General features: G+C 40.6%; 1 protein-coding gene across 1 annotated transcript; it reads right to left on the bottom strand.

Annotated features, from left to right (window-relative positions):
- Window positions 1-20,358: 20,358 nt before the first annotated feature.
- LOC137278239 (voltage-gated potassium channel KCNC1-like) lies at window positions 20,359-71,755 on the bottom strand. The gene is made up of 5 exons (XM_067810457.1): window positions 70,647-71,755; window positions 34,747-34,968; window positions 32,932-34,056; window positions 31,663-31,867; window positions 20,359-25,268 (listed from the first exon to the last, which is right to left on the bottom strand). Exons 1-5 carry the CDS (start codon window positions 70,923-70,925, stop codon window positions 25,252-25,254), a joined length of 1,848 nt encoding a protein of 615 aa, XP_067666558.1. The 5' UTR covers window positions 70,926-71,755; the 3' UTR covers window positions 20,359-25,251.
- Between the last annotated feature and the right edge of the window lie 334 nt (window positions 71,756-72,089).

Raw genomic sequence — 72,089 nt, 5'->3', positions numbered from 1 at the left:
GGAAATCTATTCTAACCTGGATCTTCACGGGTACATGTTCACAGCTGATTGTAACTCTGGTGGTCATGTAGGTGTTTGTGAAACTTATTTTCATATCCAATGTCACTTTATATTCAGTTAATATCTTATCCATATTTCCTTTAATGTCAAATTATATTTACTGTATTAAAAAGGTGTATGTTCGGAAAATGTTGAAAGATGTTCAAATTCCTTACATATTTATTTTTATGTCAACCACCACATCCGTCTGATCAAGATGCACTGAGAAGGTATGGAAATATTTTAGGTGCGCATCAAACGTAGCTCAAACGTGAACAACTTTGGCGTCAAGGATGGAACAGTAACTCATTGTAAATCCAATATGACAAAACATAGCCATTGTAGCAGCCTTGCACTAAACGGAATATACTAAAAGTGGATGAAAACGTCTAGAGCAAAGATTTTTATTACTATCTGGGAGCAGGGGCGACCTGAATAGACCTCCACCAGTTTGTGCTGCGGAATAGCCTCGTACCTCCGAAGATCCCTCTCCGAGGAAGTTGTATCCAGCACATTTCACAGCTATGCCGGTTGAAAGACTGGTCCCTCCCCTTGGACACCATCAGTCTGCCTTTGGATAGCCCAGCTTGTTTGATCCATTGGAGGGTTTTAGCCGCATTACTCAACATCACTTCAGAGATGGTCAGGATTCACTTTAAGAATTTTAAAAACATCCTGTCACAAGCCAGTTGTCCCTCTCCGATTGTACCAGTCATCCAATCCACAGTGCCGTCCGAGAAGCGGAGGATACCTCCACCACCTCCAGCAGTACAACAGCGAGCCAAACCATCATCCCTGAGGGGAGTGCCCAGAGGTTTTGACACTCACTTCCATCCCGACAGGATGCGCAGCTGGCTCCACTTGGATGCTGCCACACCTTTGGAGGAAGCCCTTGACCAAGCGGCCCAGCTACAAGATAGATCCAGCTTTGAGTTGCTGAGAGAAGTCTTTTGTGATCCTCCAACTTGGCCTCAAGATCCCCCCTCCCATCCATGTTGAAAGACTGCCATTGGATTACATCCGAAGAATGTGAGCACCACACAGCCCAGTCAACTGGAGAAACTTCAGAGTCTGCTGTCCTCCCCAAATGTGGTTGCCCTGGGAGAAGTAGGCCTTGACTTTACCGCTGGGGATTGGGAGCAACAGGGTAAAGTGTTAGAAGACCTCTTTAGATTGGCTAATCCCAACAAGCCCATAATCTTACATTTTCGAAGAACAGCAGAGGACAAATATCATTATGATCGAATGGATTCAAACAGCAGTGGAACCAAGGGAATCAAGTCTCTTTCTGTCCAGTCCTGCATCAAAACACTATTGGTTGAACCGAACTTTATTTCGGATCGATAGTCAAGGGTTGTTACGTGTTGATCCTCTCATTAATGAAAAGACAACACGAGGCATGGCATTCCTGGTGGTCCCGAAATCATTACAGCAAGAAGTGCTAAGGCTAAACCATGATGTGGCGGCTGCAAGTCATCAGGGAATGGAAAAAAAACTATCTACCGAGTCAAAACACAGTTTTACTGGCATGGTACGTGACATCAAATTGTATGTAAGCACATGTTCAACTTGTAGCCGAAACAAAGGAGCAGTGCGACATGCCCGGTCACCAATGATCAACTTCCATGCAGGAGCACCCATGGAAAGAGTTCATCTGGATTTCATCGGCCCATTGCCCAAAACCAGTTCAGGTAACCAATACATCTTTATGATGGTTGATCAGTTCACTAAATGGGTGGAGTACATAGCTTTGCCTACCCAAACAGATGAAGTGACAGCCAAAGCTGCTGTCGACAGTTCCCTCGGTTTGGATGCCATTTCAAATATTCACAGACCAAGGAAGGAACTTTGAGAGCAAATTGTTCGCTGAACTTTGTACTCTACTTCAAATACACAAAACTCTGACAACCCCATATCGACCCTCTGCAAATGGACAGGCAGAGAGATTTAATCGCACCCTCTTGCAAGCTATTCGTTGTCACACTGACAGAAACCAGACGAGGTGGAATAAATTTCTACCACAACTGGCAGGAGCACTGAGGTCTGCTGTCAATAGTAAACGGGATACACCGCCAATATGCTGATGCTAGGTAGAGAAATTAATCAACCTGCAGAGCTAGTCTTCAGTGATACTCGGGAGGAAACTCCATATTTGGACCCTGACACATATGTAAAAATCAGCTTGCCTCAGCTCTTGGTGATGTGCATCATTTAGCACGTGCAAAATTGCAAACTACTTAGCTCCATATGAAGAGGGATTATGATTTGAGGATTTTGTCCCGAAAGTTTAAAGAGTAGCAAATGGTGTATATATTGCAATTGGACACTGCCTCCACTGTGGAGAAGTGTAAGAAGTTAGCTCCATACTGGAAAGGACCTAGATTGATAACTAAACAGATTTCCAACACTCTCTATGAGGTCCGGACAAGGAAGACAATATCCGTACATCACCACGATCGCCTTAAGCCTTGTCAAGCCCGTGTAATTCCAAGCTGGATCCGAAGGTTATCTAAGACTAAGAGTTCCTTAGAGGCTCCAGAGGATCTCAACTTGGATTGGCTCTTAAGCAATCAACTTAATTATTGCATCTGTAACAAGCCAGATGATGGGAAGTTGATGATAGGCTGTGACCAGTGTGACCAGTGGTTTCACGGAGCATCTGTAGGGATTACCAAGAAAATAGCCCAAACTATGGATAAGTATCGCTGTCAGGCGGAAAGAGACAATTTATCGTAAAGTGGAATCTTGCTATTGTTTCAGAAAATGGTATTCCAAAGACATGGTCGTACCTCTGAAAGACGAGGTGCACGAAGCTGTGATGTATCCACATCATACTGGGCCGGGGATGTGAGCTCAGAGTCCCTGTCAAGCGGAGGAACGACTCATTCTTCACGTGGCTACAGCTGACGTGATTCCAGGTCCTCGAGTCACCGGTCCCAGGCATGTACAGACTCTCCACCAGGGATTAAGGCTATCCAAAAGATTTTGAAGCGGAGTCATCAACCCTCAGCTTTATCACCCCAAAAGCGGAGACGCCCGAGTCTTGACAAGAGACCAGTTTCCTCCGTCATATATATCCCAGCCAGCCACAGGGATGAATCTCATCCAGCCGGTCCATCATCCAGGAGGCCAAGCCAGTGATATCTGCTCCGACAGACGGCCGTTTATTATAACTCATCGTTTAAAAACCAACGTATTTCGCCGGTAAGGAAGCTCTCACGACGGGAAAGGCATTCCTCTCCGAGGCGATCGGTCCTCAGACGGCAGGAACAGCGCCATTCACCAGACAAAGAGTTTCGGAGATGAGAAAGATGTGCTTCTCCAAGAAGGCCGGTTCGACGTCCCTCACCCAGTCGGGAATAACCCAAAGCTAGGGCATCCTCTACAGCCAGAATAGTAAGAACAGAGAACGACAGGCTCAATATGATGATCGCCAACAAGGGAGCTCCACGTTATCAGAGTAGTCACCCCCATGGTTTGGGATCCCTTTGTCCGATAAAGTTTTGTGGGATACGCTCACGGACATTGCGCAGTCATGTCTACACGGCTCATCTACCATATTGCCTACGGGATTCGCTACCAGCATCACCCGAGACAGCATCAAACATGATGGTTACCATTGAAGACCTGGCTAGACAAAGCGAGTGGTCCTGTGCGTAGTGCTCAGGTCACCATCAGTTGAAGTTAGAACTCAGACAGTCCTTGGATGGATGGCCGTGTTTGGCAGTTGAACTCCTGAGAGTTTCTAGGACTTCGATCCTGCCCCACAACGAAGCACATGGGAAACATGTGGTCTAGAGATGATATCTCACCTTAGGCAAGTGAGTTTGTTCAAATTTGCCCCTGTTCACCCAGCAGAATATGGGTACCCGGTGAGATAGAGTCCTGTGACTATAACTTTCTAGCGCCTAAGAGGCAGCTTGGGTTATCCGGGGTAATGATAATCAGATTCTGATTAGAGCGTCCAGTGAGCAACTAGTCAGATGGATACTAGGCGCTATATAAGAGAATTATTATCATTATCACTATAGTTTCTACAATAGCTCCCTCAAAACTTTCGAGACTTTGCAGAATCTCTGCTAAATATGGGAATATTTCCCTGTATTATGATGGATACTAAGCATATAAAGAAATTGTGCATTCAAAAATTTGAAGCTAAATTTATCAAACCTGTGTGGACACATAAGCATTTAAACATGCACGTGCCACGTTCCGTGACGTCAGTGGTTTCGTCCGTGAGACGTGCAATACGTTGTTGCACGTGCAGTCCGGGAAAGAGAAACGGAGCAAATGATACGTATTTCGGGTTGAAATTTGAAAAGATAAATAAAAATACCCATAATATATATTTATGTAGATCGTGGTTTAATTACAATGAAAACCTTTTGTGTGTCGCAGATTATAAAGTCAATTTGCTTTTATAAGCTTCGAAAGTGTTTACCGTTATCTATGTTGACGATTTCGAAGGACCGCCCGCCACCCGACACGTTCCATCTCCTTGCTAGGCTGATCTCAATCTGCATATTGAAATGAGCTCGGTTGGTTGGTTTTTCAGTTTTAGGGTGACTTGGGCCATTAAAAAGCCTTTTTGCGCCCAACACATTGACTTCATTTAAATAACAATGAGCTCGGTTAGCATAATCAGAGTTACCCACCCTTGTCTAACAGGGAGTAGTCCTTAAATGGACGATAAACATAAACGAAGATCATCACGAGCGTTTTGCTGAACATTGTTACTGAAATGTGTATAAATAGTTACCACATTAACGTTATTATAATACATTATTTGTAACACGTTTGAGAGTGATTTTCGTGCTTGATGTCAGGAAAATTTACAAAATTTTGAAACTTGAAGCGCTCTTAAAATGCTAAAAATAATTTTTAATATATCCTTCAAATGTTTACTTAATATTTCAATTCATCTTACTGTGATTCTGCTATAGATGGATAATCTGTAAGTCACCGGCTGCGTAATCGTCTAGACGTTCAAAGGTATCGACTGTAGAGTCGTTGTCATATTTTATGTTAAACCATGATGGATAGCCAGTAACTTGCCCTAGTGCCATTCCCACGCAGTACATTTGTTCCCCATTTTCTACATTAAATAAAATGATTTACTTTTTACCCCACCAGAAATTGAGCCTCATTTGGCAACCGTTTTCCAAGTGCAAAGTTAAGTTTTTTTCAAGTTAGTAGATAATTGGCTGATAGTTAGAGGTTTAGAGGATTTAGAAATAATGAACAGTTCTGAAGGTGCATCTTACTGTTCATCTTCTGTGTTTTGGGGCTGGGGAGGGGGAGTAGGGGGTGGTTTAATATACGAGGGTTGGCTGAAAAGTTCTCAGCCTGAGTGTTTTTTCCCCACCAGGTAGAGACAGGTGTTTGCCACCAATGAGGGCAATCATTTAGTGAATCATAGACACAAGAACTACAAACGTACTAATAGTTTTATCTCAACTACAATTCTTTTGGTAAACCTACCCTCTGAAATCATCAGAAATGGAGAAAACTGAATACAGGGCAGTCATCAAGTACTTGCAAAAGAAAGGGATGTCCCCAACACAGATACATGCTGACATGGTCTCCACTCTAGGGGATGATGCTCCTTCATTTTCCACAGAAAAGAAGTGGGCTGCAGAATTTAAGCGTGGCAGACAAAGCCTCGATGATGACCCACGCTCAGGAAGGTCTTCAACAGCAACCACTCCAGAAAACATCACGCGAGTGCTCGATATGTTGATGGATGATCGACGATTGACTACTCGACATATTGCTAGTGTAGTGGGCATCTCTCATGAGAGGGTTGAGCATATTATCACCAACGAATTAGGAATGACGAAAGTTTCTGCAAGATGGGTGCCAAAGCTCTTGACAGCAGAACAGAAACGTGTCAGGTTCCAGACGTCCCTTGACAATTTGCGTCGTTTTGAAGCAGATCCCGATGATTTTGTAACACGATTTGTAACCATGGATGAGACCTGGATACATCACTTTCAACCAGAAACAAAACTACAGTCAAAACAGTGGAAGCGTCCTGATTCACCAGCTCCGAAGAAAGCCAAGTCTGTTCCTTCAGCTGGAAAGGTGATGGCATCTGTCTTTTGGGATTCCAGGGGTATTCTGCTCATTGATTATCTTAAAAAAGGTCAAACTATCAACGGCAGATACTATGCTGATCTACTGTACCAGTTGCGAGAAGCAATCAAAGCCAAACGACGAGGGATGATCGCTAAAGGTGTCCTCTTCCACCAAGACAATGCGCCTGTTCACAAATCGGTGGTGGCCATGTCAACAATCTGCGATTGTGGCTTTGAACTCATTGACCATCCTCCTTATTCACCTGAGTTGGCTCCTTCTGACTTCCACCTGTTCCCCAAAATGAAAAAGGAACTCGCCGGTCGCCTTTGCAAGTAATGATGACGTCATTTCCGCTGTGACTGATTTTTTTAGGGTAGCTGAAGAAGATTTCTTCCTGACCGGGATTCGGGCCTTGCAGCATCGCTGGCAAAAGTGTGTGAACTTGGAAGGGGACTATGTAGAAAAATAAATTACAAACGTGGACTTTGTAACTTTTTTCCCCAGTGAGGCTTAGAACTTTTCAGCCAACCTTCGTATATCGTTTAGTCGGTTTCAACCTCAGCCACGCTTTGCCATGGATATTTCTTGTATACGTTGTGCATGTTCTCTTAATTTGTTTTGGTTTTTTTTTCTTTCCCATTCGTTCTTGAGTTTGTCTGAGTGTTTTCGTGTTTAGCTTGCTGAATTTCTTTTCTGCGTGTAATAACAGATGCATATGTAGTTCTGTACGGGTTTGATGCGTGCCCGAGTACGGTAGTCCCTTCCTGGTCGGACACAGCACTGATCCAGCTGCTTACTTTATGAAAATTAAACATGATATGGGACTCTTGTGAATAAATAGAGAAAGATGTTTTGGTATATTGTAAATAATCTAATTGGGCAAAACAGTTTCTGGTAGTTTATTATGTTTCAATACAGGTTTACATTCGGGAATGGGTGAGATTTGTTTTCGCAGAGTGCTCGCCGCCAGGGAGTTGCTCTGTCAGAAATCGTTGCAGTAGGGTCGTAAAATCTATAATTAAGAATTCCAGAATATGTTCAATGTCGGCGCCACAGTCCCCACTTTGTGTCCGTTCAGTCAGTACCACGTCTTCTGTCTGTTTGGGAACCGAAGTGTCGTCAGGACCACCGTCCAGCGTTTGTCTTTTGTTTTCTGAATTAGTCTCGGTCTTTGTTTGTCATGAATGAATTGCATTCCCCTGAAATGAACTGCGTGTAGTTAAGAGTTTGCATGTTCTGTATGAGAATTGTGTGTATGGTACTCATGTCCAGCACGCTATGATCACGCCCCTCCAAAATATTCCACAGAGGGGTAGTGATAAATTTTGAAATCAGGCCTAAAGCTCGACACCCTGCTAAATTTACAGTACTGTGTGGCGATTGTTTGATGGAGGCCATAAGATTATTAGAGCCAGCATTTACAGTATCAAAGAAGGATACAAAAGTAAATAAAATACTACTGCGGCATTGTGGAAAAGGATATTAAAACGGTTGCCACGGAAATTTGTTAATTCATTTTTTACCCCCCTTGATTCTAAGAATAGTGACATAAGTTCGTGGCAACCGCCTTTTTCATACCCTCCACGCCTTGCAGCACACCCTTAGAAAACCTACAGCGTCACTTTCCAACCGGGATGTTTTAGCAATCTTAGCCTTGTTCTGGCTAAGAGTGGACGTACTTTGGTCTGCAAGGTTGACGAAAAGGTGAAGACCACAATAAAAATTGTGCACGTTGCCCAGAGACTCCTGATCACGTTTGGACAGGACATTCCACCGTGGTATGATTTCCGAAAGAAGAGCCGTTCGGTAATCCTTCACCAGAGAGTTAAAGGACTTTTCTGATGCTGCACGATTTGACATTGTATTTTTGATACTGATTGCTATCTTTTTCCCAGTGTCTGTCACGTCAGTTACACTGTCCAAATCAGAGACTATTTGTTTGAGCGTCGAAGGAATGGAATTGGCCGACTTATCAGCCATTTCTCTCATACCTATTAAATTGGTAATGTCGTCAGCGTCACGATATAATTTTGAACCCTCTGCCCAAATTTTGAAGTCTCGTCACTGTAAAGTGTTGTGTCCGTCGTATCCGAAAGTTGTCGTGCAACAAACATGCTGTTTAATGGCGCTCTCTTTTTCGCCATTTTAGCTACTGATGGAATGACCTTGGGTTGAAGTCCCACTAAATTATGAACGGGTTTTATAACAGGCCCTACGTGTGAATACCCTACATTTTCAGCCAAAACATGCAAAACACATTTAACAGTCTCGTCACTATAAGCATTCCCCTTCAATAAGTCGCTGTCACTTAATATAGAATTACATTTGGTACCGGACGGTTCCAAAGGGGGTGTCCGTTCAACTTCTGAAATGAGCTTTTCGATGTCCATTTGTAACTTGTCACACGTCTGCAGTCAGTCTGTGTCTTTGTCTGAACATGAGCATTGACAAAGGGTTAGGAGTGAGCGTTGGAAGTGCGTTTATCTTTTTGTTTTTGTAGTTGATGAAGCAATTGTTTCTATTCTTTCCCTTTCTTTGCGTATTTCCTGTTCTTTATATATTTAACTTTATATATTCCTTGGATGAGTGTGCACCTTGGGAGGCTGAAGATTTGTGAGAATTGATTCGGAATTGGTACTGGGTTTGTGAGTAGAGACGGATGTAGCGTTAGATGAGACGAGGCCGGGTAGGGGAGTATTGGAAATAGGTGGAGTGGGACCAGATGAAGTAGACGCTGTCACTGGGGGTATATTATTGTTATTGGTATCGGGATGGGAAGGCATGGGTGTTGAGGTAGGACGTACTTCATTTGTGAATCGGGAAGTGGAAGTAAAAGACTGAGGTAGAAATGGGTTGGCGGGCCAGGGGTTACGGATAGGGGGTAACATAAAAAAGCCAGGGGGTGGTAGCTGGGTTGAATAATATGGGAAATTGAGGCATCCGAGATCCGGGTGGAGGTCCTGATGGAGGTGAAGAGGTGTTTGTGTCTGGGCAGGGATGGACTAGGGCAGTTTTGTGGGTCTTCCCAACTATTTGTTTGACATATCAAATGGCTCTTGAAGAAACTGCGCCAATTTAATTTTCTGAGATGGGGTCTGGCTCTTGAGATATGTACTCTTGTTGTCAAGTTGTTTAAGTTTGGTCTTGAGTTTCCTGTTTGTCCACATGGGTTCTTTGTAGTTGAACAGTTTTTTAACCAGCTGTCCAAGGTGTTCCAGGAGGGTTTGAAGTGAAACAGCAGGAGGACAGTAAATAGACTGGGGTCATGTGTCCTTTCTATGTGAGAAAGTCTTTCTCCATAATTGCTATAAGACAAACGATAATAAACCTTAATGTATATGTGTACATGTATTGTAATATACATTACGAACATTTTATAGCGTATATACATATATATGTACATGTATATGGTGTGTGTGTGGTATGTGTGTGTATAATACACAACAAATATGGATGAATAGCGACGCTATATACAAAAATACACACACTAAAACATTCACCACTAATGATATATTAATACGGTAGAAAGATACATCATTGCACATTTTCTAGCAATTCATGATGGAAATTGTGAATGATTGAAGGTGCAATCATGACATCAGGTGTTCGCCAAAATAATGAACGTGTCCTGTCCTAACTGTAGCACCCGTCAGTCACATCTCAGAGTAACATCGGTAAATTAACTGTTGTTTATTCTTAAAAGTACAACGACGTAACGAAACGATCAATCTGTGTACAACTGAGAATATTTGCACCCGACTCGAACTTATTCACTGTAGAATACATTACGACCCATCGATGTACCTCACCAGCCTGCTTAGCCGGTCGCTAAGCTTCAGTCGCATGTAATCGTAAACACAGTCATGGATGTTTGGCCTATCAAACGCCATTCGTGACACCTACCAATTCTTTACTGATATTTCTGAAAGTCATTAGAAACCCGATTTTGACTCTCAAATAAACGATCTTCACTCAGTGGATGACGATATGTCAGTACATTCAAATGTGTTCAAGTTATACGTTGAGCAAAGGTCCACAATATATAAATTGACGCAACTCAAACATTGCTAAATCGAAACCAGATTTTGCAATGTGCATTTCCTTCAGGCCAGTACTTTAACTTTGGTTGAACACAATTTAAATTGTTTGTTATTCTTGAACGAAGCTGAATGTAGTGATCCACATTTGCATTGCGCCATTACTTTAGGTAGTGAAGGTGATGACGGACATCGGACGGACGCGACCCGTGAAGGTCCGGGGTAGAATAGGCCTTCAGCAACCCATGCTTGCCATTAAAGCCGACTTACGGGATCGGGTGGTCAGACTCGCTGGCTCGCCTGACACACGTTATCGGTTCGTACTGCTCATACTGTTAATCACTAGTTTGTCTGGCCCAGAATCGATTATTCATTTACAAACCGTCGCCATAAATCTGGAATATTGCTGAATGCGGCGAAACACTAAACTCTCTCACTCTGACGGTCTCGTGGAATTCCCTGGAATAGCTATATGCTCCTGATGTTTCCCATAACTGACTGGTGCTGATTCTGCAGGGTTCTATCGGTCTATGAGGTAACCAACTCAATTAACCACTAATACAACAGTGACGCACGTGAACGTGAAACTGGTAAACGCAAATACTGAGCAGGAGACACTGAAGCAATATGTTTGTCTTCGAACCTGACCTAGGCTAGTTCAGTCCAATCGATTCCAGTTTATTTTCCGAAAACCTTGGCAGTTCTGCAAAAGAACTATTATACATGTACCAGTCTAAGTAAACTTCGTCTCAGTGTATTTCGTTACACTCCACCACTGAGTCTAACAAAACCTGGTAAAAGGTCGCGTCAGGTAACCTTTGAGCGTCCAATGACCGTCCAATCAAATGCGAGACGGTTCAATAGATTTACGTCAGACAACGGCTACTATTTAGGGATCGGAGGGACTTTCAAAATATTCAGGTCACTGACACATATCTCGCCACACACAAAAATTCGCATATAGCATTTATTTGACCTACAGTATATATGCTTTAGGGTTTCTGTTGACATGGTTACCATTAGCTAATATTTCCGCAAGATAACATCCTTGAATATTGCCAAAAAAATTCATCTTAATTTTAATTATTTTTCTCACGCTTTATATGTTAGGTAAATCTGGATCGTTGTTCAAGAAAATTTGATTTCAGATTCTGTATTTGATACAAAAAAAACATGTCATATAGCAGTTACTAAAGTAATGATGGAACGAGAATTTTTGTGCGTATTTCATGACAATGCACGCGCATCCCGAGGTGCCATCCCTATGAGGAGAGCCACCGAACATACACAGTATTCACTGTTCAACCGTAGCGACATGACAAGGGAACAGAGGGACCAAGCCTCAAGAAGACTGAATACAAGAATGTTGCAAATCACTTTTCTGTTCATGTTGGAACAATATAAAAAACCAGCAACAACGAGTCCAAGCCATTGGAAGCACAGCCGACCATCCTCGCAATGATGTCCGCCATCACCTGCAAAATCGTTTCGCTAAGGCTACAAAAACTGCACGGACAACCACTGGCAGTCACCAATGGCCATCCAGGTCCGACACAGTGCTGAGGTGTTTAAGGCAGAGAAATGTCAAATGTTGTTCATACCGGGGTCAGATCCTCAATGTTAGACATCGTGGTGCTCGTCTCCAGTGGGCCACACGTCATCGGAATTGGCGTGGAGTGGCGAACTGTGGTCGACAGCCGGTGTTGCCTCTCAACGGCCGATGGCAGAGTGAGATTGTGGCGACAACGTGGGAAGCATTTTGCCAATACGTGTCTTGGAAAGAGACTCGTGGTGAGGTCCGAGCATAAAAGTGCGGGGTGCTATTGCTGTCAGTCACAAACTAGGCCCTATGGTGTTCCGGAATACAGGTCTTGGTAGAGCAAATGGTGTATTATCTGTCCGTTACATTGATCAAGCGCTGAGACCCTTACGTCGTGTCACATTTTGATCGTCAGGGAAACCAAGTCTTCCAGCAGGACAACGCGCGTGCCGATACTGACCGAGTAACTAGAGATTGTGTCCGTCAACACGGCATACGGAATCTTCAATTGCGTGCCCTCAGTCCAGACTTAAACCCGACAGAACACCTGTGGGACGAGATTCAGAGGAGGCTCAATGATGTGCGACCTAGGACTCTCAGGCTTATCACCGTGTCTAGACGCAAGTTCCCATGGCCTTCATCAACTGTCTATCCCCTCCCTCCATGTACAGACGATGCAACGCTGTTGTCAACGCACAAGGAGGCCATACACGCTATTGACCTATCTGTACTTCCAGACATATCTTATAATGCCTTTTTCAAGATATCTGACGCAAGAATAAACCCAGTACTACTTTTTGGGTCAGAAGTGTGGGGATTTAAATGTTATCATACAACTGAAAAAGTACACCTATTTGCGTGTTGAAAAAAACCCTTGGAATTAAAACAAATATTCCTAGTGTATGGGGCCACGGGACGTTATACCGTTAAATATTGGTTGTGATTTATCCATGTGTCCCCCAACAGATACCCACGAAAGTGCTATGAAATGATGTTAGTGTATGATAAAAATGGTAAACGAAATTGGACGAGAAAGGGATACTTTTCAATACAGTTTTTGACTACATGTGGTATGACAGACATGTAAATTGTATTTCAAATTTCATAATGCCTTTTACACAAAGGTTAAAAGATATTTATCTGCAAGATTAGCATCACGCCCTCAGTTTGTCAAGTAAATGTTTCTATTTATAAGCAGCTAACATCCACGACTGAAACTGAAACTTAATTGAAGGTTATAAATGTGAAGACATTTAGGATAGCAAGTGCAAGGCTTAACATGTTCATCCCATGATCTCTGAGTTCAAATAATTCTCTAATTATACGAAATGTATCAGCATTCATATTGAATGCCTTAAACTATGGAAATACTGCCATGTCTTAATAATGTCATGTAATATCCACGATAATAATTGCTTGTATTCTACCATGTGTATATTGTAATTGTACTACAGGCCTGGGGCCTCTTCAGTGCTGAATAAACGGCATCAAAATATTTGAATATATTGTACATGTACCATGTAAATTAAGTGTGCACTAAGTACCCACACACTTACACTTATTCCTATACTGTCCTGTACATAAACTATGTAAATAGTTGAAATAAACATGGTAAATGGTATAGAGGATTTTGAGATGGGTGTGACTGTTAGCCCTGTGCTATTTTGGGGTAAAAGATCTCGATAGCAAATGTGTAGGATTCACTTACAGTTATGAAAATGTTAATTTCTTGCCGAAAGGTGCATTGAACATTTCGACACAGATGCGACCTCCATTTGGCTTGAGCTAATAATCATACAGGTTACGCTTGTGTCCACGTCCTCTTGTTTACTTTATTTGTTTGTGACTCTACTAAAAGCTTTTGTGCTAACACCACTCCGCCACTTAGGTTACTAGACAAACACATTAAATTCGTACCGACCAGATGTATATTGAAACTTTTGACGTTCGTGCATTTCGACGTGTGTACAGTTGAAATGCTGTCAAAGCCGACAGGTCACACCGGTAAGTTGTTAGTTGATTTGTTGTTTAACAAGGGCGAAAATGGTGTGGATCTTGATGACTTGCAAGTCGGAGGTAATGCCACATCATTGACTGTGGCACGGATTTTGTGGATACACTTCCAACAAGAATTGATGAAACAATAGCTGCAAGTGAATTTGTAATTCATACCCATTGCCAAACTGTGGATAAAGAACGCCACATGAAAAAATTCTGTTCAGGTAATCTGAAATTGAGTGACATGAGTGTGATGGCAGAAGTTTTGTTCAATGAACAAACCTTCTCTCTGTGCAAACCAGAGGAATACCATGGTTACGAGTAATTGTCTGTGGATCTGATGGAGCTTCAATCATGCTGTGCAGCAAGACAAATCAAGGTAATCTTTCTGCATATCTGTACATTGCATTGTCCACAGGTCATACCTCTGCACTTCCAAATCTGCAGATGTTGTCAAGTACATGAAGGGAGCTTTACAACCCCTACAGACTTGTAATATTTCTTCAGCAAATTACAGTTATGACTGAAGAGATGAGAATCAAACAGACAATTCTGGACTCTCCTTTGGTGACAATCGAGTAGGTGCACGAAATTCGACGGATATGATTTCATAAATTCATCAGTGCAGTGCACAAATCACTTGGGTCGCTCATCGCCTATTTAAAAAAACACAGGAGGGACAGTTCTAGGACAAAGTCTCACTGCTTGAGGCTGGAAGGCTTCATCTTCATAGCGACACTCTTCTTGATGATGGACATCATTCCACAATTGGAAGCCCTCAGTATGGCGTTCTAAAAGGATATTGCAGCAGTGCATTCTGCCGTTGATGGTGTTAATGCAAGTATTGAAACAGCAAAGTCGGGACGACTTACGAGCAACAGCTTCTTAAAATGTCTCACACAAAGGTGAAGGATAGGAAAGTGACAGTGAACGGAATCAGTATGTCAAACGGAACTGAGGAGAAACGTGTTAATGGTGGCAAAGAGGAATCTATGCATCTGTGTCGCATCATACCATATTCTTGGCCTCAGACCCATTACCTTTCTCTCTCAAGACGCATAACATGACCACGAAGGAATTTCAACAGACGTCTACTTGACAGACAGCAGATGCTAAAAGGGGCTTTAGGTGTCAGAAAAAAATGACCCAGTAGTGGTAAACAAACGAATGACTATTCGGCTGGAGGAGGGGGGTCATGTTTTGACTTCAAAAAGAGGATTACTGTTTTGAAATCAAAGAGCTATCAACGACTATATGGGAAGTAATCACGTGAGAAGTACAAGTAAGGAAATTGTTAAAGTATTACAGTTTGGCTTCTGTACCATTTTCCAGTTGGCGTATGGGAGCTCCCGTACGGGATAAGATAGACACAAATTTGTTTTGTTTTGATTTGAACGAGTATGAGAGAGTTTGGATGTTTAGTCACATCGGTAGTACGTAAGCCATAAACGTGACTGAAATAGAGTCGTGTCTCAGAATATATAAACCTGAAGACAAATTTCAGAAACAGCAACGAGAATATCACAAATATAAATATAAATCGAGCATGTAAATTAAAAACTATAAAACTATGAAAACAATAGATTACAATATTAAACAGGTTATAGGTCGCTAATAATTGAATGTGGACCATGGGAACATATGGTACTTTTGCTTCCCACAAGGACCGTAGTTGGATTTACCCCACCCCTACAACTGTTAGCGTCAGGCCCGCATAACTAACTGAAGGAATTGCATCTCAAATGTAAACAAACGCGCAGCCCACCCGCGAAACAATTGCAGCCATATCGGTAGTTTAGCGGTAATAACATAAACACAACGCCCCTATCGGAAACAATGTGGGTAATAACTGAAACACGTTCGGCCATCTTCGGAGATTTCTCGGCTCAGTTCCGTGATTTGCCGATCACGTCCTGAAACTCACACATCAAAACATGGAAGGAGCACCCGTGTCTGTGAGTGTTGTTTTTAGTTTCTACAGTTTTCATTCTCATAATTATCCATCTTTGACCACCCGTGTTGAATGCGTTAAGGTATGAGGTGTTGTCGGAGCTATAAATTATTTTTAGTAAAAGGCACTGCAAAAGAGCGTCATAAGTCATACCACCGGAGGTTGTTTATGTCTGAACATCGGAAGCATCCGGGGGCATGACTTATGAAGCTCTTTTGCTAAAAAAATAATTTATAGCTCCGATAACTTCTTCTTCCCTTCCACCAACGCTGTTTGTCGTAAGATTATGGTCTCACAACTTCTATCTTTACGTCTAGGACCTCCCATCGACAGCTGGAAATCCTTTAACTAAATGTCGTACACAATGAGTTTTCTTCACTTATGATCACTTATGCTTGTTCCGCTTTACAAATTCAATGATAGACACGACCAATATATTAGTGGGAAAATGTGTTTGGTAAAAGCATTTCCACTGAAACGATTTCTTCACACCACACCAGGTGTTTTAATGTCCTCCTAGAGTAGCTTTCTTGTTACTTCTGACGATCCATATCGAGTACAGCACCCTACTCATCATCTTGAACCTACCTTAACCTCTCAGTTGCAGCCATCTGGCAAATGTCACTGTATGTCATTTCTTTTGTCCTTGGTCATTATCATCACATATTTCATACTGTCATGACTTTCAACAACCCATTAACGGTTTGCCATTTGCCAGCGTTATAAATGACTACACAGTGGCTTAGATCTGTAAGAGATAGAATCAATACACCATGTTCCAAATTTGTGGTAATATGTTAACGAAAATAGTAACTGTGCATAACACAAAATTGCACAAAACAGTTAACTGAAAAGTGCTAACATTATATCTGTGTAGACTTACAAATATTATAAGCGACTTTAGCGATCTATAGCCTGTTTAATATTGTAATGTTTTCATAGTTATAAGTTTTTTATTTACATGCTCGATTTAAATTTATATTTGTGATATTCTCGTTGCTGTTTCTGAAATTTGTCATGGAGTATGCTGTGAATGGATCCATATGAGAGCCCGGTTGCATCTTCTAACTCCTGCAGGGTGATACGACGATTTCCCATCACTAGTTGATGCACAGTGTTGCTTGGTTGGTACTGGTTGAGGGCCGTCCTGGACGGGGGGCATCATCTACGTTCTGTCTTCCTCGCTCGCTGAAACTCCTTCACCCAACGTTTGATGGTTGCAGCAGAAGGGGAAGACTCCTTGTAAACAGCAGAGAGTCGCTCTTCAACCTGCTTGGCTGTGTTGTCCTCCAGGACAAGAAACTTTATTACTGCTCTATATTCAACCTTGTCCATTTATCACATTCACTATCGGGTATAGCTCTTCTACGAGGCACTACCATTCACGAAATGCATCCAGCTATGAGATCCTATCAGGAATATGTAGCTAGGATATTAATATAATTTAGGTGCCCTGCCCATTACTATTTGGCAAGTATAAATATGCAAGGCTCAAAACTTTTTGATATCCCCTCGTACATCTCGTACGTACATACATACATACATGCTGTTTCTTGACATGGTTAAATATCGAAAAAAACACAAAAATAGGATCAAATTGGAAATAGGATCAAAACCCATCAGCCACAACATCTTACATCTGAAGGAGCAAACATACGCTCCGAAACGTCGTGTTATTCACAATAAAGAAGTTGACATCCATACATCTTGCTTTTCTTAGGTTAAAGAAATTCTTCCAAAGTAGGAAGCCGCCCAGTCCCTGTCGGTAGAGGAGGAGCAGCACACCTGGTTTATTTATTTACTTATTGATGTGTGCATTCCTACATGTTAGTGATAATGACCAATATTTTGATGATGTTTAGAAAAACAATATGATGAATAAAAAGAAATATTACTTACTGACTGATTTTTATGTCTAGGTGGTTTTGAGATAACTAGTGGAAATGTATTTGAATGTATTTTGTCATACGTTTCATTCAACCATCATTTAGTGTGGACATATGGTAATCACTGAATACTAATAATTGAAACCAACTGGGACCATACAGATTCTGATTTAATGAAACTTACGGAATATGGGTTGTTTGAGTGGTTTTATGGTTAATGTGATTAATAGACACGGAAATCAAAGGGAAACTTAATCGAATTATGTAAATAACTGAAGCCAACTGAAAGTAGAAGATAGAATCTGGGTAAACTAAACTCACTGGAAAACTACGGGAATATGGGTAACGGAAACCCACTGAAGCATTACAGGAATTGGAATAAGGGAAACGCCCTGGGGCCTTAAGGGAATCTGGGCAGCGGAACCGAGCTGGGGCCTTATTGGATTGTGGGAAATTTGTAAGTTTCCGTTTTCCGGAAACTTGAAGAAAATGTAGAGACACAGTCCGAAAACGTAACTGAAACTTACGTTTCCATTTTGTTTCAGTTAGGTTTCCTGTGTTACGTTTCGCAGTGTATTCAGTTAACCTATGTAATTTCCAATCAAAAAGATGTTTTTGTTTAATCTGTAATTTATTTTCTAAATATATGTGTTATGCTGCAACAATATTTGAAGTAAGTATTCCAAATTTAAAACCCTTTTTACATATTAATATGTACATTTGCTGAAAACTATTTCATAAATATGACCAATGAAGTGTCACTGCTGGTAAGTATGGACGCTTGGTGTTAACGTTAACGGTCAATTTGTAGATTGTGGCATGCACTATTAAAGAAATCACATCAATATGCGTACCTGAGCACGGTGTCATTTGGTGTAACATCCAGCCAAAGCAATAGCGCCACAGGCATTTCTCCTCTCTGTATGTATCTGACGCTCAATTTGACGTTGACCTCTCGCGTTCCATTTTTGGTGGAGAGCCTGATCCATCACACCACGATACTGCAGGATCTATCTGGAGCACTCTGCAACCATCATGGCTATGACAAAACCCACGTCTGAAACCAGTGTTTATATTGCACTAGTGTCTTTAGTAATTTATGTTTTATGATACTGTACTAGGTTTTAATTAAAAGCTGTAAGATTCTTGTATTTCTACCGTCCCTGGATGACAGGTTCTTACCTTCTAAATTTAATGGAGGAGGTGCATTTTAAAACACGGAATTTAGACATATTAGAAGATAATGATAAAACGATCGTGTCCCGCCGTCACGATTCTGTTGTTGTGGTGGTTGTTATTCCCTTAAACTGATCACTTGCTGGGTACTGTTCTGTTGTTGTGGGTTTTGTTATTCCCATAAAATGATCAGTTGCTGGGTACTGTTCTGTTGCTGTGGTTGTTGTTATTCCCACAAATTGATCACTGGCTGGGTTCTGTTCTGTTGTTGTTATTATTATTATTTTTATTGGCGGTTGTTGTTCAGATGTTTAATTCATTGTCCTAGCAAATAACGTAATATAGATATTGTACGTACGCATCAGTGGCATGACTTGATGATTTTACTGAACGGTAAATTATACGTGGACTTGATTTGTGTAATACAACTAACAGGAATAATAATGCAGTTGCGTTAAAGACCTTTAAGCCATGTCTCATACCAGGCAGAAAGGTAGGGTAGCCCAGTGGTTAAAGCGTTGCTCGTCACGCCTAAGACCCGGGTTCGATTCCCTACATGGGTGCAATGTGTGAAGCCCATTTCTAGTGTCCACCGCCGTGATGTCGTTGGAATATTGATAAAAGTGGTGTAAAATCTGGACTCACTCATACCACTGCAATGAGAAGCTAGTCAGCAGCATATTTAGGTACAGGCTGGTCTCGTTTTTGATGTACCCTGATTCGAATGCCGAATTCACTGGGTACTTCGTAGTAGGACTTCTTTATCTCTAATAATGTATCTCGAATTATCGCGCATTACTTACGGAAAATACTACTGTTTTGCGAATGCAAATTGATGGAAGGGAGAAAACTTGTTTTTCTTGTCTAGCGATGGCTACAGAAAGATTTGCATCACGTATTGAATCACGTATGATGTACGGTTAACGATATTTTGCCAGTGTCAATCCATGGAAGGAAGATCATCTGTTTTCCTTGTCTGCAAAATGTAACGATGTCTACAAAAATTGTACCCGTGCTTCAAACAATTCAAAATTAGCATTGAGGTGTTTGGTAAGATCTGTACGTTGTTCACTTGGCCTTCCGGGTCCATGGATTGTTCCCTTCACCCAATGAGGGCCCGAGGGACCATTGAACAACTTATAATATAAGCCGGGATAAGTCGTTGGATCTCCTGATGGACTCGGTGGTCTCTCTGTGGCCATTAGTAATGTTTACCGTTGACGCCTACCAGTGAGTTGAGACCTCACCAATGCGATAAGCTGAAAGTTATCTCAACTGATATATTGTTTGGTGAATCTAAATTATAACCATATCTGTAGAATGATAGAATATATTTTACAAAGCACAAGTCGCTCTCAGTATCACCATAAATTCTATAAACTGAGATTTGAAAACGAAGTTATGTAAACATATAAAACGTAAACGTCAACCCGTATCCTGTAAAACGCAGCGTACTCATAGAGTGTACTTTAGATATGCCCATGCGATCGTTTAAACAATATTCTGTTCTGCTTGGGCCGGTATCGCGGAAAGGAAGGAAGATCCTTAAAGGGGAACGGCAAGGTGTGACAGTAGATTTCAACATACTTTTATTGTTGTTCCCCTCAAACAAGGATCTACACAAATCAGGATGAAACAACAAAGATCTGCAACAAGATGATAAAATGTCTTTATTCAACAGCAGTACATGTCTTGGACGGAATGGTTTCAGTGATAACAAAATCTAAAATCACCAAATTCTGAATCTGAGAACCTTTGAACATTTGGATTGAAACACACAAATAACATGTTTCTTTTTTCCCTCATTATTGGCCTGCGCTGATTGCAGGAGTGAGCACCTGTCCCCATGACATTAACACGTCATTTCGGGTAACCTGTTACAGAAGCACGTCATCTGCAGCTCGTTACAGAAATGTCCTTTTATGAAACTGTTTACATAAACACGTCATTTCCTGTAACTCGTTGCAGAAACATAACGCTATCTGCAGCCCGTTTCAGAAATGTCATTTCCTGAAAGCAATTACAAAAAAATTGCAATTTCCTGTAATCCGTTCCAGAAATATGACATTTTATGCAGCCCGTTAAAGAAAAATCCGTTTCCTAAAACCGATTACATAAACACGTCGTTCGTTGCGATCAGTTACCCGAACATGTGATTTCCTGTTTCCAGTTACGTACACGTTCTTGCCTGTTCTTTCTATAAATCTGTCGTTTCTTCCAGTTACATAAACTATAGTTTTCACATACCATTATCATATACATGTCCTTGTCCCTAACCCATTACATGGACATGTCGTTTCAGCACTTTTCATACAGTCTCCTTCATCATGTAAGATGTTTAAAAAATATGTTCTAAACTCTGAACTCGTGTCGATGTCATTCGAGACATATTATAACACATACCTTGAGTGCGAGTGACAGTACTTTTTCGATATACGAACGATAAGCTGGGATTAAGAATAATTGGAGCTAAGCTGTACTGTTCGCACAACTGCTTCATTTCTCCCCGATCGTCAGCGGCCAATATCTATCTGAGAACAGAGCCAAGCTGTCGAGCCTCTCGAACAGTGAACATTCGTGTTCACTTTTAACTTTCAACCCAAGTCAACGGGCCACGTCCCAGTGTATGTGTACATACAAGCGACACTGCTGCATAAATGTCGCAGGAGTGTTATGAAGGTATAGTTAAATAACACAATGACGAACTCCACTTGACCAAAGCATTGTGCTGTGCTCTTTGGACCATGCAATGAGTTTCCTAGAGTCTTAGATAACGCATATATAACGCCAATGGTTTGAGTTTAATTCCCTACCAGCTACAAGACAATGCCGGGTCATCTTTGAAGTGCATGAAAGCGGTTAAAACAGCACCCTCTATATGTAAAAAAACTTATTTTCATTATGTATTTGATGATATTTCCCATTATAATCGCCCAGATTAACGCACAAGGGTGTTGTTTTCAAACTGTTCTCAGTCTCATCAGATTCGGACGGGGGAAGCGTCACAGCAACGTGAAACCCTGCCACCAATCCTGACATGTCGACAACCCGGATTTGGGAAACTTTCGGACAGTGACATGTAATGACACATTAATCTTGACGATTTGAGATGACGTGATATGGACTAGCGTGGTTTCACTATATGCGCAACACGTGCATTCAAAAAAGTGATTCAATTTGAAGTTATGCATGATAAATATATGCAGCAATATGCTTTAATTAACAAACCACAATATGTGCATACGTTGATTATGAAATCGCATAGGTTTGAAAGGGCACATCAACAACCATACGGGCTAATATACACACAGAAACAAATAAGGGGGCACATGAAAGTACAGGTGTTCCGTTATTCTTTTCCAGGTTTCTTCACAAGGTATGTATTGCACTGTGGGTGAAACTGTAAATAAATAAAGGAACACTTGTACTTTCATGTTTTCTCTTGTTTTGTTTCCATGAGTATATTTGGAAACTTATGGTACATTTCTGGTTCGTACGACATATATTGCCTGCCTGACTAGATGATTTGTCTCCTACAAAAACAGATTACAAGATTCCTCAAAATACTGTTTTCATTAAGGTCAATCGCTTCACAATTATAGTGGGATACATTTTGGTTTTCATAATACTGTATTGAAACTCAACATTAATTTAATCTGCATAAATCTATCAAATGCGTTAGCACACGATCTTTGTTCAAGGAGGTATTCTATCGATCCTAAATGAAATTTAAAATATAGGCTAATATTAATCAACAATACTTTTGACATTCCCTTGAACAACATGAGCTCATGTGATATTCCTGCACAACATGAAGAAAGGAGGCAGTGAATGGCGTAATGTCTGTAAACTTTGGTGAAGTCGTTTGGCCAGGTTATATATCCTCTCTTGAGGCACTACAGATCAGCGTCACACTGCCTCGGTAACTAGCAGTTAGAAACCTGGGAAAAGATAACACTCCACGTGTTCCTTATCTCTAAGATGAACGTCTTGTGTCAACGTGTATTCATCAAGTCTTGACCGATAATGTACGAAATATGTCGATAATTTACGTATCATGACGAAGAACATTGAATGTTTCTCCAGAGGGTGTCCAGTAAAATATTATGCCAAATTACACTAGAAACAGAATTAGCATCTTGAGATACAGACAAATACCTGTTGCCGTGAAGCACTTGCAAAATACAGCATTACATCATCTCATATTGTTTTCCATTTCAGCATGTATCTCTTTGCAAACAAAAGGGATGTCAAAAAATACTATATCAAAAACAAAATGTCAGTTTTTAACTAAACTGTGGGTATCATTTTTCCAGGTGCATGAAAGCCTCGGGCAATAAATTGTACTGAATCAATATCGACAACAAATCGTGTAGGTGCTCCTGCTGGGACACCATGGCAGCCGACGGTTGTGAAAATCGACAAAGATGTAAACATTGAAAATTGAATATGTAAAACGTTATCATATTTTTATGCAATGTGATAAAGCGGTGATTGGTATAAAAACTTCAAAGTTGCATTCAAGAAACATGCTTGTAAAAACTGTAAATACATCCCAAGTTTACCACTGACTACATTTAACGGCCAAGGCCCCGTTCCTCAACGTAATCGTAGCGCTACGACAGCCGTAAGTCTAAACTAACGTATGGGAGTTAACTTTGTTACGCTGCGATCGCTTTGAGGAACGGAGCCCTCGTAACTATGAGCATTGCTCCTGTGTAACTGTTATTCGAAATTAAAAGAAGCAGATCCTTTCAGGTAAGGGAGAGAATCAGCATCATTCCTGCAGGGGTCTTTTAATGTGATACTATGATATCGATTATAATTCACTTTATGAAAATATATGCATATTTACTCCATCAGTTGTCAGACTTGAATTGTCATAGAGTTAAAATAAACATATCTGGATGGTGCAAGGCCAACCGTGGGCTGATAATGACAGAAGAACGATAATAACTCAATAATCAGTTTTAACAATGGATCACGGTACTACGACCCAACATAACGGTCCTTCGGTGTATGTACATATCAGACAGTGGGTTGATGTCAATCATACCGCACAATACGCGTGATTAATTACTATTTACATATTGAGAGCCCGGTAGTACTGTAACAGTACTATACCAATACAGGGAGTGTGTTCTGACATCAAACATAGCGTTTTCCTCAAATAGACGAGAAGCGATCAGGGCTCAATAATACCGCCGTTCATCAAAAGTGTGCAACAGGCGCCAGAACTCCGATACGTTCTCAGGAGACCCTTCAGTAGGCATCGGGGTATAACTAGATTGCAAGAAAATAGTCACAATCTCCAGCAAACACTTGTATTTTAAATGTCACAAGACTGTTATGTCAAGCTTGTGAACTGATCCTGTTAGCTTGACATGTGAAGCTCTTAAATAATTGCCTTGGTCCCGATCAACAAAGCATTCGTAATATGACCTGTCGTAACTCTACAGTTTACCATAGACTTAGGAATGACTTAGCGTTACAAACACTTTGTGCATCAGAACCATGGGTATAGATTTCAAAGCTCTCTTAGCGGTAAGATAGTCATAAGCGCATTACATCAATATTAACTTACGACTGTCTCAGCGCTAAAAAAGCTTCGCAAATCTAGGCCCTGGGTACTAGAACGTCCGAAAAATACACATTGTCTGGAAATACGGTAATTACTGAGCCATCGGTATACTCACTGCAAAATAACGTAAATCAATTGCCGCTTGAATAGGGTGCCATAAAATGTGTGCCCACCATATTTACACATGTGAAGTTATGTACAAAACAGTCATTCGCTGGAACAGCGGTGTGAAGTGGAATACTTAAATATGACATTGAGATTATGCACGCCGTTGCTCATTATATAAGGGTTTTACTGCAAACTGCAAACATGAATGTAGACACTACGTACACTGACAATGCATACAAGATGTAAAACACAAGGGTCATTTTTGGTTGTCGAATATTTGGAACTCTTATCTTAAAGATACCGGTTTGGCAATCGATTAGTTCTTTTGACAAGAATTAAACTCTAATTATTCACTCCACCGTTCATATATATCATATGACATTGACATTTACATGAAGAATATTATATGACTTTTAATGTTTCCTATCACATCTAATCATAGAAAACAATCACACAAAGGCGTCAGTAGACCATCAATATTATCAGCATTTAAATTGCACAACGTGTTTGTTTTGTGGAACCTATTGCCATCATTCTCTGTCAGGGGGTTGATAATAGTTCAATACATCTGAGTCGGAAATAACCCATGAAATAATTCAATCCTATTGTCTGCAAGAGATGACATAAAACAATCAATTGCTAAACGCAGTGCGTAATTGATAACCCATCGGATGACCGGTAAAACTTGGCAATGAAAAGAATACGCCAATTACAGAGCCAGTAGAAGCATTAGCATCCCTTGTAAGCATCAAAGATGTCGATCCTCATTTGGTGAAATAGGTTACTGTGTATGTTCTGGTGCCATCGACGTATTCCTGACAGCAGCCCTGATTGATCGCGGTGACTTCCATTGTTTCTCATTTTGTCTCCCCATCTGCAAATAGAAATAATATTAGCCTTCTGTACCAATGAATACAATGGCACTTTGTACCTGCGTCAGTTGTTGTTAGGTTGCAAACCAGACGATGGATCTGAATAGGCCTGTTACAGGCAAACAAATATTGTCAGACTCGCATATATGTTTCGTATGCAAACATATATCGATAGCATCTGACATCATCGGGCGTTCAAATATTGCAGTGGCCATATTGGGTAAAATGTTAACTTGTACTGCACATATCGCGCGGGCGGGTAAATCGAAGAGAGGTGAAAGTCGAGACAAAACAAATGAGGAAGTTACGGGTCGGCTTTATTTTGACGAGAACAAGTCGTGAAATGAAACAAGATGTTCCATAATTTAAAGTTATAATTATGAACACCATAGCAATATTTATAGATTATATGTGTGATAGCAACCACGTGTAAACCCAGTCCAAGTTCCGAACGGTTACATGGGTGTGATGTATGGCAACCTTTCGGATGCATGCTGAGGTTATAACAACCTGAATATATATTCAAATTTTTCACTCTTTAATATTTGTACTGTTTATCTCTAGATAAGCTCGCCAGACATTCTGGTGTGTAGGTGACGGATTCCAGCTCTATTCTCAATTTTTTGTAGGAAGGTCCGCTGCGACTTTTTATTTCACAAGATGACGAAGGCCATTCAAATTCTGACTCTTGCTGGTGTGCTAGCCTTTACTATGTCAGATAATCCTTTGAAAGTAAACACCTTTTATAATACCTTTTTTGTACTACAAGTCAACAGAACGAAAGGTGTACATCTGAAAAAGGAGGCCAAACCTAGATACGAAATATGAAGTTACAGTAAGTCAACTTTGTATCATTCTGCGCGTATATACATAGAAACGACACAACCCTTTCCACATTTCATGAGAAATTCCTGCTAAAAGCAGAATCGATTGTACAACTGTGACTACATCATCAACGTATATTTGTTTGAACAGTAAAACAGCGGCATGGTGTTACAGTATTTTTTAGTCGGGAGCATACAGTCTCGAAAAGGCTGTATGACAAAAGGAATGATTTCAACTTTCCAATAGTCAACTTTCCTGTCAGATCCAACCTTTGCTGTTTACATTGCACAACTTTTGAGGTACAAGCAATCGTGGACTTTGTATAAGAATTCCAAACGCCTCGTGCTGCGCATGCTCAGGTGTTGATCAAGGCGACAAAATTCAAGGCATCGGTGAAGCTATCAAGAAAATTCATGGAAGACGTGGAGAAAATTTGATGCATCAGTGACAAACCTGATGTCCAGTGCAATCTACTATTTTGACTTGTATCATACGATCCCGAATTACTTCGTTGAACAAATGAATGTACATAACATATGTTTATGGCGGGTGCCACCGGTGGGGCAGGATACGGTCATCTTTTCGCGAACACCTGATATCATCAAAATCTCAAAGGGGATTCATAAACGCATCCTCTGTCGTCGTATCGGATAGCGATTTTCTGGTCCAGACTCGATTTGTTTACGAACAACACCATACTGTTGTAATGGTGCAGAAAACAATATGTCCATGAAATAGTCAATCACTGTACCATCAACGCTTCAGTCAATCAATCAATTAGCACATGAGTTTTGTTATGAATGTGGAAATACTTATGCCGCTTCTGTTGCCAATGAGGCACCATGACAATGGGGCACCACAAGTTTGAACATTTATGCCAGAGGTTATGGCGGACGGTGCTTCCCTGTGAAACAAGAATGTCACGACACTTCCGGTCGGAGCCGACGTTTGTAGCACACGAGTGGCATTTCATAATTAATTTATACTTACTTGCCATCAATATACGTTCTAATGTAAAGCATACTACTTTTGCGTTAATATCTATGCCTCATGGAGGCGCAGAAGGATCTTTTTCCTGGTTTATTTATGCGTCTGTCGATAGACGTGCGGCAGATAGTTAAGGCAGCTGATGCTACGCTTATGGTATAGGTAAACAAATAGCACTGTTACAATTATATATTGTGACGGGTGGCTGTATCCTGAAAGGGTGTTAAAGTATTGTAAAATTAATTCCCAAAACATTGAAAGTAACGTTAAACCAACTACTATTTGTAGTCGTAGTATATATGTTGTTTCAATTTATGGATTATCTAAAATTGCCAAAAGCCGAGGGATGGTGTAAATCCAGCTAGGGCCCATGCAGGTAGAAAGGCTGTAAGCGCCCATGGTCCTCCGTGATACTCAACTTCTTTTACAGTCCTGCGATGACTGGTTACTGAGCACCTTTTTCGTGTGCGTAAAACCTTCCTCTTCTCTATATGGCTGAAATATTGCCGAGGTGACGTTACAGTTTAACTCACTCACATTGTAATGGTGAGACATTTGGTGTACGTTTGTAGCGCATAATGAAACTACCATGGGCAATGTTTAGGGCTGATCGGCACTACATTATTGACAAGTATCTGTCCTTGTCAACTGAAGCAGTATACCTTTGGGGTTCAACAACTTTTTATTTTACCGATTGGCACGCGCCCGCTCGCACTTAGCTATTGTCAGATTGTCAGATGTTGGTTTTCAGTGATTTTAAATTTTCAGAGGGCTCACGGTGTCCTTTTCGTGATGTTCAAAGACATAAATTTTGTGTAATATTTAACGAATCGATATCACCATGACGACGAGCAAGTGAAATTACAAAGCACATGTACCGTGTAAAAATCGTAGTCTTTAATCGGTTGACAAAAACATCACTGCAGTGTGGTGAAGAAATAATTCATATTAGGTTTACCTAACACATGTGCTCTATTTGTAATCGTTGGAAAGAGCTGGGTTTTTTTTATTATTTTGTTCTGTTTGGGGTTTTTTTCTAAACTAAAATTGAAATCTACATTGGATTTTGAATAGATAACAACATACATTTTCACCTTTGTTTTCTTTCAAAAAATTAACCATCAATGACCATGACTGACTGAGGATCGTAATTAGCTGGTTAGGTTATTTCCTTAACAGAGTTGTGTACCTTTGCTGTGGCAGGATCCGCTGTTCCGTGTAAACATATTAGTTCCAGTTCTGACCCCATACACCCACGACTGCCGATATGGATTGGATTATTTTTGTGTTCCTTGCTGTTTAACGCCACACACGGCGGTGTGTAAAAAATCGAATGTGGACCAGACAATCTAGTGATCAACATCATGAGCATCGATCTACGCAACTGGAATACGATGACTTGTATCAACCAAGTCGTTAAGGTTTCTGAAGATCAATTCTAACCAGGGACTTAACGGGTCCCGTGGCATGGTATCAACGCTGGCTGGCATTATCAAACATGCATTAGTCTCGACGAATGCATCAGCGATATACTGTCTGGAGACGTGATGCAGCGGTGACATTTTGATACCATGAAATGAAAAATGTTCGGCCAAAGATTCAATTGTCCGTACATTTGTCAATGCATTGACCCTTTGGCACGTGATATTTCGCTTTACCATTTCAATTCATCATGTGCCGCATTCACAATCTATAAAGCGCTGTTGATGGAAGTGATTTAATAAGTAATTACCCTTTTGTGGGCTTTACTACCGCTGACATAAATAGAACATCTTTATACAAACAGGAAATTTCACGACGCATAACGACCAGCTACCAATATTATGTTACATAAATACCTACTGAACTATAAGGTTACCATAGAAACGAAATAATATCTGTATGTTCTGAGTGACGATTTATAATTACAGCCTTAAAACATTTAATTATTTATTCATCGTATGCCAGTAAAATCCCGGTGGTCAAAGACGATTACGCTGTCTTTGTTTGATGGTCGAGGGTTATTTGTAACAACGTCTAATCATATTGATTTTGGAACTATTAAATCGATACCGACTTTATTGATGTTTCACCCATGGCTTCTAGCGGTTTTGGAGTAAACAGCAGACTGGTCCGGACTGTAAAATGGGACTTTTATGTAAACGTAAAAATCTGTAATGCACGTCCGATCGAAGAGGAATGCCATTAACAAGAAAGCGTTTATGTTTTAGCCACGTTTTGTAAAGGAGTAAATTCAATAGACGTGATTTTTTCTCGAGTTCCCTTTCAGTTGTTTCGTGTTTAGGTCAGCTCTAGGCAACAGTATGTATTTCGTCATAGTTTAAAAGCTTGTTTGCTTTTCGTGAACGCATACATACAAATATCCTCTGTGCCATTACTCAGGTCAATAAATTTGAATAGCACTTCAGAACTATTATTATTATGAATATGTACAAGTGTAAAGAAAGCGGGTATTTGGGTAGCACTCAGTCTGTTGTCTGTATGAATGATTTGTCCATGTTAAGCAACATTTTACCTTTAATGCAAGCTAATACCTTTGGTTACATCGTGACCACACAAAACGAAGAAACACAGTAGCGCCTGCAAATAATTGTAGATACAGCCTGGTGCCCAACATTACCGGTTGTAGGATGTACATGCTTACCATATACTTTTAGGATTCTACCAGAATGTTCCGTTTTCACATAAATATTCCCAAAAGCATATTGCCCAGCCTCTGTCAAGGTTTGATAAAATCGACCTTGCCACCTATCGGCATATACTGACTGATTTAGTGTGGACACGGTTTTGATACTAACACCAGGTATTTAATGCATAACTATCCCTAGAAACTCAGACGGAACATTTTGATATCAACACTGCCTGCTTTTACACACATTTCAGTTTCTGTTTCAGGGGAATATCCAGGAATATCGTGATAACAAGACCTGTTATCTTACCTCACACAATAATGTCGCTTTCTGACTGGTTGAGCGATCTGCTGTTATTTTCAAGCGAGTAACATTTTCTGTGTACCCGAATGCCGAACTCATTTGGTACTTCGTGGTAGGAATCCCTTATCTCGAATAGCGTTGAATCACGTATCATGTACGAAACATACCGATGTTTTGCGAATGCAAATCGATGGAAGGGAGAAAATTCTAAATGTGTTTTTGTTGTGTAGAGATTGCTACAAAAAAGATTTGTACCCATGCTTGAAGCAAATCAAAATTAACTTTGAGGTGTTCGGTAAGATACATACGCTGTTCACTGGTCCCTCAGGGCCCATGGATTGATGTACCCTCGATGTTTGTTTGTGTTCCCTTCACAGGGAACATATAAACTAGCGGCCGAAAGAAACGCCACCAAACGCCAACGACTGTAAATTGTTGAAATAATTGTCAGTCTGCTTGAGAATAGCTAAAAACACATACCTCGAACACAATATGTCTATTTCCAGTGAACATGTGTACTTGCATTTCGTATGTTGTGAAAAAAGACGAATTTACACGAATAAAACGGAAACTGTGCACAAAGTTACCCGTATCAAAATAAGGTATTAAAGCTAACCTTTTGCATCATTTTAATCGATTGACACCCAGGAGCATGCCATTAACACGAGGGAGAGAGCAATCACTATGTTACAGATGGAACAGATACAAGAGCATGTGGCTAGGAACATGGGATGCTGCAACCCACCATCGGAAGACTTGTCACACGTTTATGACAGGCTGTTCTGCACACAGGCCAAAGAGTGATAGACTGTAGGTCTCTACCCAACATGAAGACCGTTATTTACGGGTGTTGCGCTTGAGGAACCGATATGTCACTGTGACGTCATCAAGCCCCTACAGTATTGGACATCCAGTCAGCAGAGTGTGACCAGACGACTCCGCATTCATGGTCTCCGTGGCGATCGACCTTTAAAGGGCATGACGTTGACGTGCCAACACTGACGTGCCTGATTGAAATGAACCAGGACTGTGCCACAGTGGCAGCAGCGAAACTGACGAAGAGTAAACTTTGGTGACGAAAGCAAGTTCCAGCTCTTCAAGATCGGTCTCCAGCTGAAGACCTTCGGGAATAACTGGGACGTCGTATTCGGAAACGCCAAAATCGGCCATTGACGAGGAACGCTTTGGAAGCTGTTCTGCTAAAGGAATGGCGTCGGATCCCAAATGAAGACGTCAGAAGACTCCGCTACTCAACGCCGGGCCTGCATCAGTGCTAGAGGTGGCCACATCCGGCACTGAACAATATGTGCTGCCCTATGTGAAAGTTGCAAAAGCTCCCAGTCGATTCTGCATTGGTGGTCGAATACTGAATAATGCACCCCAGTGTCATTCATGTGATCTTAGATCACGAGCTGCGTCGTTTTTTATTCTTGCTAGTGAATGATTTATTATTGCAATAAAGCATTCAATGTTAGCATTTTTAGCTTCAGTTATATTTTAGATCAGAAGAATAAATCGTGACGTTTCTTTTGGACGCTGTTTTACAAACATCGAGAGTACTCATGGACTCTTGGACACATACCTACAGTATGGTTCTCTATAGATCTACCTATACTTAAGGAGTTGGTATAGTTGGTGAACACACACTTACTTTCTGGTTCAGGTGTCTCTACAGGTGCAGGCTGTGATTTGGCAGCTGCTGCGGGTGCGGGGGATGGCCGCGGGGTCATCCTAGCCTGGCGTTTCTGCTCTCTCTTGCTATTCACCATGTCCAGCTGACGCTTCCTTTCTTCCTTTAACTTTTCGTTCTTTCCTTGCAGGTCACTCAACAGCTGTTCCGTCTCAATCTGCTGGGCCTGCAACACAATGGTGCCAACACCATGCTTACATCGAAGTCACATGCAGTCAGAACGCATTCCATGTCTTCAATTAATAGCACACGTATTCTAAACGTTAAGTACATTGTGGGCAGCAAATTCAAACATTATTAACTATAGTCTTGGCAGGTACTGAAGACTTTTAGTGTCAGCACCAAATCATACTATTTGAAAATCGATGTTGCATATGTCATTTTCTTTGTTTTGGTTGCTATCAGATGCTGACAATTAGAATAGGCTAAGGGGTGTACCATCATGCGATTCTACCCCGTCAGTCTAACCTTAACTTAAGCCAGTCGAAGAACTGAGATGCAACGGCGCGGAGTATGTTATAATGGATTTAGTGATTGACACAGACGAGGAAACCTGGGCTTCAAACGTGCCACTCTGTATAAGTATGAGCTTATGTTCAAATCACGTATGGTGTGCTACACGTGGGTTTATTACTCATGAGCAAAATGAGCGCTACGGGTGCACTTCAGCATCAAATGATTGATTGTTTATTTGCAATATTCCAGCTATGTGCTGGCGGACTGTAAACAATGGAACCTGGACAAGACAATCAAGTGATCAGCAGCATCAACATCAATCTACGCAATTGAAATACGATGACATATGTTCATCAAGTCCGTGAGTCTGACCACCCGATCCCGTTAACCGCCTCATGAGTTGCTGAAGATCAATTATAACCTGGATCTTCAGGGGTTCAAATGAACTCACGGATGGATACGTTCTGTGTACACCTATATTAAACGCCCAGTTGTTCAATTTAAAATAATGCAAATACGTGTTGTGTTTTGTACGCAGCAGTATTCCAGCTATATGAGGGCAGTTTATAAAGACAAACCAATGGTTGACATCATGAGCATCGATTAACGCGATTAGGGTACAATGCAACAACCAAGTCAGCGAGCCTGACCACCCTATCCCGTCAGTGCCTACAGTCACGTTGCAGGAGACGAATTCCAGCCCGGATTTTCACGGATAGCTATGTAATGGAAGCACACATATTATGAACTGGTACACACAAAGGATATACACACCGATTTTTGTCCTTCATCTATGGTGAGACTTATAGGTGAGTTTGGTAGTTCCATAGATTCAGTGACGCACTCAGACACTGTAGTAATACGGGACCCCTGAAGACTCCTGTTCCAGCGATCCTCAGCTGCCGTCTTAGGTTTGTAGCTGGCTCCAATGTTTTTATTAGAGTCGATTGAAGGTTCTTTCTTCTTCATATCTTCTATGACACTGAATTCGCTTTTATTTTTCTTTCTGTTCGCAACGTTAATTGTCAACTTTTTAATAAAGTCTGTTGCTCGCTGATTTTTTAGTAGCAGCTTCCGCTGTAGTTCCTTCCGTTTCTTCTCGGGTAATCGCACCCTTGATTGCGCATGCGCATAATAAAGAGTAAAGTTATTGACCACGATTGGGACAGTGAAGGCCACTGTTAACACCCCACACAACACACACATAAATCCGATGATGTACCCTCCTTCTGAGACTGGTACCTTGTCTCCATAACCGACCGTCGTCATGGTAACCAGAGCCCACCAGAAACCGATTGGGATATTATTGAATGTTGCATTTTCCGCATAGTATATTATGCTTGCGAATATGAGGACTCCGCTAAAGAGGAATATGACCATGAGGCAAAGTTCTTTAGTGCTGACTTTAATTGTGTAGACTAATATCTTGAAGGCTGTGTAGTGCTTCATTAGCTTGAAGATACGCAGAACTCGTACAATTCTCAATGCCAAGACAGACTTGAGAAAATGACTGGCAGAATCTGCAGGGTTGATGGTCTTGATCGTAATGGCGATGAAGTGCGGAAGGAGACATAAAATATCGATGACGTTAAGAGGCTGGCGTATGAATACCAGCTTCCTCGGAGCGAAGAACAGTCGCATGAGATATTCAAACGTAAAGAAGGCGGCACACAAATAGTCCAGGTATTTCATAGCGTCGTGTGGATCGGTTTGGGAGCTGGAGAGTTCGTCGACCTTGACCTTACAGCAGCATGCCCCGTCCCCCCTGTTAGTGACCTCCACCGATGTTGTGTTGGGGAGCTTCACACCAGGGAGTGCCACACGGAACCAAGAATGAGTCTCCAGGCAGAACACGGCGATAGACAAAACCACGAAGAACATTGACACAACCGCATACACCTGTAACAAGACATTATGAAGTGAATGAGTATAAACAATATTCCAGCAATATCACGACAGGACACTATAGGATTCACACATTGTTTCCATGTGGGGAATCGAGCCCGGGTCTTCGGCGTGACGAGTCACCGCTTTAACCCCTCACCTCTACCCCACCGACCCAAGATATTATGAAATCTATTTGTTGAAGTCATAGCATGTTCCAATCATCAGTGGACACTCTGAAACTGAAATAATGCAGATACATATCAGAAAATATCCCTGTCAATTTAACCACGCGCTTTGATTAACCTATCGGTTGCACTTGTCGGAACTGAACATAACTTGGTATATAAACGTTAATTTCATCCTGTGACGTTGAAATGTTCAAACAGCTTAACAACGGACACGAACATATCAGATTCATATAGGAAACGCTAAATATGGCCGTATACGTATGTATTTTCCACCCGGAAACTACGAAGTAATAGCAAACTATTGTTGTATTTGCCGTATATTGCTAGATCCGAGGAGAGAGAAAAATATCTAGAGAAAGATAGTCTATATTTATCCAACGTAGAAGCATGACATTTTACATGACATGCTGGCTTAATGTGGACTTATTAATGAAAGGTGGTTATGGGCTTAAATTCAGTAGAGGCACGTTTACAAAATTAGTTATTTTGATGCTATGGTGTTGGGGAATGACACCTTTGCCCATCTTGATGATCCAGGGTCTTCTAGAAACATCCAAATACGTTTCTTGAACTTCTGCAGTGACGACGGTTTCTCCCCCCACGCCTTCTCGTCCAGTCCCAGAGTAAAGTTCTCATCAAGGTCTGCTAGATTGTCTTTGTGTTCCTTGAAACGACTGTAGTTGCCCCAGCAACATGGCTCTATGTCCAGCTCCGTCAAGCCCCAGTACTCCAGCTCCTGAAACAGTATATATGTGTAATAAATCATGAATTTGAGTCCAGGCCTAATTGCAGTTCTACTATGGTGACCCATTGTCTGTGTCGTGATCAGGGTACAGAGCGATCTCTTTGGTCGAAATACAGGTCGTCATATTTGCTCTGCCGTCGACATAATATGCGTTCAGGGTACTAGTCTGTTTTGTCTTGTTTTTGTTAAAGTTCACGACAGAAGGATATAGCTTCCTGTCTAACCCGTTCGAAATAATCGCCGGGCTGGAGGCCCAGCACCGGTTGTTACTGTATCGGGTCGGCAGTTTTAAATATTTGCAGGCGCTCATGGCCTTCAGTAAACTATCTGTAACTTTGTTTTTAAACTAGAGTCTTTCCCATATTTTTTTCTTCATTAACGTTCGGGCATCATCCATGATCCATCATCTTACGATAACTTACAGTTCCACTTCGTGGTATTTGAACGTTTTGCGCACAGGAATGTCAACACCAGTCTTTAAAAAATAGAAACTTTCCGCGTCATATTCTTCGCTAATTGATTTTGCAGAAACAGTATAAAACTCTGTACAGTATAGTCTCTTTTGTTTTTTATTGTTTTTACTTAACAAAGTGGGCTGGTGGATTTCATTCAGAGTCTGTAGATTTTAAAGCCTGCAGACACAAGCAGGCTCTGATGGCCTTGCAAGTTAAACTAAGGCAAACTCTGATCTTACCACTAGAATGAACCGTGGAGCAAACGGTGTACTGTACTGACTTTACTAAACTCGCTCCTGCTCGGAAAATAAAAATGCTTGTTTACTGAAATCAGCAACGCACAGTTGGTTATCTCCAGGGGAACTAGATCTTATGGCTGTTTTGTTTTGTTTTTTAATATGTTATCAATGGCCTATTTCTTGCAAAAATTCTATCGTCGTCTTCTGTAAATTAGGCCACTTGATCCATGCTAGTATTTCATCCAGTCGTTGTTTTCAAGTTATCTAAATTTTTAATTACCTAAACATCCGAAAAAGGCACACCTACCTTTTGAAATAATAACGGATGCATGTAGGAAAAGCACTAAGAACTAGCCCTACCTTACGTAAGTGAAATGTGAGTGTAGTTTTACGCCGCTTTCAGCAAATATTCTAGCAATTTAAAAACCTATTCCAATTCCTATTGTAAATATTTTATTGCAATATGGATGTTTAGCTGTAGTTGCAAAAAGAATTTTTATGGGGAACTACTCAGTACCATATCACATTAGGTAGTCTGTTGTTAAGCAACGGAAACAACACAAATGTCGATGGTGCCATTGGTAAAGTTGAATGATTTATATCTACAAGTGTTGCTCGATTCCCTATTGTGGTATAAACTTGATATGAAATACGACAGCAATACTTCATGGTGAGGTACCCTGAGATTACGTAATAAGTCACCCCTAATGAACCCGTTGATCCATACAGTCGAAGTCGACCATTTCAGGAGCGATGCAAAGCCTGGCTGATATGTTCTCTTTGAGTCGGGAGGCTAGTAGCTGGAAGCGATCAATTATTCATTGGTGCAAGATAGCGATTGTTGCCCTCAGATCAAAGCGAAAGTATATATAACGCCTCACTGTAAATAGCGTCGAAACATGTAAGGAACATACTTTCGTCGATGACGTCGGATCTCACAAAGGATCAGCCAGACTATTTGAAACTCAGTTTCGTTAAAAAACAGATGCGTAATATATTCCGATATAAAGCGTGGCCATACGTGGCAAACATCTCATAGGAGAGTACGTCTTGTGACCCCTAAGTCAAGCTGATAGAAGAATCGTGGACAATTGACAAGATTCAATTGTCAGCTTTATATAGACTTCATTTCTTTCAACTTTGATTTGAATTATTGATATTCACAAAAGGAGACACGAAGTGCTTCGAACATGCCCTTAGCAGTCCATACTTTGGGGCATCTGAGCTGCAAAGTTTATAAATTATGCACAACCGTTATTATTTTACATTGGTAACTGTCCGATTATATTCGTTTTCAAGATAAAGAGTGAGTGAGTGAGTGAGTGAGTTTAGTTTTACGTTGCACTTAGCAATATTACAGCTATATGGCGGCGGTCTGTAAATAATCGAGTCTGGACCAGACAATCCTGTGATCAACAACATGAGCATCGATCTGCTCAATTGGGAACCGATGACATATGCCAACCAAGTCAGCAAGCCTGACCACCCGATCCCGTTGGTCGCCTCTTACGACAAGCATAGTCGCCTTTTATGGCAAGCAGGGGTTGCTGAAGGCCTGTTCTACCCCGGGACCTTCACGGGTATCGAGATAAAGAACTCGGATATGCTGCTCTGAATGTTTCGCTCGATTGGAGAATAAGATGCGTTGGTAGTGACTGGTTGACTAGAAATTTCATCTTACGCAATATTTCATCGACTGCTTGGAATCAGTACTTACTCAAATCTTACAAATAATTTGATTACGATTTATGTTTGAATTTCACTTTTGTACAAATCAGATTATGAGCCTGTTCAATAGTCGGTTGTCTTATTATGGACATCCGTCTTCTCTACGGTATGGATTTATGACATGTTATTATCTCACATTTGATACAAGTTCATATTATAATATTAGAATGGAATAACTGAATCTGGTATATGGAACATCCAATACCTATATTGAATAAAGACGTAAGCTAACTAACAATGTACGGCTATTCACAAATGAATCGATAACGCAAGTCACCGTACAGTTTACGTCACAATATTATCGATTTGCTAATTCTACTCGTAAAAATATACTTCACGCTTACCGATCAAATGCTCATTCTACGCGTAAAGTGATAAAACCACTCAGTAAATAATGAAACTGAAGTAAAATTCACACAAGCAGAATCAATCAATATCAGAAATAAATCGATAAATTCTCCATTAATTTTGTTTTTCAATGTGAACGTGTGAATTGAACAGGAACAGTGACAGAAACACATCATCTATGCATTCATTTTCCATTCACAGCTATATTGTTTACGCAGTCATCGATAGGAATAGCTCTAACATATAAATAAGCAACGGATGAAGATATCATTCTGTATCCTTGACTGACACCATGTCCAAATTTATATTCTGTTAATAAAGACGTCTACAATAAATAATTGGACATATGCCGTTCCATTCCTTTTCAGTGATACTTTCTAGCACAATGTATCTACATTGCGATGTACCCCTGTAACTCGAAGTCGAGATAAATAATTATATATAATTTGTAACATAACGGAAGTAAAGATTAAACATTTAATGTATTATCCCCAGCACAATGAATCCTTATTGCAATGTACCTCTAAATCCCTTTTTAATTTCAAAGTTCACTGATTTTTAGTACAGTGGAATCTGTCAAATTCGGACTCGACTGGGACCCACTTAATTGTCCGAATTATATAGAGTCTGAACTTTCAGACACAACAGTGAAAACACATAATAAACAACAATACACTAGTGTAAAATGGGGGGTATGGGTGGTGGTGGGATGGTGGGTTGTTTGTTTGTTTGTTTTTTCAGAAATAAGCTACGTGAATAGAGTGGCGTTGGTAGAGTGGTAAAGTTATACATGGATGTCAGTTTCCAAGCACTCCCTGGTCCACGCACCGAATTCTCATGATTGATAGATAAGTAAGAGATCGCTTTATTTGAAGAATTGGATTTCTCACTGTTACGTGTTCACGTAACCGGTTCAGGTTCTCCTATCTCATGCACCGCTTGATGGCTTCGTAATTGCAAGATGTTGTAAGCATATGTCTGCAACGGTTCTGCTGTATGTGACCCGTCAACTATCGTCTCGTTGCTTTGAGCATTTTCACGTTGCTCAGATTAATTTTGTAAGCCGAGTTATCAAGATAAAGAGTAGTCAGGGTTTACTTTCAGTTTGACCTGGGTTTATTCTCCGATACCATTTCAGATTACACACCATGCGATGTTTATTCATATCCCTGGATTAATAGACAGCCAAATAGTCATGGAATAGATCTCAAACATGTATGAGAGAACAACATAGGTAGAAACACTGACATGTTGTATTTGTGTGATCACTCAAACACAGGGTTTATCTGCTGTATTTACAGCTCAACCCTTTTTATGATACATAGAAGTGAAAGTGTTATAAGCCACAAGATGCCAGGGATCCTTCATGATTGCGACAAACTTTGCCGTAGTGGCTCGGTTGTGTTGGCTGTCGTGCTCGTATGCGGGGTGGCGGTGCCAGAAGTGGTTTGGTTGTGGTGATGGTAGTGGTACCCTTGGATACCGTTATTGTACCTCTGTGTGTGTGTGTGTGTGTGTGTGTGTGTGTGTGAGTGAGAGAGAGAGAGAGAGAGAGAGAGAGAGAGGTGCTGTCGTCGTCTTTATGGTTATAACGGTAATATTTGTAGAGATTCTGTTGGTTTGTGTGATATGTGTTTATTTGTGTTTATGGCTATTGTGGTAGTGGTATCGTTGTAAATCCTGGAGAGGATTATTCTACTGATGGTGGCTATGGTAGTCGTAGCTTTGTAAGTAATCCTGATGGCGGTCATATTTTCAGTGGTTATCTGGTAGTAATGAGGTTTGTGGTCGTGCGCATGGTATTGAGAGGTATTTCTTCGTCGAAACGGTTAAAGTTTGAGTGTTCAGGTGAAACTAATGGTAAAGGTAGTGGTGGAACTTGTAATCTGGTAAATCTTTCTGGCAGATGATATATTTGGAGTGCTTACGTGATACTGATGTATTTTGTGGCCATGGTGATGGTAGTGCGGTAGTGGCGGTAGGTGTAGCCTTGCAAATTTGCATTGTAATATTCATGAGAGCCTAAATGGCAGTGACGCATGTTTTGTAGCCATGTGTAAACCGCAGCCGGTTGGTTGTTTGTTTGTTTTTTCAGAAATAAGCTACGTGAATAGAGTGGCGTTGGTAGAGTGGTAAAGTTATACATGGATGTCAGTTTCCAAGCACTCCCTGGTCCACGCACCGAATTCTCATGATTGATAGATAAGTAAGAGATCGCTTTATTTGAAGAATTGGATTTCTCACTGTTACGTGTTCACGTAACCGGTTCAGGTTCTCCTATCTCATGCACCGCTTGATGGCTTCGTAATTGCAAGATGTTGTAAGCATATGTCTGCAACGGTTCTGCTGTATGTGACCCGTCAACTATCGTCTCGTTGCTTTGAGCATTTTCACGTTGCTCAGATTAATTTTGTAAGCCGAGTTATCAAGATAAAGAGTAGTCAGGGTTTACTTTCAGTTTGACCTGGGTTTATTCTCCGATACCATTTCAGATTACACACCATGCGATGTTTATTCATATCCCTGGATTAATAGACAGCCAAATAGTCATGGAATAGCTCTCAAACATGTATGAGAGAACAACATAGGTAGAAACACTGACATGTTGTATTTGTGTGATCACTCAAACACAGGGTTTATCTGCTGTATTTACAGCTCAACCCTTTTTATGATACATAGAAGTGAAAGTGTTATAAGCCACAAGATGCCAGGGATCCTTCATGATTGCGACAAACTTTGCCGTAGTGGCTCGGTTGTGTTGGCTGTCGTGCTCGTATGCGGGGTGGCGGTGCCAGAAGTGGTTTTGGTTGTGGTGATGGTAGTGGTACCCTTGGATACCGTTATTGTACCTGTGTGTGTGTGTGTGTGTGTGTGTGTGTGTGTGTGTGTGTGTGAGTGAGAGAGAGAGAGAGAGAGAGAGAGAGAGAGAGGTGCTGTCGTCGTCTTTATGGTTATAACGGTAATATTTGTAGAGATTCTGTTGGTTTGTGTGATATGTGTTTATTTGTGTTTATGGCTATTGTGGTAGTGGTATCGTTGTAAATCCTGGAGAGGATTATTCTACTGATGGTGGCTATGGTAGTCGTAGCTTTGTAAGTAATCCTGATGGCGGTCATATTTTCAGTGGTTATCTGGTAGTAATGAGGTTTGTGGTCGTGCGCATGGTATTGAGAGGTATTTCTTCGTCGAAACGGTTAAAGTTTGAGTGTTCAGGTGAAACTAATGGTAAAGGTAGTGGTGGAACTTGTAATCTGGTAAATCTTTCTGGCAGATGATATATTTGGAGTGCTTACGTGATACTGATGTATTTTGTGGCCATGGTGATGGTAGTGCGGTAGTGGCGGTAGGTGTAGCCTTGCAAATTTGCATTGTAATATTCATGAGAGCCTAAATGGCAGTGACGCATGTTTTGTAGCCATGTGTAAACCGCAGCCGGTTGGTTGTTTGTTTGTTTTTTCAGAAATAAGCTACGTGAATAGAGTGGCGTTGGTAGAGTGGTAAAGTTATACATGGATGTCAGTTTCCAAGCACTCCCTGGTCCACGCACCGAATTCTCATGATTGATAGATAAGTAAGAGATCGCTTTATTTGAAGAATTGGATTTCTCACTGTTACGTGTTCACGTAACCGGTTCAGGTTCTCCTATCTCATGCACCGCTTGATGGCTTCGTAATTGCAAGATGTTGTAAGCATATGTCTGCAACGGTTCTGCTGTATGTGACCCGTCAACTATCGTCTCGTTGCTTTGAGCATTTTCACGTTGCTCAGATTAATTTTGTAAGCCGAGTTATCAAGATAAAGAGTAGTCAGGGTTTATTTTCAGTTTGACCTGGGTTTATTCTCCGATACCATTTCAGATTACACACCATGCGATGTTTATTCATATCCCTGGATTAATAGACAGCCAAATAGTCATGGAATAGCTCTCAAACATGTATGAGAGAACAACATAGGTAGAAACACTGACATGTTGTATTTGTGTGATCACTCAAACACAGGGTTTATCTGCTGTATTTACAGCTCAACCCTTTTTATGATACATAGAAGTGAAAGTGTTATAAGCCACAAGATGCCAGGGATCCTTCATGATTGCGACAAACTTTGCCGTAGTGGCTCGGTTGTGTTGGCTGTCGTGCTCGTATGCGGGGTGGCGGTGCCAGAAGTGGTTTTGGTTGTGGTGATGGTAGTGGTACCCTTGGATACCGTTGTTGTACCTGTGTGTGTGTGTGTGTGTGTGTGTGTGTGTGTGTGAGTGTGTGAGAGAGAGAGAGAGAGAGAGAGAGAGGTGCTGTCGTCGTCTTTATGGTTATAACGGTAATATTTGTAGAGATTCTGTTGGTTTGTGTGATATGTGTTTATTTGTGTTTATGGCTATTGTGGTAGTGGTATCGTTGTAAATCCTGGAGAGGATTATTCTACTGATGGTGGCTATGGTAGTCGTAGCTTTGTAAGTAATCCTGATGGCGGTCATATTTTCAGTGGTTATCTGGTAGTAATGAGGTTTGTGGTCGTGCGCATGGTATTGAGAGGTATTTCTTCGTCGAAACGGTTAAAGTTTGAGTGTTCAGGTGAAACTAATGGTAAAGGTAGTGGTGGAACTTGTAATCTGGTAAATCTTTCTGGCAGATGATATATTTGGAGTGCTTACGTGATACTGATGTATTTTGTGGCCATGGTGATGGTAGTGCGGTAGTGGCGGTAGGTGTAGCCTTGCAAATTTGCATTGTAATATTCATGAGAGCCTAAATGGCAGTGACGCATGTTTTGTAGCCATGTGTAAACCGCAGCGTACCCGGTTCAGCTGCAAACCAACAAATGGACGTATCGACTTACAACACTCAGTTCACATCCAGTTCATTTCGGATGCTTCTCTTAGGTTCTCTGAATATTTCAACACCGCAATAGATGATGTATAAATAACGCGAGGCGTTTCCGCCAAAGAAATTAATAACCGTCTCTCCTACTCACGCACCATTGACAGTAAATTGACTGTTTTTTGTACATCACATTTCACTTTGCTGGGATAGAGTAAATAATTGACCTGACGACGCAGCGAGCTTTTAGACACAATTCATCCAGAAAAGACTTTCACTTTCAAGTCCAACACCCCATCAATCATGTCAAGTAAAGGATTCGCTAGATTCTTTGATGTGGGTTTATTGAAATAATTTGTTATCGTAACGGAAACTATGGTTGAACATACATGGGTCGAGTTCGACGAATCTGATAGAATATCAACTTATATAAATATACACAAACATAGAGCACAAACAACGTCGTCGCGACACAGATTAAAGAATAGAAGGTTCATGTGTTCCTAACAATAAAGCGTTATTTTATTTTTAAAAGGGTAAATGTATTTTTGAATCAGTGGAATGAGTGAGTGAGTTTGGTTTTACTCCGCTTTTAGCAATATTTCAGCAATATTACGACGGGGGACATCAGAAATGAGCCTGATGCATTGTGCCCATGTGGACAATCGATTCCGGGTCTTGGACGTCTTAATGTTAACTTGTGTTACATCACGGAATCATTACTCCCTCTCCCCTTTCCAATGAGGACATAACATTACAGAAAGGGAAGGAAAGAAAGAGAGAGACGTATGTACATTTAGATAGCTCACTCAAACACTCTTGCTTTCCTAACATATGCATAAATGTTCCTAAACGTAGTTTCTATGACAACCGCGAATAGCTGCAAAATTGCTGACACTCCCGCTAAATGCAACTTTTACTCACTAACTAACTTACTCGCTCCTAACACTTTACTAAGTAAAGTTGCATTGTCAGCTAGCATCGTGTCAATATTGACATTACACGTACTTATCACAATTATCAACATCGAATGCGTCAGTTTGTGCACAGCTGATAATAAATAAAGAATGACATATCAAGTGTCTGTCGATAAATTGATAGTTAAGGTTTCAAGATAGAAAATACGATTTGAAATAGGTGAAAGATTCAGTATATGATTTAGCAACGGGAACAGATCGTTCAAAACATGTAACTCGCTAATTTAAAAATTCGAATCCTTCACAAAAGAATGGATAGACAATCGAATTCATGGTGTCATCATTTGGATTTCTGCTAAAGAGGATGTCAGTTTGCACAACTGACTTGCACAAGCCTCTTAGGGGCTAATTATTAGTTTTAATGACAATTTCTAATAAACATTAGCTATCCCTGTCACCGATTGACATTACTGTCCAGACTTGCCTCTTTAAAGAATAGAATTACTAGATGGCCATGATCTTAACAATCACTAAAGGCTTGGAGGCTATATGTATACGTCTCATGCTGCAGTCTTGCTACTAACCCGCATTTCAGATCTTCATGTAATATTGACATTTTTGCGATTTCTACTTTAGCATTATCAACATTGGTCATATTAAATCCCATCACTTCCAGAAATAGAAGAAGCCCTATTGATAAATCCATTTAAAGATGTTTGGAACCAGTAGAATGTTCGAAGAGCACACAAATGCTTCGAACGTTCCATCGACAATTCGTTGTTTGGGGATGCTTGGTGACATTCTATGTTAAGTTAACATTTGTGAAGAGTCAAGACAAGGATAGGATAATAACGGCATGAATATTACACTGAAAATACGTATCTCAGGTTTACGTATAATTGTCAATACAAGTGTTATGTATAAGAAAGAGAAGTACTGGCGACAAACGTCTTATTTAACGGTATTTATGTCTGTAAAACTCGATAGCAAAACATGTTCGATCGTTTGCAAACTCGCTCGCAGTAGCGCAAAGTAGCTGGTTTAGGTGTCAGTTTGACACTTTCAAGGAAGGTCGATTAATTGCTCTCGGTCATTATGCTTGTCAAGCTTATTGATTCTACTTATCATTTAGTTGTGATTTGCGTGCTTGTATTCAATGTTTCCGTACGAACCAGCGACGCGGAGCCTGAAACGTGTGGAGCGCCTATTGGCTTACTGGAAGGTGACCGAAATCAGAGTGCTCTGAGCAGTACGTTCACTGACTACGGAGCAGACACCAACACACCCAAAATGTTGACGATCGACACAAATCGCTGTTCCCCACACTCTCCCACACAGAGTTCCATGCGGCTAGCATAGTACCTCTTAACAGCCTGTTGCTAAGGGAAGATTCGTCCCATTTTACATTTTTTTAAAAATTTATATTATAGATATTTATCAACTGCTTCATTTTGGACGACTTTATACAATCTAAACAAATATTTGTGATAGAAAACATCATAAAACGTGTTATTGGCTGACATTGGTTGAACGAATCCAAATCGAATCAATTTCCTGCAATAAAAATCAAACCATGCTGCTCGAGTACTAATTGCAGATCGCAAACGTCGCTAGCTGAGATCTATCATGTCACCGAAATTCTATCCCAAGATGGTAAAGTGTGCTGTGATTCGGTTTATTGTGATGGTAGATATGTGAAGGACATGTCCCAGTTTGGCACACCAGTTACAAAATGATGCCAGTGTTTGCATACGTGAATTGGTACGATCAGCAAAAGTTATCTAAAGAAGTACATCATGTGAGTTTTGTCCTATTCAGTCATATCAACAATGTCAGCGCCAAAGAATGATCAGTGTCTAGGATATTCCGTAAATCAAGCTGAATTGTTCTTTAGAAATCTTTGATGACACCGGGTGTTCAAACAACGATGAGCATTCCCGCACTATCGGCACCACCTGCCGCTCACACCTTTTCCAGAATATTGCACATGAGTAAGGAGGTATGAAATCAAATCTCCTTTTAGATGCCGTAATTTAGGATAGCATCAAGCATCATTTTGATAGAGGATAGTCGCTCTGTCTGTGTACCATGCCGTGTGGTCATTAGGCCTCACATAGGGCAAGTTTTATTTGAGACGAGTTTGTGATGTATCCAATATTTGTAAACGTCACGGAGAAACTTAAACTCAACAACAGTAAATCATCGGACTGTAAACCAGTGACTGACAGCATGAACACCCGGTGATATTGGTCACACCGAAACAAACTAGTGTCAATATATGTCGATTTAGCGAACATGCATTGCGCTCAAAACCGGAATTAATTAGGACCTTATCAAGTAAGTGCATGTGCTGAAATTGCTACAGAGTTTGCACTTGTTTTGCCAGTACATACACATCAGGGGGTATAGGTGTGTATGATTACTTGTACTAGTCAGGACTAATGTTATTTTATTGTGCTAGCTTACTGGGATGCCATGCCCTAGTTTAAACTGATTACTCCACTCAGAAAGTGTCATTGTCCCGGAACCGACAGTTCCTCTGTCATTTCTTTATCCGGGCAAGGTAATAATAAACAGCATCGTTTAACGCATTTTGGTATGACGCGACCAGATTCGAAATTCTCCGGGCTGACACTGTATGCTTTAGACCACGGGGCTGGCTTACTGAGATGAAGCAACAGCATAAGTGGTCGATGACTTCAACTCCCGGCATATTTACAGATCATATCTCCAACACACAAACGAGACAGCGTTTATATTGCATTTTTATTAATCTTTATGATTTTACCTGTCACGAACGTGCGTCATCACTACCTTTGTTGCCTTAACATTATGACAAGACTATGGGGTTACTTTGCGCTTTCGCGGAGTGAAGGTACTGTCAGCCTCAGTATATAAGCATCTCCGGATCACTTAAGTTTCAGAGGTCAATGTTCAGAACATGATCACGATGCTACCACGCGAACACCTCCTCTAAAAAATTAAAAATTGTAAAGTAATCTCACAGAACTTTAATGTTTTCCATCGATAAAACATTATCAATTATGTAAACAAATAGACAGATGGTTCATATTTTACTCTTGTGGCCATCTGTGACAGAGGACCGTGGTAACATCAGAAGAGCTAGATATAGTCTTGCTGATGTGGATCTAGTCAGATCTAATCGGTTACAGTGGTATCAGATCTAGTCTGTCACAGTGGTGTCAGATCTAGTCTGTTAAAGTTGTGTCACATGTAGTCTCTAACAATGATGTCACATCTGGCATGCCGCAGTTGTAAAGATCTAGCCTGCTAAAATTGTGTCAGATTTAGTCTATTACAGTGGTGTCAGTTCTAATCTGTTAGAGTCGTGTCATGTCTAGTTTGTTACAATTGTGTCCCGGCTAGTTTGTTACAGCTATTCAGATCGAGTCTGTTGCAGTGGTGTCAGTTCTAGCAAGTAAAAGCTGTGCTGGAACTAGTCTGTTTGAGTTGTGCCAGATATAGTCTATTACAGTGTTGTCAGTTTTAGTCTGTTAGAGTTGTGTCAGATCTAGTTTGTTACAATTGTGTTACATCTAGTTTGTTACAGCTTTTCAGATCTAGTCTGTTACAGTGATGTCACATCTAGCAAGTAAAAGTTGTGCTACAACTAGTCTGATAGAATTGTGCTAGACATAGTAAGTAAAATGATGCTAGATCTAGTGTGTTACATCAGTGAAGGTTCCGGTCTATTACAGTGGTGGTGTATCTTGTTTGGATAGTGTCTCAAGCTGCAATGGTCATAGATCGGGTTGACTACTCTAGTGCTGGATATATGTAAAATCTCACCCGAGTGTCTTTTGATATGAAATATATCATCAGCTGATAAAGTTACAAATACCCCAGGCTTGCTGAGGATACTTTTACTTTCATCAACGAGCGGTGATATATTTGATATCAGAACACTCAAAGGTGAGATTCCAGTTATCATAAAAAATCCCCCTCATTAGTTTTCAGTGAAAACTGTACCCCTCTGACCTGTCATTAGACTTGTAGAGCAGCAATGACAGAGCATTGCAAGGTCATCGGGTTTTGACGTCATAGCATTGCCAGTCATGTAATTGAAGATGCTAAGGCCCAGGATATATCGTTTGATATCACATAAGCAATACCTCCTGTGAAACACACTTTTGGATGATTAAATTTGTTGTATTCCTAAATTAAAGTATGTTATAGCTCAGCTAGGCAGATCTTGGCCTGGTTGTGCAAAAGCCTGTTAAATTTTAACGGAACGTTAACGTTAAGAGAGCGACAGGATGTTGCCCGAAACTTTTAACGGTCCTTTAGGAACACCTTAACTTAAATCCCGGATGGGACTCAACCGAAAAAAGTACTAGAATTTGTACTTTACTAAGAAAGTGAAATCCCAAATATGACATATGTTGCATTTGACCACTTTCTAAATGGCATCGTGTAATCACCTTAACTTAACGTCAGGAGAGGGGGTACATTAGCTCAGTAACGTTGGCATTAGTTCAAGACCAAGCTCCATGCCATTTATCGTCCAGCCTAATGCAGCATTCATGAACATTAGACCATAAAAAACCTAAGGGATTTAGAAAATTTTCTGTTGACTTTAATGAAGTGGAATTACACCAGAGATTCGTGATGATAGTTCGTGATGATGTGGAGAGAGACACAACAAGAAAATATGTTCTCACTGATTTTTCAGCATTTTTGGGCCATATTTCCCCATTTTTCTTTCACCTGTTCTACATTGCGTGATAATTCACGTGATTCTGATACCATTTTGACTTAACAGGCTGTTAACCTCACATCACACCATTATTTAACGGTCTGTTAAAAAGACGTTCCAGCAATCAAATTTTAACATACTGTTAACTAACTCTTCTTTACCTCCTTAACGAGTCGTTAGTGTTTAACGGTACGTTAAAATAACGGTGCATTTAACAACTGGGCCCTGGTCTGTTACAGCAGTGCTGGATTCTTTCAGTTCTAGATAAATCAATTCTGTTAGGGTGGTTCTAGGTCTGAGCTGTAACAACATTGTCAGATTTAGTCTGTTGCTAGGTCAAGTCTCTTAAAGTAGTGATAGAGATAGTCTCTTACCGCAGTGTTAGATCTAGTCGTTCACACAGATGCTTTATCTAGCCTGTAACCGCTCTGGATCTAATGCATGTAACGAACGACAAAGCCTGTAATTGAATGGAGTTAGTGACTAGTTGACATAACAACATCGGTTTACCGGCCTGTTACCTCTCATTTCCAATGGCTTTGATATTGTGTAGTAAGTGTCAACATAATTAAGACCTCGTCGATAGGTTGGCGGAGTCTGGCAAACATCAGAGCGCTGGGAAAAGAGTGCACGGGCTAATCGATGTTTAAAGCACTGCGGGGACATATCAAAAGAATTAAGCGCACTGCCACGATTATACAATGAAACTCAAAAGGTAATATAAATATACATTTCATGCACTTCCCGGTCAGCCCCCGGCAGGTTTTTGCGTGCGGGAAGTTTACCTATCGCGTTTACCTGTGCGCGTGACGTAAACATTATATTAGCCTAGTGCATGTGTCTTTGCGTGTTTGTTCACATGACGTAAATCTCCTCAGCGTCAGTTCACCTGACGTTAATTTTCTCAGCGTTTGTTCATATGACGTTAATCTTCCCAGTGTTTGTTGAGTTTGTTCACCTTACGTATATATGCTCAGAGCGTTTGCTCACGTGACGTTTAATCTTATCACGTTTGTTCACATGATGTTAATCTTCTCAGAGGTTGTTCGCGTGAGGTAAAACTTCTCACCATTTATTCATAAGAAGCATATCGTCCCTGTTTGTTTACATGACGTAAACCTTCTCAGCGCTTGTTTACGTGAAGTAAAGTATTTGTTCACAAGCAGAACGTTTTCGGGGTGTTGTGATTTCCTTACTACGTTCTATTTACGTATTTACTACGAATTTCTGAATACATTTCTTGTCACTAGGCTTACACTTTCTCCTGTTAGGTTATCTAATCTCCCTGCCTGGTGGAGGCGCACTGTGATCCTCGGGCGTGAGTGCATGTGCAATATGGTGTCGTAACCCTTCAGCACACATGCTCGCATAAAGGACATAGAGTGTTCACATACTGCAATACTCACTGGAGTGTTTAAACGGACAGTAGACCGTAGAGGTATCCTCCTTTGAGGGTGTTCACGCATAGTTAGCCTAAAATGCTAATGGAGTAAGCCTCCCCTACGGGTGACATCTCCCAATAGAGTATTCACGTAGTGGAAAACCACCTGGAGTGTTTAAATGTGCGGTAGACCGTTCAGTTATCCTCCTTTAAGCACGTTCGGGCATAGCATGCCTCACTTGCGGGTGTTGGCGTGGAGTAACTCTCCCTTATGGGTGTTCGCATAGAGGATATCTCCCTATGGAATGTTCACGTAATGTAAAACTCCCTGGAGCGTTTATGTGTGCAGTAAGCAGTTTCGTAGTCCCCCTTTAATGGTGTTCATGCATATCGAACCTCCACGGGTGTTGGCGTGGAGTAACTCTCCCTTATGGGTGTTCGCATAGAGGATATCTCCCTATGGAATGTTCACGTAATGTAAAACTCCCTGGAGCGTTTATGTGTGCAGTAAGCAGTTTCGTAGTCCCCCTTTAATGGTGTTCATGCATATCGAACCTCCACGGGTGTTCGCGTGGAGCATTAACGCACAGTTACGTTCGTCTAATTTTAACTTTACAATTAATTGCCATCTCCTGTTCATTCCATTTGCTTTCTTGGCGCCAGTGCCATCTGAACTTCCTCTACCTGTAGGCACCAAGGCGGGATACAGTAGATGTTTCACAGCTGTTACTGTAATAAGATATAACCCTTCCGTGTTTTTAGAATTTTATCCGCATCGGTTAGATTCAAGACATTGGCTTTGCAATTTTCCATTTCAAAATGACTTGCGCTAACTTTTGATCTCCAAAAGAACAGCCTGTCATTACTGAGGTAAAGGTTTATTATCGACAAATGCCATTCAATAAATCACACTGGGACATTTCCAGAGAGTTAATAACAGATAATTGAGAAACTAGCTCGATGCCAATGGAAGATACGCGATACAACGTTGTCCCGCCCGTGGACATATTTCCGCGTGGGCGATGTCGTTCCCAACCGTCCATGTTGTCCCTTGTCAACGCCGATGCAAGGCATGCACTGTATTGATACGAGACAAACAAGGACATCTGTAGCGCCTTATCGTAAACTCCATCATACACAGTTATACGCTGACTTCATGCTGAAGTGTAATGGGATATCCGCCGATTTTCGGCTTATTCAGTCACAAAAATAGCACCCGTGCAGAACTATCTTCAAGACTGTGACTGTTAAAACAACTAAGGTACTTATCAAGTGCTATACTTCCAATGTTCAATGTTTCGCAGAATTTCTGTTTTAAATATAGGCTTTTAGAATGTTGTAGGGAGTGAGCCAGTAGTGTGTCCGTTTTATGTCTAGACAGCAAGATGAGGGCATCACACATTTCACCCTTGATCATGGAGTCTACATATTTTTAGATTGTCCTCGAAATTTTGCATCCGACATTTAACGTCACTTTCACACAGGGAAGACCTGTAGACGTGTGGATAGAAATCAGCTCACAAATCGGTTGAAGTTAAGCAACATTGGGCACGGGGAGTCTTTGGAAGGGTGACTTCAGCTCTGCCCAACATAGATGCACGTGTGGTACATGTGGCCCCAAATTTAGGCTAGTTCAAAACTGCCTCTGTTCACCATGCAGAAAATGGGTACCCGATGGGATAGGTGTGACTAATAACCTAGCACCTCACTGGCAGAATAGGTCATCCAGGATAACAATAGACTGTTAACACTAGGAGCATCTACCTGCTGGTTTTTGTTTAGAACGTTCTGAATACACTTATTATAACAAAGCCTACATTAGGAGAAATCTGTATTCAAACCAATATGAAATCGAAACCCAAAACATGCCCTTTATAATCACAACAAAAACGTCTGTATGTGTGGTCAAAGTACTGGCTCATCTTGAATCTGAGTCCCTGTGTAGGTACATAATACTGACCTTACCGTTTTAGTAAGCCCAAAGCCGTGGTGTACCTCAAATATCACTGACAGCGGCGTAAAATAAATATGATCCATTGCACTTGCTATCTGAGGAAGGCGTACTTCGACATGATTATTTATGGGTAAAAAATGTTATTTAGCTGTGATAGCACATTAAATACTCATCCATAAAACTGCGTCCACTTTGTAATTAGGACAGTAGCATATCTGGATGTTTCTACAAAACGAAGCAAAACACAAAAAACTGGTGCTAATGAAGCAAGTTAGCAAAGTGCTGTATTTTTTATTGCCCTTTAGAAGCTGATGCGATAAGGACGGACATAACTGATAGTTTGACAACAGCTTTAGCATCTACAGTGCAACGTCTATTGCAATACAGATATTGTCAACCCATATTTTATTTGCCTCTTCAACCTTGAAGTGTGGGCCAACACGAAGAAGTTCCTTGGTATGTCAGTCATGTAAACGTAATTGTTACATGTGATGTTTTTGAACAAGACATATTGTAATTGTTCTTTAATGCCTTTGAAATTTTATTACATTACAAAGGTCTAATGGTTTTGCTGATGAGTTCAATGGGGCGATCAACTGTGTTGTCCCATTATATACAGTAACAATTAATCGACGGCGGGTCGTATTATGTAACGACATGCATAATGGCAACGTTTGACATGCTGACAACTGCCGTTAGTTGCAATCGCAGGAGGTATTGACTACATGTCACGCTTGTCATGTTGGGTAGCGGGAGCTGACATGGCCATGCGACTTTGCTATGTTGATTGGGGAATTGTAAACTAGTTAAAATGAGAAGTGACGTGATAATGGACAGCTCTGCGGGGGTCTCGATGCATGGGCTCAGAATACTAGCGGAACCAGCCGATTAGGAGTGAGTGTGGATATGGTTTTATGCCGTTTTTAGCAACATCCAGCAACTTTACGGAGGCGGTCACCAGAAACGGTCTTCACGAATTATAACTATGTGGTAAATCGAACCCAGATCTTCGGCGTGACGGGCGAACGCTTTAACCGCTGGGCTACCTCACAGCTCCAGCTGATTAGGGGATGGTGAGCAGGAAGGGGAATATTGGTGAGGTGAGTAGGGGGTGATTAGGCTCGGATGTTTCTTATTTCATGGATGTTTACGTACTTTTTCGACTGAAGTACCTCCTTTGACTAGCATTACTAGAATTCGGAGAGTCAGTCAAGGACAAACTTTATGGATGAATGCCTAATAAGAAAGATGCTTATCCATAAAGTTTGTCTATATTCGTCCTTATCTTTATTGCCTAGTGATTAAACCGTTTGCTTGTCAAACCGAAGACACAGGTTCGAGTCGCCACCGAGTTACTTTGTTTCAATCCCATTTCTGTCTCCCCGGCACGATAATGTTGAAATATTCCTACAAGCGGCGTGCAACAATACCCATTCTTCCTAAAAAACGTATAGATGAAGAACATTTTTCATCTCGCAACCTTTCCGAACCAGAGTCTCGGTTACCAAGAAAACATGTTTGCCCTCTCACATGGGCCACCTCTGACGTGAACAGTCCCTATAGCACTGAACATTGATCTATCAGTGTCACTAGACGTGTTTCTTTATCTACGCACAACAAAAGCAGACCACGTGCCTGGGCGATGCAACTAAAACTACAAATCCACATGGGATCTTATCGATAATGTCCTAATGTTTTCCAATTGTTCTTCTCATCAGGTTGCGTCTTCTATGGCCACTGAACATGCAAGGACAATGTTAACAATGCATATTCACACGCATGTCTTCCAATACGTGGGCGGGGGTTAGGATATAAGGTCGGACTCGGGTTATTTTTGTTTGGTACCTTTGAGTGCGTGAGTTAGATGTCACTTTCACCAATATTTCAGCAATGTTACAGCACTGCTGTCAATAACAGAAAAAAGCTTCACAATTTGTATCCATTAAACTGTCATATTCTGAAAAGCGTTCAATACAGGCCATGATCCCACCCTTACGACAGTCGTATTTTGGACTGCGGTCATTTCAGGGCTTCATAGTAACTTATGACTGTAGTATTCTGGATTCCGTTCATTTCCGAGTGCGATCTCCACCTTAAGACTGTCGTATTCTGAACTGCGGTCATGACGTGATCTAAACATTACGACAGTCGTATTCTGAACTGCGGTCATGACGTGATCTAAACATTACGACAGTCGTATTCTGAACTGCGGTCATGACGTGATCTAAACATTACGACAGTCGTATTCTGAACTGCGGCCATGACGTGATCTAAACATTACGACAGTCGTATTCTGAACTGCGGTCATGACGTGATCTAAACATTACGACAGTCGTATTCTGAACTGCGGCCATGACGTGATCTAAACATTACGACAGTCGTATTCCGGGATGCGCTCATTTCAGAGTCAGATCTCCAACTTGCAACTGTGGTGTTCTGGGTAGCATTTCAGGGCGTGATCTTGACTTTGTAACTATCGAATACTTTACAAGGTTGGTCTTATTCCAAACACGACTGAAACGCGATGTATATCGCGACTGGGATGATGTCAGGACACGAGTATTGTTGAGTTTCACTCATACTTCATCAAGATTAAAGGGAGAGGACACGAGAAACCAAACGCATAGTGTGTCTTGTGGAATCATCAATCAGTAGCCAGTCGTGGACAATGATTTAAACCATAGTTTACTGTCTGAAGCTGGTAGTGTTCCAGTCCGATTGCCTACAGGATGTACACCAACATAGTAGTGTACCAGTCCGATTGCCTGCAGGATGTACACCAACATGGTAGTGTACCAGTCCGATTGCCTACAGGATGTACACCAACATGGTAGTGTACCAGTCCGATTGCCTGCAGGATGTACACCAACATGGTAGTGTTCCAGTCCGATTGCCTGCAGGATGTACACCAACATATGAGCCAGTTTTTTTCACCTTATCGATTGTTTCGGGAGCTGCGCGACGCTCTATAGATTACATCGACTAAGACACAATCCAGCCTTGTTGATCGATTATGATTGTTTAAACCTGAAAAGGATTTCTGCAGTTCAAAGAAAAATAATCACGTCAAAAGAAGGCACTGCAGGACACTCTCTTCCTCATGAAGATTTACAGTAGGTTTACCGAGCGAGCTTTGAAAACAGGTGCTCAAACATTATCCGGCCTAGTTAATGCACAACGATTAGGTTAATCTCAAAGCGAATTTTGATCTTCAAAGGAAAATGATAACTATAAAGAATATGTTGAAAAATATTGCTAAGATTTCGAGAGGGTAGGTTTTGCAAGCTTATTAGATATCGGTGCTTTCTTGTAGGAATGGAAGACACAGCCAAATTGAAAAAGTCAAAATTTATTTATTTTAACTGAGTACTGAGTTATGGTGAGCATTATGAATAAGAACGATAGATACCATAATAACGCGCTTTTAAAGCACCGTGAGGTGACGGAACGCATCGGATTGGCTTTAGAAACCAAACGAAAGCAAATGATCTTGTCCAGTTGAATTTATTAAACTTTGCAAACGGTTTTCGCATGAGACGTATGTTATTCGAGAAGTGGTGTTATGTTTCGCGTTACCGTTTTTTTTTTGTTAATATTGTAGGGGTGGGGAGGGGGTGATCCTATATTCTTGCTTTCTAAGACGTCAGGCCAGACATCCATCGAGTTTGAGGTGTGGGGATTGAGCCCACCAGTGATTGGGTGTACGTACAGTACCCAGCACTGTGCTCTTAAAAGTACCCACAAATACGTGGGCAAATGAGGAGACGGTGGCTTCATGAATCTCTATTGCGGGTACAGCACCGTGCAGTAAGACTTGGGCCAAGTACTGTAACTATGTGTCCCAGTTCACCCAGCCGTGAACGGGTACCTCGTAAAGATGAGAGAACGCTAACTGTGCGCCTAGTGGCTGCAAGACCTGAATGCTACCCAGGGAGTTGAGTTTGTTAATACTTGTGCCGTTTAAGCTTGACATCCAATGAAGAAAACAAAGCACACATTGGCGCTATACAAATCAATCAGTGAATCAATCAATATAAAATTTATCCTTTATATGATGCTTCACTACTATTGATACCTTTAGATGAATGAGTTAGTGAGTGAGTGAGTGGGGCGTCATGGTTTGGGGCAGCACAGTGTCTCTTTGGGAATGAAATGGGAACTAAAATTACATCGCAAGAGTATTTAAATTACAAATTTCAACGTGTTGTTTTTAATATAAAGGCTCACATTTTTTTTATTAAAATATATCTGGTGTATCTGTCAAATACAATCATATAATTGCACATAAAATACGAACTGAGCTACCCGGTTCTCCAATTTCCCACAGCCCATCGGGAGCTTCCTTGCGGAAATAACATCGACATCTCAATGTCTCTATTACTAATTCAACTCGTACTGTTATTGGTTGCACAGTCGTAGGATGGGGATCTCAACGTAGTCCAGATTACGAGAGTCGTAAAAAGATGAGAGTCGTAATTTGTGCGATGAAGTGGTTGTATCTTCTGGATCTGTGCCATTATGTCATGGAAGAATGGTGACACTTCAATCGTCTAGGGTACACCCGGTTCCGTACATTTTGTTTGTAAATTTAGTTTGTAAATTTAGTTTGGTTTGCTTTATATCACACAGCATTCCCGCGTGTAGACTCGAACTGGTGATGAGGCATTTCTTTAACACGGCACTCAATGTAACGTAGTTTGGAAGTCTGTGAGTAAGTTTCTGACAGTATTTCAGCCGCTTCAAGCACTATTCAGTCAATATTACGACAGAGGACACCAGAAATGGGATCCTCACGTTGTATCCTTGTGGGGAATCAGATCCTCATCTTGACGAGAAAACGCTTTAACCACCAGACTACTACCCCTAACCTCACCCCACTTCGATATAGCCCCTAACGATATAGGTTGAAAACACTTGAAGCGACGTTAAACGTCATTTCGACTTGCGCTCGCATGTTTACGTACAGTATATTAGGCACCGTCGATCTACCTATTCTAACAGTTCAACATTTTTGAGATTCCGGTGTTGCGTGATCGTCGAGCTTGGTGATATTTTCCACAAGGTATATATTCATTTTTAAAAAAACACAACACGAGAAAATGTCCTGGGAAAACATAACGGCTTTTTTCTTGAAGTGGAACTATGGACAGTAGTTACGTTATCACATAAACAAATTGAATAATTGGCAAAAATGGTATATACGTTGACAATGTTGTATTGGTTGCAACAACTGTGACTACGATTTCAATGCAATCGATATTCTGAAAACCGTCGTTATTTGCTGGAAGTCAAACGTATTAAAAATGAATTAATTCTAAAAACTTAATGGAGTCTCTTTGATGACACTGATGTTGAAAAAATGTTGAGTTCATGTGGGACTTACAAAATCAATCCTTATACAAAATACGCCCAACATTCCTTTCGCTGATTGAATAGATCACATGGCTTGCTGGCCTCTTGAGGTTAAAGATTCATTATCATTCGTTTGTCTTGTAACTCATTCGACAATCTCCTAGTGGAGAGTCCAGTGAATAATGCATACTTACATCTTACAGCGTCTATTGTTATAAATGGGAATCTGCCAGGCTGACTGGGGTTTGCACAACGAGAATCTCTCAGCTTGCTCTTGTGCATGCTTAAAGCCCTCATTTCGCCGGTTGCCTGGGAGGCTCTATACGGTTAAGTCATCTTACTTATCTGACCGGGTACCCATTCACTGCTGGGTGAGCACTGTTGCAAAGTCTGCACTATCATAAGAATGATAAACGGGTACCTATTCACCTCCGGGTGATCATGAATGCTATCGCAAAGCCCGTACTGTAACAAACGATAAACGGAATTCACTGCTGGATGAATACTGTCGCAAAGCCCGCACTGTAACAGAAACGATAAACATGTACCATTCACTACTGGACGAATACTGTCGCAAAGCCCGTACCGTAACAGAAACGATAAACATGTACCATTCACTGCTGGGTGAATACTATCGCAAAGCCAGTACCGTACCAGAAACGATAAACATGTACCATTCACTACTGGACGAATACTGTCGCAAAGCCCGTACCGTACCAGAAACGATAAACATGTACCATTCACTGCCGGGTGAATACTGTCTCAAAGCCCGTACCGTACCAGAAACGATAAACATGTACCATTCACTGCCGGGTGAATACTGTCGCAAAGCCCGTACCGTACCAGAAACGATAAACATGTACCATTCACTACTGGACGAATACTGTCGCAAAGCCCGTACCGTAACAGAAACGATAAACATGTACCATTCACTGCTGGACGAATACTGTCGCAAAGCCCGTACCGTAACAGAAACGATAAACATGTACCATTCACTACTGGACGAATACTGTCGCAAAGCCCGTACCGTAACAGAAACGATAAACATGTACCATTCACTGCTGGGTGAATACTATCGCAAAGCCCGTGCCGTAACAGAAACGATAAACATGTACCATTCACTGCTGGGTGAATACTGTCTCAAAGCCCGTACCGTACCAGAAACGATAAACATGTACCATTCACTGCCGGGTGAATACTGTCGCAAAGCCCGTACCGTAACAGAAACGATAAACATGTACCATTCACTACTGGACGAATACTGTCGCAAAGCCCGTACCGTACCAGAAACGATAAACATGTACCATTCACTGCTGGACGAATACTGTCGCAAAGCCCGTACCGTAACAGAAACGATAAACATGTACCATTCACTACTGGACGAATACTGTCGCAAAGCCCGTACCGTAACAGAAACGATAAACATGTACCATTCACTGCTGGGTGAATACTATCGCAAAGCCCGTGCCGTAACAGAAACGATAAACATGTACCATTCACTGCTGGGTGAATACTATCACAAAGCCCGTACCGTAACAGAAACGATAAACATGTACAAATGTACCATTCACTGCTGGGCGAATACTGTCGCAAAGCATGTACAGGAACAATAACCCCCAAAACGACGGTTTGAGCCCACTTTGCGCATATTGACCTGGCTGCAATGGTGTATTTTCAAACTCGGGCCATACTAAATCTCTCGCCTGGGGAATTTTGTGTTAAGGTCAGCGTGGTACCAATGTATTGATACTGGTTCGATCAATCCACGTAATCATCGTTCAATCAAGGATACGGAATAAAAGCACAGAAGCAACAATGAACCTTGAAGAGCCGTATCGAATCTAACTATGTAAAGTGTTGTCATAAATCTGCTCGTGTTGTCATCTTATCACGTGTTTGTAGGTGGGTCCTCTGGCATTGTCCTCTAATAAATACTGTGCAAGCCTTGAGATCGATTATTGATTACCATAAACACGTAAATCGACTTGATCCATAGCCAATCGCATTTGATCACTGTGTTACTGAGTGCATTCATCCGTTTCGCTTGTTTAATACCCTTGGGACTCCCACTAAAACATCTCGATTCCAGGCTTCGCTACATAAACTCTAGCACTGTATAAACACAGGGCCCAGATTTTAAAATACAAGCCAATTTTGTAAAGATTTTGAAACGAAAAAAATCGTTTAATGTCATTTTAATTTCTGTAAAATCAAAACAATTTTCATAATCAATTAACTTTCCATTTAACGAACTATTTCTGTACACAGTACATGGAATAGTGGCAATGGCATGCATGCATGCATGCATGCATGTGGCGTGATTAATACATATACGATACTTTAACGACATTCGTAGGAATTCAAACACTAATAAGTACACAGAAGTACAACTAAAGTACAGTCCTAACACACAGACGTAGTTGATCCAACATAAAAGGAGAGCCTAGTGGTTAAGCGTCGCTCGTCATGTCGAAGACCCGGGTTCGATTCCCCACATGGGTACAATGTTTGAATCCCATTTCTGGAGTCCACTCGCCGTCATCTTGCTGAAACATTGCACAAGTGTCGTAAAACCATACTCACTCACGCACACACTCCAGCACAACAAACGCCTTAGAGGCACATTATCCCACAGTGGACAATATTTTGGCCTGTATTATACATAGGAATATATGCACTCACTTTAGCGTCAGTAAAAGACGTATTATCCCTAGCGACTTGCCTGAATTTGATAACTGAAACTTCCAGGCGAACAGCTTCCAAACAGAGAACACTCTGTACATCAAAAACTGTCCCACGTAGGACGGTGTTTGCCGAACTGGTTTCAATCACCAGGTGTACATATGTATTCATAAAGAGCGCCCCAAGGGACATAACTCTGTGGGGTTCGCTTGAAATAATATTCGGTCGGTAGAGGTCGCGAGAGTCGACTTAATGTATTGTTTTAATGTATTGTATTGTAATTCATTCTAACTTTACAAATTCAAAATACGTATTTTTTAAGCAAATTGTATAGCAGCTTCCCTAAGGTATTGGCATTATTGAGGAAAATGCCTTATGTATTTTAGAGAAGTTTGGTGTGATATAGTGCCTTTAAAATTCACGAGGGAATCATTATGAAATACATCAATAAGATGCAGAATATTGTCAATAACAATACAAGATGGGGCATTAAAACTAGTGAATCTGGTCTAGCTAATCGATATGTTTCTACACTACGACACAATATTTTACCTAACACGTACATTGTCGCGGGATTACTGCCACAATAGGGCAGAGTAAAGCTTTGTTGGTATCATAGTAACACAATGTTTGCACGGGATCTTAAATGGGGCGCATCATATCAGAGACTTGATATTACAACAGCACAACGTAACATCATTTATTATACATCACAACGATACATTTCTTCACCGGTGAGATGGTGTATTCGATTCTCTGGAATGAACTGATGGACTGATGTTCATCTGATGTAAGTCTTCAGTATTCATAACAGCACATCTGGATCTGAATTCAGTGTAGACGGGTCGCGTTTTCATGTTGAACAGTTGTTATGCAGCATAACCAATGGCCATATCAATATTTACAACCAGAAACGTGTACAAGTAAACAACACGGTCGCCATGGGAACGAAGCAAAATACTTTATTTGTACGCCTCCTAACCTGGAGAGAACGACACATCACACATTACCTTAATTGCCACTGTGTAAATTTTAAGTGGTAATCGATAGCCGAGACATGCTCGAGACAAATTTACTAATAGAACTATAAACATATGTCAGGTTTATACTGATCTCAGTGCCCCTGCGGAATGTCCTCCGTTCTTGGTCAAACAATGAATTGTTAATTTCCAATATTTTATCTGCCTAGCACACATCCAGTGCAGGTACATTTCAACATTGAAAGGATAATAAAACGTCGGAATAATTAAACATTTACTTACAGATGTCTGTAAGGAGTTTATTGTCATCCCGTTCAGATTCATCTAGTATGCAAGTAAATAACACCCATAAAACTTCGGAATGGTTAAACCTTTACTCACAGATATCTGTGAAAAGTGTCTTGTAAATGCAATTCAGATTTGTCTGGTATGCATGTAGGTGTTCTACTGGGTTAGCCTTGCTCCAAGGCTGAATGCTAAGCTCATGGACGTATTGTAATTCTATCCTTAAAGAAGCTAGATAAGCGTACAGGACGCCAGTCTATTAAAGGGGTATTTCTTTTTCTAGAAATTACCATTTTTTACTATTAATTATTACCCTATTGTCTTGTGCAAATCTAGCGTTCGGCTTTCGTTCAGCAGTCTAGTTTACAAAAGTGGTGAGTATTAGTGGTACTTGTTCTGAACTAGTCCTGGTAACTGTGGATAACAGCTACAGTCTTTTGAATAATGCATTATGACTGCGACTTGTTCGTGTCGGGTAGAATTGTTGTGTGGGGGACAGGATTACTGCGCAATCTCAGCGTTTGTCGAACGCTCTCAATCCTGGCGAGGCTTGTCTTTAAAAAAACAGCTGACGAAAAACCGTGTTCTCCATTTCCGCTTCAGGGATCGATTCCAACTGTTAGGTCAACCCACTCCCCAGTTAGGTTTGGCAACAAAGAGTGTATTATGATGTAGGGCTTATCGTGGGATTATATCTGGTCGATCAATCAGATGGAATCGATTGTTCGAAACGAAAATAAATATATGTTTTGACACTCGGTTATACTTAGGAAGGGATACATGTTTAGTGAAAGATTGTATCCTTTGTATGTTATATTGTATCTAATAAACCTTAAAGGTTCGTTATCAATTTCCTGTGAAGCAGCTTATCAGACAATAGTGCAGTCCTACTATACAGTTCATTACTGGTATCACACATTGATTGGATTGATGTCAGAATGATGTAAAAACTAAACTGGATCTAAATAGTGAGTTCTGTTCCATTTAATTAACACCAAATCATGCTACATCACGCTATAAACAGGTCTCTGAGTTTGTCTTTTAAGTTCAGAAAAGTTACGCCTGCACAGGCCATCATAATGCGCTGGTCTGGTTTTCTGGCTATTTGATTTTTTTATGTTTCAAGAGTTCAAATGAAAATATTTCCAAATTTAAGATTTCGCTCTAAGGTTTACAACTAGAGAAAACATTTCAGCAGCGGGGTCCACCATGTTTGTTTTTTTATCCCCAAAACGAGTGCCGGTGCCAATTCTATTTTGTTTCATATATATGGTTTAAAAGTCACTCAAATGCAATTATGTGACCAATAAAAATTTTCAAATGTATAAATGTATACTAATATAAAGGAAATAACTACGTCACCAAAATTTCCGATTATGGTAATTTCTAATCGTATCGGCTGAACCGATTCGCGAAAAATCACATTGCGAATTTTGAATTTCAACATAACGGTTAACCGGTGTTATCGCCCACCCCTAGTAATTATATTGCAGAAATGCTTCCATACTACGCATGAAAAAGATCATATACAAATTCGTCACTTGGCCCGACATTCTCCATACATGTTTGAGACATGAGACGATGAAATCCGCTGGTCTCGAATTTCTAACTCAATTGCAAAAGTAGCTTGTGATGTCCTTATGAAATACGTAACTGATAAAATCATGTCTATATTTTTCAGACCTAAACCGTTTAACATTCACATCTAAAGTTATGGTGTATTTTTTCTATATTTCTCTTTGCCCTTAAGATGTACACATAGGTAGACGCTACTCTAAATACGACAGGGTACCCACGTATGATCACTTACAAGACGAAAAAAGGCAAATTCCTTATGCTTTCTATCCATCATTGATTTGGTTTTTAGCGTTATGTTGGTTTCTTGTTTAACGCTACATCCAGCGGTATTCCACGGCGGTGTGTCAATGACTGGTTCTGGGCCTTAGTCCAGTGAAAACCAGCTTAAGCATCGATCTACGCAACAGGGATATGATGACATTTTCAAATCAAGTCAGGGAGTCTGACTTCCCAATCCCGTTTGACATCTCTTAAGGTAAGCATGAGTTCCTGAAACAATATTCTTAACCGGATCTTAACGAGTGTGTTTTAGTGAGCAGGTTAGGTCTTGAAAGGCATTTGAACTGACACGTCCATTTCTTTATTTTCTTTCTTTTCTGTTCTTTTAATATCAACCATTGGCTTTTCTGGCACAAGTTCGAACGTTATATCGGCAATATTTCTACTTCGTAAATAATATTAACTCACACACGCACCAGTGCATATAGTTCGTTCTGCTTTCTAAAGCATGTTGTATCGACGTACCAATATTCTCTGCAGAATTTATGAGTGAGTCAGGCATGTTTTACGCCGCACTGTTCCAGCGTTATCTCACAGACTGGTGGGAAACATCCGGATTTTGTGCGAAAATGTGTGAGGACGAAAGTCATAGCAACTGGACCAGTGCCCCTTTCCTCAAAACGATCGCAGCGCTAAGATGATCGTAACTCCTCCCACACTTAAGACTGTCGCAGTGCTACGATCCCTTTGAGAAACAGGGCTCAGATCTCCGCAGTACACGCTGTATCCCTTAAATAGTATCATTGCGTAATACACCAGCGCAATCACAAAGAATTCCATGTGGTTACAAGATATGTATTCTTGTAAACAGCAGTGCTTAAGCAAACGGACAAAACCATGTCTCATTTCACATGACTCGTCAGGCACCAGACGGAGTGGAAGGTACAAACCACAGTCGAGCAGACTGGGTATTTACATATGTCAGACATGTTGCCATCACATCCAAGACGATATCGACGTCGTCAACACGATATTGATGACATTAAACACGCAAGCTGAACATACGTCACCTGCCACCTTCATTAATACCCATACGGTGGTCCTGGCCATGGAGATCTTCGATCAGTCTGAATAATCAAGCGTAAACGCCAACCTCTGAGGGCAGGTAATTTTCAGTGAGGGCACTTATTTGAAATAAGAACAGTACAGCATTTGAATACACAGTAGAAACTGGCAGTGACCTTTACTACGCCTTTCTCGTATGACCGTTCAGGACTATGAGACCCAACCATAAACATGTCTGTGGCATGGCGACAGTAATTGGTCTCAAAGGTCTTCAATCTGAAAATGGTCAATGACCCAATCATTCGTCTACTGTAAGTTATTCATCTGTGTGTTCTTACACCATCAGTATACTGGTCTGGTTATCGGGCACTTAGCATAGTATCGTATAGTATAGTATAGCATAGATAAATACATGTCAAATGCCCGTATTGTAACAAAAGCAGCAAAACAGCGACAACTTATTCTTCATAGAAACTATCCAACAAGGATATAGGAACTGATACAATCCCACTTTCTCGTAGATGGACAATAGCCTTGCTTGTGTCACCACCTACGTCACACAATTATTGTTCCATGACAACACATAACACATTCCCAACACGTCTGTCAATACTACTGAGAACAACAGCCCTATATAAAGCACAGACCGGGTCCTGAGGGACGGTCTCAATTTCTATGGGCCCCTGCTTAACCGGAGTAATAATGATGCATAATTTCTAAGGGATAATCATTTTGCCAGAACAAGGTTTACCGCAGACTACAACCCTGGCTAATTCAACAATGTTATTACTCAGTGTTTTACAGAATCTTCTATTAGGGAAGTATGAGGACACCTAAATGAAACACGCATTTGATACTCTTGGGGGTATTATATTAAACTAACAATGGTTGAAACGGGGTTTTGATGCATGATGAAAATAGCATAGCTATACATGCAATATACAACTATAACATGCGTAGTTCATTACCTTACCTCACAAACAAATGTCGTTTTCTGACTGGCTAGGTGCTCTTCTCTTATTTTCAATGTACCCCACTTACAAGCGAGGTACATTGTTATGTACCCCGCTGCCAATGGCAACTCATCCTGTACTTTGTGGTAGTACTTCTTTAGCTCGAATGACACTGCATAACACATGATGCACGGAAAGTACAGCTGTTTTACGAGTGCAAATGGATGGAAGGGAGATACGTCTAAATTTGTTTTTCTTGTGCAGTCTGCAAAACCTAGTGATTTTGCTACGAAAGGATTTACCTCGCACTCCAATAAATAAATTTTGACAAAACATTCGAGTGTAGCCACTGTGAATTTTAAGAAGGGAAATTACACCGCGACACTTCACTAAGACAATACCTGCGAAGAAAACAGCAAGATGCAAGATGATTAGAATTGTTTAATTCACACAAATTGGCTGAAGTGTACGATCCGATACCTATGCTTCAAACAGTTCAAAATTAACATTAAGGTGTTCGGTAAGATAAATATGTTGTTCACTGGTCCCTCGGGGCTTATGGGTTGATGTGCCCTCGAACTCTGCACAGTTCGGGCTCAGGGAACATACCCAAAATCGAGGGTACATCAACCCATGCCCCATCTTGACCAGAGAACAACTTATAATGTACTTCTAGCAATCGTTCGGAATAGTTTGAACGCAAGTTTCGAAAAACTGAAAATCTCATAAGATTAAGCGTTCATATTTCTGCCTTCTATTCTCCTCTTTTGCTGTTCGGTATAGTTGTCTCATCTTGGTTTAGGATTGAAACCCGATCCTTGGCCAATTTCCATGCTGTCAACACAGTTTTGACAACTTTAAAACACACATACGCACTAACGCACTAAGGCACACACAAAGACATATTCATACTCCCCAACAACTCTTAGCCAACTGTGCCTCGTGTACATCTCCAGGTAGGGATGGAGAGAAGAAAATATCCATTATTAAAACGGTGGATTCTTTGGTCAGTTGTATTATGTATTCTCTAGCTTACTGGCAATTTCCTAAGCATATATGTTGGTAATGCCAGCAGTGGTTATACCAATTCCTACAAATCATAACGTCGATACCCCAGCGTTAGTTGTACTCGTGTTTCAGACGCATGAATAGAAACATGATCCACAGAAATAAAGTCATTAATGTCCAGTCCTGACACCAGGTGTTCACTAACTAGCGTGTCCGAATGTGTTGTCCATTATTCCTGACCTGTTCGCCTGATGGTCACGAGTTACCCAAGGCACTAAATGTATTAAGGGAAATATATATTATAAACCAAACATCATCATCATCGTCGTCGTCATCATCATCATCATCATCATCATCATCGTTGTTGTCATACACATCGCCATCATCAACATCATTGCAGTCATAAACATTATCAACATGACCATTGCACTCATACATCACCATCATCATCCACATCGTCGTCGTCATCATCATCATCATCATCATCATTTCATTCATAAACATCATCATCAACATTATCGTCGTCGTTGTTGTTTCGTTGTTGATGCTGTTTTCCAGGTAAACAATGTTTCACAGTTGCAGTGTCAGACAGTTTGTCCTCAGTAGAAAACTTGAACCCCGACATTTAGATATTGATTCACCTGTATTTATTATTGTGGGTCCGTGAAGCAGCACAACATCGGCCAAGTGAATACAAAACGTATCGACCACCACATCACATGCTGCTGGAAACAATGACGAAGCCAGAGTACTAGCAGACCATGCATAATGAAACAGTCCAATGTTGTTTTGTACAATAAGAATCTTATCGCCAATTAACAGGTATTAGATTTAAGATGTCGTCAGTCACAATAGGTCAAATGGAGCTTCAGATAGCTTATTTATCGATGTGCTTCTCACTGCTTAAAATAATTATGCAGAAGAATCAGAAGTCGTACAGAAATTCCCAGTTCGGAATTGACAGTTTATGATATATCAGACCCATGTGTTAAGATTTCTTGTTCCATCTGTGAGCATTGCGCGCTGTTTCACTAAACACGGAAGATTCAGATCTCCGTGTCATGTATTCGTCTCCTTTTGTTTTTCTCCTTTTTTTATTTTATTTTATTTTTTGGGGGGACTGGACTGAAACCCTTGACATATCGGATACCCACAAAATTGCAAAAAATATCAACAAAGGGTGTTTGTAGACAACCATTAAAAAAACACACGCGGGGTCAATAAATAATCGATACTTGATTTTCAGGTATTTACAATCTGTAAATGCAGCAAAATCGAAAATGGCGGATATGGTTGCATCTGTAAGAAACTACTGATATCAATAAACAAATTCAACAAGCTCTTACCGAAGGCGTCAGACCTCATCCAAACAAGATGCATATTATCTTTGTGTCTCAACAACTGTTACATGGTCAGCTGATTGTTCTTGGGAGTCGTTATGATATTGATTACCACCCCGGTCGATAATTATCAAGATATACACGCGATGAAATAATCACTTATATAACGATCGAGTAATCAGCATTCTATTTTCTTCTTCGTGTCGATAACAAAAACAATATTTCAAATGATCCGATAAATATGCCATCAATAGCCTCATTTGAAGCACGGTGGTATTATTGATGAAAATAATGTCAGGCGTGGTATAACACAATATTTCATTATCAAACCACGCGTACGGTATCATATGTTTGCCAAGAGGTTCTGAGAATTACGAGAGTTCGGAATAATGGGTACCTTGATCATATCACAAATAAACATAATGTCGTCGAAACTATATAATGTTTATTGACCACGAGCGTAACTCAAACTGTCTTTCATCTCCTATCTAAAATGTTTGTTCAAAATGGTTCGGACATCTGATCAAAGAATATATCGAACACATCACGAGACCTGATCAAAAAGAAAGGTACGATTGAAAAATAGTTAACATAAACGCATTGCATAGTAAGACAACAGTGGGAGCACTGAAATATGTGACATCTTTGACAACTAAAAATAACGTCAAATACGGTAATGTCATGTCAACATGTTGCAATATGTCATGACGAAATCTGGTAATATTTCATGTAGAATTGTGGTAATATAATGTCAACTGTTATGATATTCGCCAAATGTTACATGTGAAACCCATGAAATTGTCATGAACAAGTATGGTAATATGGCATGGCCAAATATGATGACATGTCACGTCAGAAGCTGAAAATCGAAAAATGATATAATAATAACATACAAAATCTGTATGGCGATTTAAGACCTAAAACACTCACAGGCGTTTTTATGTGGTAATATGTCATGTACAAATCTGGCAATATAAGATGTCCAAATGTGCAATGTCATTTTGAAATATGACAAAAGAGAAACATCCTGACAAACAGTCATCAATATATGATCTTCGCAAATGGTTTTCGTCTTGCTCATTTAGACTTGCTTCCTGACGAAACAGTTTGGATATGCTTAAGTGCCCCGTCAAAGTTCAAGATCAACATTTTGTATGTCCATAGCCTAACAGGTTTCTTTTGGTATATTTCTATATTAAAAGGATTTTGCACTGTGGGTGTTCATAAATGTTCATGAACAATTCGTATGTCATAATATTACAAGACGTTCGTCAATACAGTAATAGATGTTATATCTTAATATTTGATATACGAAGAAGAAGGATTATTCAGGAAATTTTGTTTTGTAAAAAATATCGCAAGTAGAAGGTGAGGAATAAGATTGTTTTCACTTACATGGTGAAGTGCATGTGTGTGCATATTAAAGCTATAACAGTATTATTGCAGACTTAAACATTACTTATTACTTTTGAATATCTAAGTTAAGATTAATTACATTATGTGGCACAAATTTTGGGAATAAGCCATTTGAAACAAAAATATCGAAAGTACACAATAGTAAATAAGAAGCTCTTTGGTGAAGAACCAAACACAAATGACCATCATGGTGTATGCAACAGCTGTGAAGTGAAATTCACAATCTCCAATTGTCCTCTATCATAACATTTCATTATTCTGCTAGTTTGTACATCCTTGACATTATTATTAGAAGTAAAGTTCCACCACTAAACGGTAATAACTCACGTAGCATGTTTGGTAAAGTTATATGTAGAAATCGTTTCACCATCTATTTCAACTTTTAATTCTGTTATTTAAATGTATTGCATAACTTGTTCCTAAATATAGATATTTCGTAATGGATAATTACTATCTGCTTTATTAGATAGTACTTCACCAAAAGTTATTCCTAAACTGTTCTACTAAAAATTTATATGAAACATTCATCGGGTGTTTTGATACAGACTTGACATTCGACATTGATGACGTAATAGGCATATGTGATTAGCAAGATATCTGTTCACGTTGCACAACGTTATATACATATATACGGATCGCAAAGGTACATATTCATGTATATATTGAGGGAAACAAATAAAGGAACAACACTTCATGGCAGTGTTTCTTTATTTATTTTCAGAGTTCCTCCCACAGCGCTATTCACAGCTGGTGTTCAAAACTGGAAACTATTGAAGAAAAGCTTGAATTAGCCTGTGTTCATTTATTTGCTTTTCTCAGTATACACATGAATATGTACCTTGTACATAATAAAGTGACGTCATCTATTAACGTAATTTTCACAGCTGCTCATGCTCAAATAAATAAATCTTTCGGCAGATAATAGAGTGTGGATATTAGCTGACTACGACTTTTCATGTTAGTGTCAAATCAACCGTTAATATTGTCTCAGGACCTGTTTACAATGTGACTCGGTGTAGATACGGACATATGTAAGAATACGTCAAGCGTGTCGTAAGGAATCAATGCATCCATTGCTCGTTCTAACAGCTACAAAATCAAGGGCTATGCAAATTAGTTACAAAAGGTACTGAAATATGAATGAATGTCTTTTCCTATGAGTATACACTGCCCTTGAAGCCAAGGTATTGCTACAGCGTCAAAGACAGCTTGTTCTTTAAGATCAACTCACTTCCATGGAAATTCCTCATTGAATAATCAAGTTGCGAAGAATGCATTATCTGAAATGAAAAGCCGCTCAGGCTAATACTAACAAGTACTGTGCAAGGGCATAAAATTAACATTTTTGTAAGATATTAATACTTTACTTTGGACACGCAGTTCCCTCTTCCCATGTGTAGTGTAATAAAGTACACTTCCCCTGAACTATTCTAGTTAAAGTACAAGAACTCTTACACGCCGATTCGCTCATGCAATACGGTACTATCTCGTATATATATCTACTGCAATCTGCAGTGATAACACAACTAGTGTTTTGTTATGAATAGCACCAAAATCTTTTTTTTTCTTTGCGGCAATCAACAAAACACATTTTACAACGATATAGAACCATTACAAAGGCTGGCATACATGTGTACTTCAACCAATAAAACAACACGAAGCGTAACAAAAAACAGAAGTACGTAATAATTTTTGAGACAAAAAAACTGAAATCTGGTACTGGGCCCTCAGTCTCGAAACGTTCCTAGCCTAAAGAATTCTTAATTTGCTTCGTAGCCAATGTGTTAAGAATGGGCTTAAGAACTTCGTAGGGCTACGAACGCTTCAAGAATAGCTTGCCTGTTGCACAATGCACACCATTCACGAACACATTTATTAAAAGTATTAAACAATATATTAAAAATACTTTTAAACAGTACTTTATGCCAAATTACCTTTGGTGTATGACTGTTTTTGCGTCATAATAAATAGATAATACTGAGTTACTTCCATCTTTTCTGTTTATCGTTTAACATTTTAGATGAAGAAGATTTGATTAATTTATTTGTTGTCCCAGCTATATGACGGTAGTCTGTTAATAATGTATTCTTGACCAGACAATCCAGTGATTGACATCAGGAGCATCAATCCGCACAACTGGTATATACAGACATTTATCAAACATTTTGCAATGTGACCTGTTTCTGACCGAAAGGGTTTATGACGCCAACCTTAGGAAACAATAAAAAAAAAACTTACCCCTCGTATGATATTACCACATATGTTATGATCCGTGTGAAGTTCGTCTGTTCTGTAATAGTGCAGGATAGATGCGAACACGCCCGGGTGTCTGTCATAGAAGAATTCCTTGGTGTCGGGGTCCCAGCTTTCGTCCCGGTCATGAAGAACAGCCATGGTGGCAAGACGGGTGCCCGGCTTGCGTTCCAGGGTGCTTCTCAAGGTCTGAAAGGCTACCCCACCAACATTGATGGTCAGCCGCCTGTCAAGCTTCCGGGCCCTTGTCAGTAGGGACTCCATGTCCTTGTCCAATGATATAGATATGCGAACTTCTTTCAGCCGATGGTCATTGTCCTTTAGGGTATCCACTTTGGGTTCAGTTTGGCTCCTAGAAAGGAACAACCAGCATCGTGCTTAGAATATGTAAGTTTAAAATAAGTGTTCGACAATAATGGTTCAAAGTTGTTCCAGTAATATTTAAAATACGTTCAGTCTATCTGATACTAGGGTATTGTTCCTCCACAAGTGAATTTATCTTGGTTCGGGAACTATGAACTGAAGGCGGGCCAGTTCCATGTGGCACAGGAATACACGTACGTGACATCCAGAATTGTCCTTACTGCCCATTGCCGGATTACACCTTTACAATCCAACTTTAAACCTTCCTCCACAGAGATTTCAATAATCCAATTCCGTCCAGAAAGAGCACAATACCAAACTGCACTTGTAAACCTCAAGGCGTCGAAAAACTGTTGTCCTAACTTAACATGAGAACCGAGTCAGGCGATGTGTTCCATGCTAGCGTCTGACAGTATGTAATGAACCACCCAGAGACTCTCCACCTCCAGGTGTGGGATAAATCTACCTGCGCTATTGTCCCTCCGATCGTTCCGTCTGCTATTGGAGTCGATCGTATCTACAATAGGCACCAGCCTATTCCCTCGGGGATTAGGACAATTGCGTACCACCATTAACTGACTAGCAATCAATAAATCCCGAGTCGTGATATCGCTCTCAATACAATCACCGGTCGCCATTTAAAGCTCCTGCCATCAAATAAGTAAAACTTTAAGAATGCTTTTAGATATATACAAGTTGAATCCGAGTGACTGGAGAGTGAAAAGCTATTTAGTTTCAACGGGACATATATTATCAATGGTTTTGTTGTCATTTAATGAGAAGCTTTAAGGCCAATACCCGAACATGTTTTGCAGGTTTTCAGTCTAAATAGCCCCAATCGAAATCTATTAAACAACGCCATTGGTTATTGATTGCCTTAAATGACTACAGCCATTTTAAAAGGAGATATAATTCTGAGTAGGATATTCGATAGTTTCCGTTTTAGGCAGTGACCACTGAAGTGTTACTGTTAGACTACGTATTCACGTTATACCTGTCACTTCGTGTTCAGATGCAGACGATTTCCGGTTGCTGCTTTGACTGCGCATGCGTTACACAACTTCG

Source organism: Haliotis asinina, chromosome 3 (genome assembly GCF_037392515.1).
Source record: "Haliotis asinina isolate JCU_RB_2024 chromosome 3, JCU_Hal_asi_v2, whole genome shotgun sequence".
NCBI lineage: Eukaryota > Metazoa > Mollusca > Gastropoda > Lepetellida > Haliotidae > Haliotis > Haliotis asinina.
This window is presented reverse-complemented; position numbering and strand designations above follow the sequence as displayed.

Bases quoted from the DNA above. Each gene is read 5' to 3' on its own strand.
- LOC137278239 (XM_067810457.1), bottom strand. From the start codon at position 70,925: ATGGAGTCCCTACTGACAAGGGCCCGGAAGCTTGACAGGCGGCTGACC. The intron at 34,969-70,646 runs GTAAGTTTTTTT...ATACTGTTTCAG, and splicing joins GTGGTAATATCATACGAGGG to GAGCTGGAGTACTGGGGCTT. The intron at 34,057-34,746 runs GTGTCATTCCCC...GTCTTGTTACAG, and splicing joins GATCATCAAGATGGGCAAAG to GTGTATGCGGTTGTGTCAAT.